Source organism: Uloborus diversus, chromosome 1, assembly GCF_026930045.1.
Source record: "Uloborus diversus isolate 005 chromosome 1, Udiv.v.3.1, whole genome shotgun sequence".
Lineage (NCBI taxonomy): Eukaryota > Metazoa > Arthropoda > Arachnida > Araneae > Uloboridae > Uloborus > Uloborus diversus.
Window position 1 is genome coordinate 261,558,633 of NC_072731.1, and position 60,000 is coordinate 261,618,632.

General features: G+C 31.8%; 1 protein-coding gene across 1 annotated transcript; it reads left to right on the top strand.

The window, feature by feature from the left end:
* Positions 1-3,759: 3,759 nt before the first annotated feature.
* Positions 3,760-48,585, top strand: LOC129220436 (rho guanine nucleotide exchange factor 38-like; the record flags this gene model as incomplete). The annotated part of the gene is made up of 17 exons (XM_054854860.1): positions 3,760-3,780; positions 4,834-4,975; positions 8,233-8,359; positions 11,190-11,310; positions 12,434-12,545; positions 14,232-14,323; positions 18,690-18,839; positions 19,875-19,980; positions 20,707-20,837; positions 22,684-22,788; positions 22,955-23,086; positions 26,299-26,460; positions 29,593-29,775; positions 32,142-32,348; positions 35,753-35,933; positions 43,297-43,922; positions 48,394-48,585. Coding segments are annotated over 17 exons (2,790 nt in total), but the record flags the coding sequence as incomplete, so codon positions are not given.
* Between the last annotated feature and the right edge of the window lie 11,415 nt (positions 48,586-60,000).

Here is a 60,000-nt window from a genome sequence, read left to right on the forward strand (position 1 = left end):
GAGAACTCCAACTTTGACTCCGCAATTCTGGTTTTTACTGTGAAATAATTATTGTTTTTATTTTTATTCTAAAGTTTTGTTTTGGCAGCGGCTAATGAAGTGAAATTCAGAGTCCTTGTTTCACCATAAAAAGCTGCGCAGACAAATTTTTTCTTCTTTCTTTTTTTTTTTTCTGCTGATGAAAATTATTTATTTAAGCTTACATTTTATTGCTTTTTATTTATTTAAGTATATTTATCCATCTTTAAATTATTTGTTGGCAACGGAGGATTTTTTTTTTTTTTTTGAATAAAGTATTTATTTTATTGAGCTTATTATTTTTCATTCTTTTTTCTTCTTGTTGAAAGCTGTTAAAGATTTTTTGAAATGAAAAAATATATTAGCTGCTTTGTTTAAGAAGTGGTACTACTTTTTTTTTGTTTGTTTATTTATTTTTTACTTATCCATTTCTTTTGATGAACAAGGTATATTTTGTTTTAGAAATCAGCTTAAAATGTTAAAAAGGTATGTTTGACATAATTAGCTGTCTCAGCTATATTAGAAAATATTAATTAGATACTAGAAAGTCAATGTTGATATGCAGGGAAGTTGGCTTGTTTAGTTCTGGACAGAACTTATGTAGCATTCATGAACATTGGTGTTTCTTTACTTATTTAACATGTACCCCCCCCCCCCCCCCCCTACCTTTTTTTTTAAGAACTACAATCTGACATCTGACCATACATTTTTCTATAATATTTTGATGTGACATGCTTTGTTAAAATATAAGATTTTTATTTTTGTTGCTTATCTCTTATTATTATATTTTTTAATATGCATCTTTTCTGTGAAAGTTCTTCATTTGGAAATTGCTGTATTCTATGCTTTTAAAACGCTTATAATTCTCCATAATTTTCTTCTAGCATTTGATTCCTGTGATATAAAACAGCAGCTAAATGCAAAAAATCAGAAATTGAAGGTTTGTATAAAGTTTCAACATTGTTTTTTTCTCTCTCCAGTATTTAAGCTGATCAGTAGTCTTGTTTATTGGCAATGTTCATTTAAGCTTAAGCAGACTTTAGAGAGGTTATTATTAAAAGTTGAGCACTTTAATTGGAATGGGGGCCTATGAAAACAACACAGTACTGGACTACAACAGCATCTTGTAAGTTTCCCAAATTTTTATGCTAACTTATCAAAAATGATCTCCTGAATCGGAAAATCTAATATTTTTTCCGCACAAGTAATTAATTAATTACTTATTAAGTGCTGAATTGCCCCAGAATAAACTGCGAAAAGAAACAACCCCTGATTGGCCTGATGTCATTTGTGAAAAGTACAACACGCCACTTTCCCTCCCAATACGTTTTTCAGTGGGAGTAAAAAATTGTCAGTCCCGTTTAATCTTTAGTCTTCGCTTGCCTAGGGTAAATTGGGAGAATTCTCGAAAATTTGATCAATAGCGCAAGCAAGCACAGGGGAAGAATAGAACAGTTCCTTCTAATTATACGGTAAAAAAAAAATTTTTTTTTTTTTTGGAAGTTAAGATTCGGTTTGGAAACTGATAACATTCAACCATGTAATGATTACAAAAAAAACATGTTTTAGGCAAATAAATAAATACAAAAAATACCTAAATAAATACCCGAACTAAACACAGAAACACCTAAAGTGCCCTATATAGAGCACACGGACATCGACGAAAGACGTTAAGAAACTGTGAAGCCAGGCACATCCTGTTAGAAATTATATGCTCCGTGCGGCTAAATTGTGTAACACTTGACAGATCCCATGATTAATAAATGGGATCTCCATAATTGTGTAATGTGGCTGGCTTTCCACGATTGCCTACTGTGCAATTGCATGGGAGCGCCTGAGTTCATATGGCTATAGACAGTCGTGAAGGCATGACTGGAAAACCTCCTGATCGAATAGCAGGATAACTTTATGGCATATCTCTTGACCACTATTTGGGAAAAAGGGCAAATTGGCTGCCCATCATGTATACTGTGTCAGTGGGTAGAAAAATAAATTAGTTTCTGTGTGTTGTGAACATGATCTCTTCAATTCTCTCCCTTCCAAAAGTTGATTTATGGAAAATGTGAAAAAGAAGAAGTGGGGAAGATCCTCTTCATCACATCTCATGTCGCTTCTCGGAGAGTCACGCGACTCCCCGTTTCAGCAAAAAACGAAACTAATCAATTTTTAGTTGTAAATAACTTTTAAAATATCACTCTGAGATACGACAAAGAAAAAATTTTCTGACATTTTTAGATCATTCTGAGTGTGTTAAAATAAAAAACAAAAAATGCTGCTGTTGTCCACTGGGACTCTTGGACCTTCCCTTGGTAACTTCTCAAAATTAAAGTCCCCAAGATGCTGTTCTGAGCATTCTTTAGCTGCATCTAATGTCATGGCCCACCCCTTGGATCTGTCCTTTGTTTTTGGTATTAATTTTATTATTTTCAGATTTCCTTACGGCTGGAACTTAGTTTTTTGTTGTTGTTCTAAATTTGATTTTAAATGTTTTAATATGAGAATTAGCAGACTTGTGACTGACCTGTTAAACACATTTCCTTTATGTTTGTATTGCTCCCACTCACTGAAGTGAAAACAGGCCTTCTGAGCTTTTTTCATTCTTTTTTAATAAAGTTTTTCATTCTTTGTGCCCCCCCCCCCCTGTTGATTGCAATTTGTGTTTTCATGCCCGCTTTTTTTATTTTGTATATGCTTTTCATCTTCTCAATATTACCATAGTTTTGTGTAGTTACTTTTGTGCAGTTAGTTTCGTTTTGTATTGCTTTAAGCACCTGAACTACAGTAAACCCTCGATTATCGGCGGTCGAATTGTCCACGACTCGAATTATCTGCAGGTCCTTTCTTTTTTTTTTTTTTTTGAAACTTGTGATTGTGCTGTTGTTTGCTTTTAGATTTTACATATATTTTTTATATTCAATGTTAGTAGATGCAATGTAGCAATGTTTTTAGTTATAATTTGAATGACTGTGTGAGTTTCATTAATATTTTTTAACTATTGCATACACTAAGTATCGTTTTTTACCTATAATTCGGATTATCCGCAAATTCGCTTATCCGCGGTTACCATGCCACCCTATTCCGCAGATAATCGGGAGTTTAAATTAATTTTCTTTTATATATTACTAGCAAAAATACCCGGCGTTGCCTGGGTCAGTAATAATTATGAGAAACAATCGTTACTTGCCCTTGTTTTCTGTTTAAGCGAAAGAATTTAAAATAAACCTTTTTGACGTGATAAAAAATCGAGCTTCTTCTTTACTCATTAAACTAAAATAGCAATAAGTATAAAGAACAAAATAGTATTCAATTAGAAACGAAAGCACGACATTTAAGCATATACAAATTTGAAGAATTTCCGAAATATGAAATTAAACTTTACATGTTTAAAAAGATTTATCTGTTAGTACTTTTATTTTAAATATAAAACCTTCTCTGTATGGCTATTGATGTACGAACTGTTTTTAAAAATGTAGCCGCCCGTGTTCCCCTTACACTTGCTTTAGTTATTTTGGGAAATTTCAATTTTTGTGGGCACTTGGTGCGGTTTAAAATCTTACCAAATTTGCGAGAATGATTTCGGGACAATTTCGATAATACTCCCCCTCCTTACTAATTTTTATTATAGAAATATTGTTGCAAGATACTGAGATACTTTTGGTCAAAAAAAAAAAAAAAAATGGCGCATCCGAAATGTTTCCAAAATAAGTACGTAGTAAAATTTGGCGATTGTTTGAAATCGTGCAAAAAGAAAAATTAATGGAAGTTTTTGTGCGGTTTATGGATTTGCCTAATTTAGTTGTCGAATTATTTTACACAGTATCTTTTTTTTTTTTTCAAGTATCTTTGATTGGCGATATTTTGTTTATATGGTGAAAGCTGAGAAACAATATTACGTAGTCTTTGGGCTCAAAAATAGCGACAGTGGGAAAAACTGCCAAATGCATCAGCTATTGAAATCTTTCTGAAAAAATTCTGGCGATATTTCTGATGGTTGGTTGGATATAGTGAGCGAGTGTCCAATCAGCATAAATAATAATAATAAACCATTAATTACATAAGTTCTGTTTAAAAGTAAAATGATCAGCCAAATCCATTTATTTTTAGCCAATCTTGTGGGAAAACGTTACTTTAAGATTTGACTTGAGAAAAGCCTCAAAAAGTCAGACAAAACGCAAAAATATTCAACAAAACAACATTTCTTGGGAGTTAAGATGACACACTAAATAATGAATTGGGTCGATGAAAGCCTTCGAACAGGGATCGAAAAAGCTCATAACTCGTTTTTTATACAACTTAGAAACTTCGAACAGATGCTATCTTCAGCAGAAAAATTGGCGCTTTCGATAGACATATAATGTATGCACGTTTTTTTCCACCCCCATATTGGGGCATTAATGTGAAAATTGGGACTAAAATTGGAATTAAAAGGGAACTATCAATCGGATTTTTTTCGAACTGGTCTATAAACCTTCCCTGTACCAAACTGAACAAGCGGTGAAAGTTTCAGCCAAATCTGCCGGGTAGTTTCTGAGATCTTAGGGAACAAATTTACCAAACTCCATTTTTATATATATAGATGTATACCAATAAAACTTTTTTCACTGTATATATGAAGTAAAGGTTAAATCTATGGCTAGAAATGTTGAATTTTAATCCTTAATATAATAAAATGATGATTTGTATAGTTTTCAAACCGCTTAGTAACTGGAATTCCTTGAATTCCAAAATTTGTCTGTGATTCTCTTTTTAAAGGGAGGGATGTTCCTGAGCTAGTAAAAAAAATTTATTTATTTATTTTTTCACTTTTTTTTCTAGCAACGTATTACTTGTAGAAATAAACTGCAAAGTGAATCTCATCAAACTTCAAATGCGTTTGCATCAAATGAAATAAAGACACAAATAGCTCAGCTAGATGCAGAGATAAACGAACTGAAAAACGATATTGAAGAATTACAAAGTAAGATATCTATGCCTTTTAATTCTCTAAAAAATGCTGAAAAAAGTTTTTAAAGATCCTTTTTTATACTCTGGTCCTGGATCTAAAAAATGTTGATGAAATTATTATTGTCTAAGATAGTTTTAGTGAAAATATTATTGTTAAATAATGTATATATTCCAAAGCTAATGTTAGCTTTAGTTTTCGTTAGTTTTGCTCACATTTGCTATTAAACTGATAAATTATTTCAGCAGTGACACAATACATAGTTTACGTGCATTCTTATACAATAGTTTTGAAAAGAAAAACAAGTCCTAGTGTAATGTATGTGAATTCTTTGTATGTACTGGCTCATTCTAAACATCGTGCGTTTTCAAATGATAACATTGTTATTGGGACATCTAAGAAAAATAATTTTTGTTTGAGTGTTCATGTTGGCATTTTCGATGGTTCAATCTGTACTTTTTGTTGATGGACTTATTTTTAAATTTTGTTTTTAAAGTGCCAACTGTTTTTTTTTTCTTTTGGGCTTTGACTGTAAAGTTGTTTAAACTAGAAAATGTTCTTCATGGTATGACGGGGGAAAATTGCTTCTATAAAGTACATTCAAATGAAACCAGGTCAGTTCGTCTAACTCTACATTAGACATTGGACAATGCCACGTAACTGCATGTATGGAAACACTATCTATTGGTAGAGAAACTGACGCATGCGCTACGTTTCATATTGCACAGTGACAGTGTGGTTTAATGCCGAAGAGAAGGTGGTCGCACAAGTTATCGTCAACTACAAAACATGTCCTGTTCTGACCACAAGTGCCCACTCAGGGGGAGGGGGCTCAATCCCTAGGTCCACTGCTTGTCGAGTTCCTGAAATGGGGAGCTACCATCAATGCCCTGTGTTATCAAGCCACTTTACAAAGCCTTAGACGAGCCCATTAAGTAGAAACGGCCAGGCATGTTGTCCAAAGGCGTCCACATACTTCCAATGCGGTGAAGACAACATTGCAGTAGTTTCGGTGGGAAAGGCTGGAGCTGGAACATCCACCTTTATTGTGTGACTTTCATGTTTTTGGACCTCTAAAACAAGCTATTCACAGACAACGCTCTGGATATCGTGGATACGGCAATGGACGACGAAGTATGCGACTGGGTTCAGTCCTGGATCCGATAGCAACCTACTAGCTTCTTCAAAGATGGAATTGACCGCCTAGTGTCGCAATGGGATAAATGTGCCAACAGTTTTGGTGACTATTTTAGAGTTAATAAAATCGCCGCCATTACTTTACACTAGTGACCTGGTTTCATTTGAATGCCCCTTATACATTTGAACAAAGCAATTGCCTGTTTGGTGATATTTTGATAGTTGACATTTTAACTCTTACTCTAGTGAATGAACCCTAAACTCCAGTAGATAGCGTTTATTTTTGACCCCTTTTTTTTGTTTCTTCATTCCTTCGAAATGATACAGTCTTACCAGTAAAACAGTTAATTCCCGGATCCAGTTCAGCCTCGTCAAAATAAAGCATTTCCTTGTATGTCAAACATTGCCAAAAAAATTATCAAGTTATAAATAATTTACTGAATGTTTGTTTGGTGCTTCAACAATGAAATAATGCCGTCATGCATACCATGGCAGAAGTTTCATTGTTGGTGACATCAGCGTTGCTCAATGAGTGAATTGGCTATTATATATATGAGGATTGTTTTACATGAATATAAGTTGTAGCTTGATGACAAATATGAGCAAATTACAAGCAAAACACGCCAGAAGCTTCCTTAAAGCTTCTCTGCCTGCTACAAAGATTTTGAGTGGAATAAATTAATGTTAAGCAAATGTAAGTAGGGGAATGTGGGGCAAAGTGAAATTGTTTAGATGACTGAGTTTTTTCGTAATGAACAAATCGGAAATTTGTTTTGAAAATTACTGTATACAAAGAAAGAGCACTGTATTTTATAATAAAACTTGCTTTCAAGTAGTATTTTTTTATTTTTGGCAGTAAATTTGAGTCTTCAAAAACAAGTGGAAAAGTTTCATCTTTTTTTTTCATGGGGCAAAGTGAAAAATAAAATATTTTTCTAATGAATTATTTTCTATTTGATTGTAAAACATATTTTTGGTCGAAAGAATCAGCAGACTTAGATAAAATGAAAAGCTTTCTGCGAACACAAATCCTAACTGGAAAATTTTCTGCAAATAATTATTTTGCCTAACTCACCCTTGAATAAAAAATTAAATTTATATTCAAATATGAAAAAGACAAAAATAATAGTGCTTTAAATCATTAAATCATTTAAATTTTTTTTTTACAATAACATATAGTTTGCTTATTTTTCACCAACTGAAGAAAACTGCCAAAACCATTATTTTTTTTACACATGTGCTTTAAAAGGCTTTTGGAGAAAGGCTTTAACAGAAATAAATTCTGGAATTTTCTTAAAAATTCCCTTTAAAAAAAATTTTTTTTTTTTTTTTTTTTAAATCAACAGTAGCAGTTTGAGCAGTTTGGTAGCAGTTTGAAAAAAAATTTCTGCAGAGCCAAAAATTTTCTGCGAACTTCGTTCGCACGTTCGTCTATATCATGTAAGACTGAGAATCAGTAAATAAAAAGTTAAATGAATAAATGAAGAGATAATGAAACAATAAACAAATAATTAAGTGAATAAATCAATTTATATATGAAGAAAAATAATTGAGCGAGTAAAAAATGAATGAATAATAAAATAAATGAATGAATCAATAAATAGGTGAATTACTAAATGAAGGAATGTAAACAATTAATAAATGAAAACGTGGATGATTTATGTTTAATGATTGAGTAAAGGAAACAAACTATTTCACTTTGCCCTATATACAGTTGACTAATTGTACAATTTATTTAAAATACAAATAAGCTTAATATTGACTACATTAGTACTTTATTGATTATTAGGAGGTCTCAAATAACATTTAAAATGTTTATAACAAGAACTTTATCATTTTATAGTAACAAAAATAATTTTTGACTTACAACAAAATATTGCAATATGAGTATCAATTTTTTAAAACTGCCTGTGTTGCCAAATGCTTTTATATTCGGCGGTATTTTTTTCCTGACTGGAATAGACTACATACGGTACTACATAGTTAAAATAATACCAGATAGGTGGGACTAAAAGCAGAGTAAATATTTCGCTATTTCACTTTGCCATAAGTTCCCCTATTTTAAAAATGTTTTGAAAGGGTTCATTAAAGGCTAAGTTCTATTAGTAGTTGAAAGCTAGTTTTGCTTTTCATAGATTCTACAAAGTTAAATTCATCTGAAAACATGCAAAGCACAAGTGCAGTTGATGAAGGTAATTTGAGGGAGGAAGAGGTTGCAAGGAAAAAAGAAATTGAAAGGCTAAGAAGAGAACAGGAGAAAATGTAAGTTGAACTGGAAGTAATCGTTTTTGAGCTCCTAAGCTTATTTATTTATTATTTTTTTGAGTATTCCTGTGATCACCATATTACAGGATGTATTTATAAAAGCAATTGTGTCACCCAGCTTTGCACCGCCCACCTCGAAAATAAAAGTTACGTCAGTGATGTGTGTTCAACATTCAGGCTTAAACAAACAAAAAAAATCAGTAACATTTTGCGGCAGATTGCGTAAAAATAACCAAAAAGTGAACATTTTAAATCCCCCAATTACAGGAAAAGCCTTTAACACAAAACCCAGAATTTTATTTGCTCATACTCGAGACAAAAAATGGCAACAGATCTTTCATCTCAATATGATTTTCCTCTCGCTACAAATTTTAATAAAAGCATTGCTGCGGAAAGTTGAGATAAAAGCAATGAATAATAGTTTGAATGGAAGAAAGCCTTTGAAAAATAGGGATTTTATGTCGAAATCCAAGCGCCATAATGAATAGTTTTTAATCGATATCTCCACTAATTATTATAAGAGGATTATGTTAAATAGCCAAACATAAAGACAGGAGGATTACGATACCTGGTTTGATGTACAGTTCACTGTCGTTTGGGAGAAGGCACTTCGACATAGGTACATACACTCATTTTTTAATTATATTATATATTATTGTCAAACACTTCCTTTGTTCTGTTTATTGCAAAAGAACTTTTTAGTCTTCTTAAACACAACAGTGACTGGTAAAAGATGGAGTGGTTGATATAGAATAAAAAGGCTTTTATAAGATAAGTCTTTCAAGCTTTTATTTTTCAAAGGTTTTTTATTTATTTATTTATTTATTTACTTTTTCAGCATTTGTGCTTTTAAAACTGATTTGCTGCATTAACTAGTCATAATCTTCTTCCTCAGAAATGTCCAATCACTTTTTCTTCTTTAAAATTTTGATTTCAATAGTAAGTTTTTCAATGCGTAATGCATGCACATATAAATAAAATGAGACACTTATTATTTGTAGAATATGTAATGGGAAAAAAATAAGGTCTGGAAAAGCGATTCCCAACCTGGAGGTAAAGTGGGATTTTCTGAGGGTCAAGGAAAAGTGCACGGATTGGGGAAGTGTCCCAATCCTTGCACTCCCCAACATGCTCTTGTAGCAAAATGAACTGAAAGGTTAAAAATAATCTTTGAATTTAAAGTATGTTCAGCAGCAAAAGGATGTCCCATAATTAAGTATAACTTTTTTTTTAATTAATTAGCTTTAAATACTAGAAACAAAAGAATTCACCCAACAATTAACTTTAATGTAAAAAAAGTGTGAGGGCTTGATATCAGAACTCTTTGATTTCTCATTTCTAGTTTAGACATTAGCATTTTGAAATGATGCAGAATCTTGCAAAAATGTGAATGGAGAACACCCCACACCTTTTTACATTAAAGTTAATTGGTGAATTATTTTATTCCTACTATTTATCCTAAACATACTTTAAAATCAAAGGTTTTTTTTTTTTAGTTCATTTTTCTACAAGAGCTTGTATGAGTAAAAACGACAACAATGTGCATAAAGTACAAATGAAGTAATAAAATAGAGTTAAAAACTCAGCAAACAGCTGTTTCGGGGCTTTCATATGCAAGCCCCTTCATCAGTGCATAAAAGAAGAACGAAAAGTCCTCACAATGTAGACTGAACGACAAATGAACAAAAATGGAAGGAAGCAAAGTAAATGGACATGGAAACCTGAAACATATGCGCCACAGAACAGCAACGGCACCTATAGTGCGGAAAAACGTCACAAACAGAAAAAAGTTTTTAAGATAAGATTTCCAAACACTGGGGAAAGAGGGGAGTACTCGACAAATCATTAACTATTGAAGCAGAATTTTTCCAAATGTAACAGGATTCCCAAAAATCTAAATCATAAATTGAGGAACACCCATGAATAACCTTGGCAGAAGAAAAATCGAAAATATGATTGAAAGACCAACCGTGTTGTGCAATCGAGGAACGTTTTAAATCTTGCTTCTTGACGTAATTTTCATGTTCCTTACTATGGAATTTAAGAGAACGTCGGCTCTGTCCTATGGTATGTCATTTGACACTGACAAGAAATACTATAAATGCCCCATCGGTCAAGTTCCGGAACTGGGTGTTTTAGTTGCGAAAATTTAAGTTTGTTGACAGGGGAAACGCAACTGAAAAATTAAACTTTTTTAAAATTCTTGCGATTTGAAGCCTGATTCTTGGAAAAAAGGGTAAAACAACCAAATTAGAATAATTCATCTTAGACAGTGCTTGATTTTTATTAGTTGAATTTATTTTAAGTTGAATTAGTCTATTTTATTACTTTATTTGTACTTTATGCACACTGTTGTCATTTTTACTCATTCCTTAGTACAAAGTTTTCGATTGCTTTTTCACAATAAGAGCTTGTATATTTAGTTTTTTTAAACTGTTATTTTTTAACTCAAATTTTAGAAGAAAATGCTTTGATGTGTAAGTATAAAATATGTATTTTTGCAATTACAAACTTATTTAGTACTTTAGTAGCTGTGAGTGCCTGAATTTACAAAAGCAAAAGAGTTGCATAATGTAATAAGCGAATTCTGTAAGTGGTTTAGAGACGTAATTAAGATAAATTTCAATTGACAGCATTCTGTTGTAAATATGATGTTGCAATACATATTTGTTGCAAAGAGACTGTTATGTATACTTATGATTCCAACAGCTCTTTTAAAGAGAAATTTTTAAAGTGTTCTATAATTGTTTTCTGCTATTTTGTTGCAATCATCATTTGCTCCAATTTTTTTTTCTTTTATGAATTTTACATGTTTTTTTCCCCCTAGGAAGAAAATGAAGGAGCAGAGGGAATGCATTATTACAGAGTTATTGCAAACTGAACGTGATTACATTTCTGATTTAAAACTTTTGCAAGACACATTTTTACGTAATCCTGAGGAAGCAAAAGTATGTATTATTTTCCCCAACAGTAATGTTGAAATAAACCAAGTTTGGCACAAATTAGTTATAATTTCATTGATTGGTATTTTGCAAAAATGCTTTTGACAAGTGACTCCCAAAATTTTGGTTGCTCTAATTCTACACCGTTAAGCAAGAACTTTGATAATTTTTCCCTTCAAAAAGTTAAAAAATTTAAAGGAAGATTCAGGCAAAAACTTTTATTGTTCAATCCGCTTTATTATTGAGCTCCCACTTTCAAATTTAATAATCATTCATCATTGAAACTCTAATCAGTTGATGTTCGACAGAACCAGCTGTTGATTGAAAAAAATAAATTGGTTTGACTTGTGTGTGTGCTGTTAGTCATACATTTAGAACCTACGGTTGAGACTTTTTATCTGCAGTGTTGCAGGGATGAAATTGTATAACAATCAAGATTTTTTGAAAGATTTTAACAGTTAAGTAAAGATTTAATCAGTTTCGTGTGCGTGTGTGTACAGTACCTAATTTCTAACCAAAAAAAGGAAAAGACCAGAATCTATATTTGCTTCACAACTTATTCATACATCAATAATCTGAATTTTATATAATATCTAAAAATGTATCGAATAAAGATGAGAAGCACTGGAGTTGAACTGTATGAAGAGAGAGTTACTTTTCCGCTGAACTTATAAACCTTGTTAAAACAGAGCCAGCAATAAAAATTTAATTTTAAAACTTACATTAGGGAATAAAAAATGGTTTGAAAATTTTATAGTGCAAAATAAATGAAAACATTTATTGTGAAAAAAAAAATATTCTAATTTTTTGCCCCCCCCCCCCAAGTTAGGGGGCCCCAAAACCTGTGCTGCTCGGGCTTACACTCAAATCAGGCCCTGGTTGCGCATTTTTTTGTGTGTGACCTATCATAAAAGCCTAAATGGTGCTGCAAGGGATTACGTGTTCCAATATTTTACATAAATTCTTTTCACTAATATTAGTGAAATTCGAAACATACCTTTCTTTTTCTTTGTTTGTAGTTTAATTTTGATTTCTCGGAATGAAATGCAGCAATTTGCAAACTTAGGCCCATATTTTAAATTTCTTTACTGTAGTTCATATGCAACTACAAAAATCTCTTTTATTTTAGGAGAAAGGAATTGACATTGTAATTCTTTTTGGAAATTTGGATGAAGTTGTTGAAGTTGCCAGTCGTTTGTTGAGAAGACTGCAGAAGGTATCCAAGGAGACTGGATTAATTGGTAGAGTTGCTTTTTATCCGATGCTATTTGTGTCAATGTGAGTTTTTATAACAGTGGGCCCTAGTGCTAAAATAATTTTTAACTGACATTGAAAATCTTATGGGGAGAATTAGTTATCTTTTTACACAGCCATTGTTTTCCTCTAGTTTATTTAAACTTAACTAAAACAGAGTTTGTTTGATGGCTGTACTGAAATATAAAGTGGTACAAATGGAGTGATTTAAATGAGCATTCAATGTTCATATAATTAAATTAGTTAGTATTTCTTAATTGCTGTGTATATATTTAATACCACCCATTTTTTAATTATTATTTGCACACACAGATAATAGATTTTATCATATGTGCATAAAAAATTATATATGAATAAAATAATGCTATTAAATTCAGTCACTAATCTAGTCAACATTTGTTCAGGGGTGAGTTTAATAAAAATTTTACTAAGCATTTCCCGACTATAATATTTTCTTTATGCAAGTTAATAAAAGGAATGCAAATAGTTTTGCCCCCCTCACAGCGCAAAACTAATTTCTCAGGATTTTCCAGGTAATGCAAGTTTTCAGTGATCTAAGGGGGCATCAGCCCCAATTGTCTCAAACCTTTATAGGCTACTATAATTTTTAATGAATATATTTATTCATGGTGGAATTTGTTGTAATGTCTATGTATTGTGTATGTGCTTGCATGGGGGAGGGGGGTGCTTATATGGGGGTGTAACTTGCATTACTCACGAGTTGAAATTTCGCATGTAGTTGAAATTTTGTGTGTAGATGCACAATGTCTAGTTGTGCACCTCCTTTTTTAATTTGCTTAATCAGACATCAAGTCATTGGTATGCACTTATTTGTTAGTTGCAGGCCCGGCTCTTGGGGTAGGCAATCAAGGTTGCCACCTAGGGCAGCAGATTTTAGGGATGGTAATTTTCGAAATTGAAATTTTTTTTACGAATATTTGTTTCAGCGACATTAGATTCACTGCTTCAATGGTTAAAAAAAAAAAATTAGAGTGTGTACCAGTGCTTTGATATGCAACATAGTTCGGAATTTAGCTAGAAATTCAATTTAATTTTGAAGGCTGCAAATTGGGTGATTTAAGTCTTTTGAAAATATGAATATCTGTTTCAGTGCCATAAGTCTCTCTACTTTAATGTTGAAAAAAATAATGAAGTGTGTTGCAGTGCTTGGACATGCAAAACCCAGTTTGGAATTTAACTAAAATCTTACTTTAATTTTGCACTTTACTTTTTTTTTATTAACATATTATTTTACATTATTATTTTTTTATTCAATGGAGGGGGGCATATTATTATTTTATATTATCATTTTTTATTCAATGGGGGGGGGGCGACACTTGTCAATATCGCCTCGGGCGACAGAACTACTTGAGCCGGTCCTGGTTAGTTGTAAATTGTTTTGAGTTTTTATATGCTCCAGTTTTTGTATAGCATTAATTACTTATATTTCTTCACTTTTTATACAGAATCATTCATAAAAATGTCACTATTTATGTATCTAAAACTTTCGGTACTATACATATAAATATTTTTTTACCCATTAGTTACGAAACTGGTTTTGTGCGTTGTTAAAATTAAAACTCAAAGGTTAAAAAGTCAGAGTTCTTTCTACAACTCCAAATTCTACAAATGAAGTAATAATGTTTTAATTACTTGATTATTTTTATTGATAGGGGAATGCTTTGTGGATGTTGGCGAAGAAATGAAAGAAGCTTATGGACACTATTGCAGAAACCACGATGAAGCCCACTCTGTCATTGACAAAGTAATTTGATTTTTGACGCTAAACTTCCCATAATGGGAATTTTAAAATGAAAGTGAGCTTATAAAATTTCTCAAGAATAGAGGTAGTAGATATAATCTTTACATTAATTTACATTTTAATGACTACAAAAATATCACATGGGGTCCCACCTCATTTCTTTGGGAAGAGTGCTTAAATGAAGATTCCACCCATCTCATCGTCGTCAAAAAAATGAGGAATTCGGGTGACGTTTTCAACTTTTTAATGCTTCCTTCAATCAAAAAGGGTCAGACCAAATAGATTCTTATAGTTTTTTCTCAATTAAGAAAAAGTTGCATAAAAAAATTTTGCTTCTGGCTGTCCAACATCCAGGAGACCTCATAGTACCTACAGCCTTGAAATTTGGTACAAAATTACTTTTGACACTGGGGGGTTTGCACCTTGGAGCATTTTTTTTTTTTTTTTAGTTTCTGATTTACTTTTTTTTTTTCTCATTAATTTGAAGCCAAAATTTGACTAAAGTTGTTTTATCTTATCTTTTATCCCTTATTTAGGAGATAAAAGCTTTCCCTCACCCCTTAACATTCTAGATCTATCTATGGCATTGAATGGCACCTTTCTAAGGTGCCATTCAAGTATGCATTTGTTTCAGGGTTTCAACTAACCCTTTTTGCAGTAAAGAAAAGCATGAACTTTTAGATGTAAAATCATTCGATAAAAGCTAATTTTTCTGCTTTGGAAAAGGGTTTCCTTGAAGCCCCAAAACACTTGCCTGCTAATTTAAACATTTTCATATTGATGTTTTTCAACCAAACCCTGTGGCACGACAGCCAGGTTTGCCAGACTTCCCGGATTTCAAGGGACAGTCCCGTATTTTGAAAAATTGTCCCGCCTCCCGGGGAACTTACGGGAAGGCTAAAGTCCCGTATTCTAGCTGATAACAATATTTTACAAAACGAGGCATTATTTTAAGGGAAAAAATTAAGTAAAGCTAAAAATGTGAGAAAAAGAGCAAAAAGAAAATCATGTGGCAGCAAACGCAAAAATTATTTTCATTTCAATTTGGTTTTTGTTTTGACATGGGCGGCAGACCAATGATTGCTTCCTCTTTGCTCATTGACTAATGTTGGAAATATACCCCTACGCATAAGTCGGCAATCACAATGAAAACGATTTTTATACTTTGATCAGCGACATTTTGTTAAATTTAATGCTTTGATACGATTGAATTTTTCGGATTTTTCATGAATAAACGTTCTACGTCGGAAAGCACCCTTTAAAAATGCACCATATCCAGTAATTACCCTCAACCTTAAAAAATACTCCCCCCCCCATCCCCCCGCTTTTACTCCTAGCCTGTTACTAGAAGCCTGTCCTGTATTTACTGTTCTTAAATCTGGCAACCCTGACGACAGCCCATGAGGGCAGGGCCTGATTAACGCACAGGCCAGCTAGGCCTGGGCCTGGGGCCCCATCTTCCTAATGGGCCCCGAATTGTTTAAAAACTTATGAATAGCATTAAAAAATCATGTGTTTTGTAAAAATAATAAAAAACCCTCTTTTAAATAAATGTTAAACATAAATGGAATACATAAAATTACGTTGCGTTGACTTTAAGTGATAGAATGGAGAGGGGGGCCTCCAAAGCATTGGGGGCCTTGGGCCTCCCTTTTAGTTAGTCGGGCCCTGCATGAGGGCCAAGGCCTACTGGTCCCAACTCAGTTTTCTGACCCACGGCTCTAGGGTGCCAGGCAGATATTCCGGTTAGGATTGTCAGCCTAACGTGTAACCCCCAGTGTTTGGTTCCCAAGTACGCTTGGTACTCATTTCATCAACCCACTGAAGGGATGAATGGCTGAGTCAACCATGCCCGACCCCAGAAATAGAACCTGGGCCTATAGCATTGGAGCATGAAGCACTATCACTGCCCCACTGGGCATCATATATCTTTACTAAGTTATTGACGACTATCTTGGAAGTTTATTTTGAACTTTAAAACCAACGTTTGTGTCTTTTTAAGCACTTTTATTATACGTGGCCTGATTGTCACGGAAAAATCTTAGGCCTGGTTTTGCTTATATCTCTGCAACTAGACTACTTAGAGACTTCGGAATTTCACTAAATGATTTGCTTAATCTTAAGGTACAACTTAACGCTGAAAAATTAAAATTCTAAAAAAAATTATTATTTCGGTTAAGATGGAAAACAGCAAATTTCATTTAATTTCCCCATTAAGTGTTTAAACATAAAACTCATTGTTAAAAATTTTGTTGCCTAGCAACTGTAATAGTAATCACAATGAAAATTTTGAATCAAGGCTTCTCTGGAGCAAGCATGAAATGCTCTCATCTATGAAAATAATCGATATTGGGCTAAGTAAAGAGACATATTGAGATCTTTACCACGATTAACCTTGCATGTTTTGAAACATAAATTAGTTCGGGAAACCTTTAGTATTTAAATGGTTTTAATTAAATTAGTACACAAATGAATCCTAGAGAGGAACAAGGATTCATTTTTAGTGCAACTGCGTGATAGTAACGCTATTCTATTTCTGAAATATGTTTAAACTAAAAAGAAAAAAATAACAGATTTTTTTTTAGAAAACTAGCTATGTCGCCCGGCGTTGCACGGTCCACCTCGAAAATAAAAGTTATGACAAGTGACGCGAGTTCAACACTCAGGCTTGAACCAAAAAAAAAGTCCGTGAAATTTTGCAGCAGATGGCGGAAAAACCACAAAAAGTAAACATTTTAAATCCCCTGATTACAGGAAAAGCCTCAAAACAAAAACAAGAAATTTACCTGTGCATATTTGAGGAAAAAAAATTGCAACAGATGTTTCTTTTCAATGATTTTCTTCAGCTGTAAATTTTAATAAAAGCGTTCATCCGGAAAGTCGAGATGAAGCACTGAATAATAATTTGAATGGAGGAAAGCCTTCGAAAAATAGGGATTTTATGTCGAAATCCAAGCTTCATAATTAATAGTTTTTAATTGATATCTCCGCTAATGATTATCGGAGAATTATGTTAAATAGCCAAACATAAAGACGGGAAGATTAGGAATCCATTGATACCTGGCTAAATGGTCAGCTCACTGGCGTTCCGGAGAAGAAACTTGGACATACATAGATACGCTCAGTTTTTAATTATATAAGAGATACTAAGCACTTTTCATAATGCACTCAAAAGGACAAAATATCTTTTCTGAGTCAGAAAGGACATTTTAAGTATTCCAGTAGTTCTCAATTATTCCACAGGGTTTGTACGGGTCATGGAAATCCTGGAAAGTCATGGAAAAAAAATAAGCAAATTTCAGACCTGGAAAAGTCATGGAAAATTGAAATTTTCAGTCTAAGTCATGGAAATTTATTTTCAGTCATGGAAAAATGTTCTGGAAAAAAGTAACAGTAGCTAAAAAGAGCATTAGAAATCTTGAGTGATTTAGTATTTCACCATGAAAGCTATTTAAACTGGAAAATTGAACGATCTCAAAAAACATTGCATCCAAGTTCGTTTCCATTACTCCTAAATTTGTATTTTAAAATTTATCAGACTTTATCTCAATTTGTTGAAGGTTTTGGACAATCTTTAGTCAGGCGATAGAATACCGAAATAGGGGAATTCTAATGCTCAAGAACAGTAGTGCCCAATATACGGCCCCAAAACTAATCCATGCGACCCACTGGTACGTTCAGTGTCATTATTCAAACATGTTCTGGAATTTTTGAACCTATTAATTTATATGCATTTGAAAATGTAAAAATAAGTAAACAAGTACATTTAAATCAAAAGATTTATTTACTATGCAATGTTTTTATTTTTTTTTAAATAAATATCGGGTTTAGAAACATGAATTTACCAAAGAATGGCAAGTTTGATATTAAATAGTCCTATTCTCTTCATGTAACAGGTCATGAAAAAGTCCTGGAAAAGTCATGGAATTTTTTCATCCATATAGAGTATGAACCCTGATTCTAAGAAAATGACCCCACAAACGAAGAAAAGTGTGACCCAAGTCATTTCAAACGAAATTTTCCCAGAAAAATATGCATGTTTCAACACTCAAATTTATGATTGAAAGCTAGATAATGATAAGAAATTCTCTGCATGACTTGAGCCACACTTTTCTTCGCTTGTGGTGTCATTTTCTTGGAATTTTTGAAAACTGCAGGAATACTTAAATTTTCCTTTCTGACTCAGAAAAGTTATTTTATCCTTTTGAGTGCACTATGAAAAGTGCTTAGTATTTTTTTTTTTAATCTGCTCTTTGAACTGTTAAAGAACAAATTTATGTCAATTTTAACTTATTTTAAAATTGGTGGTCTTGATCTGTTTTACCTCAAACTAAAAGTGTGTCATTTAAACTCATATTGTTTGTTATAGATCGATGTCCATTCTTCTGCTGGACAATATATTAATCAAAAGTTGGAAATTTTGAAAATGCAAACAAATTGCTTTGATCTCCCAGCAATGTTAATTAAACCAGTTCAGCGAATTTTGAAATATCCTCTGCTTTTAAATGAACTGTTGAAGGTAATTATTAGTGTTCTCATGAACTATTTGTCTTGAGTATTTTAAAGCATGAGAAGCATATTAAATACTCTTTTTCTTTTTAAAGGTGGTCTTAAAATAACTTTTAAATGTTGTCCATCTTGAAATACTAGGATGTTTTTCTATAACTAATTGATATTTCTTTTCTCTGAATTTTTTTCAAATTGTAATTCCTATGTGCGTATCATAATTTCTTTTTCAAAAACTTTTCCTTGCATGAAAAGATCAATTTTGTACGTAGGGGGGAGCACTATATTAAATGAGTAAAACGACAACAACGTGCATAAAGTACAAATAAAGTAATAAAATAGAGTTAAAAACTCAGCAAACAGCTGTTTCAGGGCTGTCAAATGCAAGCCCCTTCATCAGTGCATAAAAGAAGAACGAAAAGTAAACCACACAATGTAGACCGAACGACCAATGAACAAAAATGGAAGGAAGCCACCATTTTTCCATCTTCCTTCCATTTTTGTTCATTTGTTGTTCGGTCTACATTGTGTGGTCTACTTTTCATTCTTCTTTTATGCACTGATGAAGGGGCTTGCATTTGACAGCCCCGAAGCAGCTGTTTGCTGAGTTTTTAACTCTATTTCATTACTTTATTTGTACTTTATGCACGTTGTTGTCGTTTTACTCATTCCATAGTACAAAGTTTTTGACTGCTTTTTTACAATTCACTATATTAAACTTTTGTATTCACCCAAAAATTCTTTGAAATTTATTGGCAAAAACAGTCAATATTTTTTTTTTTTTTTTTGTTCAAACCAGCTAATGTAGAAGACTGCTGAAAGTACTGAAACTTAAATAGCTTAGAGATTGAATTCTTAAAAAAAGCTAAGTTATATCTTTAAATCTTATTACTTCTTCTGAAAAGGATGGACAACCTCCAGTACCGATTGAAAGGGACGATATATCAATGTTGTTTTATATATATATATATATATATATATATATATATATATATATATATATATATGTGTGTGTGTGTGTGTGACATCATTATATTCTGTATTCCAGTGCACTGAAGACGGACACCCTGATAAACCAGCCCTCCTTCAGGCTGTGAATCTAATGACTGATGTTGCAACTGCTGTTAATGAATTTAAGAGAAAAAAAGATTTAGGTAAATATTGTTTTTGTGCTTATTATTTTCAAATTCTTGAACTTTTAAGCATCCTTAGTATTTTTCCTTAGAAGTTACCTTTAGGGGCCATTCATTAATTACGTAAGGATGATTTTGGCAATTTTTGACCCCCTCCCCCTATGTAAGGATACGTAAGATTTTTCAACCCCCTCCCCCTATTCTTACGTAAGATTCCATTTCTTTTTCAAAATAATAAAATAACGAATTTTACATCACTATTATCGTTATTAAATTCACTATGATTAAATTAAACCTATTTGGTGGAATCTAGACTGGATGTTTTTTCGACATTTTTTGTACACGATGCGATATTAATTAAGAATAAAACATGCCAGTGGGATTCTTTTATTATATTTTACACTAATCATTCTTTGTAAAACAAACAAGAATCAGCTCATCTTAATACATTTTTTTCCTTCCAGACGCAAATGAAATATGATCACTTCCAAACCTCTTGACCGCGCGATTTCTAATATAAAATATCAACTTGGAAAATATTATGTAAGAATATTTTTGACCCCCCCCCCCACCCAAAGAGTTAGGGTATGTAGAGATTTTTCAACCCCCCCCCCCCCCTCTCCTTTGAGACCCTTACGTAATTAATGAACGCCCCCTTACTAAAATTTATTTATTATGTTGAACATAAGTAATGTTGAAACATTTGTATTTACAGAAATTTTGACGCGTAAATAAATTGTTTTTCAGTTTTCAAGTATCGCAAGCAGGCCGACACAAGTCTTTCTGGACGAATATCGAAACTGAACATGCATTCTGTGGCTAAGAAATCATCACGACTTGGCATGAGACTGTCGAGCTCTTTTGGGCTTAAGACACTTGTGAGTATCTGTTGCAAACGATCAAATACAGTTGAACCTTAGTTATCTGACCCTCATTTATCCTGATCTCTAAAAAAAGTCATCGAAATTCGGATCAAATTTGTTGCCTTTTTTTTAAATTTTGTGTTCAAATAGGTAATAATTTTAAATTATGAAAGCAGGAACGTAACTATAAGTATGTCAAACATTCACTTTTTATTTTGACATCTATCTTTACTAATAATAAAGCTGAAAGTCTCTCTGTCCGGATCTTTCTCTGTCTGTCTGGATGTCTGGATCTCTGTGACGTGCATAGTGCCTAGACCGTTCGTCCAATTTTCATGAAATTTGGCACAAAGTTAGTTTGTAGCATGGGGGTGTGTACTTCGAAGTGATTTTTCGAAAACTCGATTTTGTTCTTTTTCTATTCTAATTTTAAGAAAACTTTACCGAGCAAATTATTACTACGTGGAAAAGAGTTTAATTACGAAATGATCATAACGTTCAACTGTAACATTGTCGAGCAAATGAACGTAGTAAATTGGCGAGAAATTTGTCATCCGTTATCTGTAAGTATACAGGCGAGCCAAATAGACCTTTAAATTTTCTACTATGGGCAAAGCCGTGTGGGTGCCACTAGTATATAATAAAGTGTTTGCATGACCATGCTTCATTTAAATGCCACATGCATTTGAAAGAAAAGAGATTGTACAAATACTTTGTGAAAGGAATGATGAAAAAACTTTACTTACATATTTTTAATATCTTGTAAGCAATTCTGTATTAGTATGTGTCACAAAGCAAGGTTTTTTTTAACCGAATAAACAGTAAGTCTGCTTATTTAATAATTTGTTTTGTTTATTTTCCGTATTACCAAGATTATACACATTTTCTATTCTCTGATTGCCTTGACTCCCAGTTAATCGTGATAAAAAAGGTTATACTGAGTTTTGTTTACTAATTTCATTGTTGTTTTTTAAAAATATTTTTGTTATATTTTATACAAAAAAATTTTGTTAATAAATTGAATTATTACAAGATTTTGAGGTAGATATATCACAAGATTTACCAACTTTGTGAGATAAATATTTTGCATGTTTCTAGTTCAGTTCAGTCCATCTCTTTCTATTAAATGCGTATGTTGCGTATATTCTTTCTTTAATCACCATTACTTTCTCAATTCATGAAAATTGGTAATGTTTTCAAGCATTGACATACAAAATAATTCCAAGTGTTGGTAAAGGAACACCGTGTAAATCTCAAAAAAGCTAATTTTCATTATTATTTAAGTGAAATTATGTGCTGATTCTCAGGCAATAGTTTTCTTCTTTTATTTGAAGACTTTTTCGACGTTTTTATAGTGCATGTTTTCTATAGAAAAATCATAATTTTAAAGAGATTAGATTGTTGCTTTAGGTCCCAATATGGAAATGATGCATAAAAACACCTTTTTTTTTCCTCTTCAAAATAGTAATGCTGTTGCACCTGTATAAAAATGTAATTTTTATAATTTAGTAACACATGACTGAGACACGGGAAGTAAACAATTAATACTATCACAATTGATTCAAAATTTAAAGTTAAAAAAAAAAAGTATTACATAAAATATTTTGTAAAAATGCAGTCAAGAAAAGAATTAAATAACTTTCAAATTTGGTTGGAAATATTTCCATGTTTCTGATCCGTGGAAAACATGTTTCATATATCTTATATAAATTACCTGTATATTTTAAAATAGATTATATCTTTGAACTCAGCATATCTATTCTTCAATACCATACTTTATTTGTTAAATCATTTTATAGTTATATTTATTTTATGAATTGGTCCTTATGTATTTTAAAAATTATTAATTTATGTATTTCAGGTCAAAGATCAAGAGTTTGAAAAAGTTGCCAAGCGCTTTCATTCTTTAGACAAAACTTTAAAAATATTTCAAAAAGAAGTGTGTGAATATTCTAAAAAATATGAGGTAAGAGAAACTCTATTTTGCTTTGCAATTTGTGCACGTTTCTTTAAAATCAAAAAGTGTTGAAAGTATTTTTTTTTTTTTTTTTGCAGTCAATTAAACAATTTGAATTAAATATTGTCTATTGGGTTTATTTGTTACATTTTTATCTTCCGTAATCTCTTTTCAGGAATTAGTAGCCTGTGGTTTCAATATAGCTGAAGACATTGCAGATATTTACCAGGAGAGGAAATCTCAGCAGGAAGTCGATCAGTTTAGATCAGTTCATCGAGTAATCTTGACTCAGTTTTGGGAATCTTTTGTGAGTATTTTTGGATGATGCATAAATATGTCTGTTCAATAAGATTTCATTTTCCTAAAACTTCATTTAAGTATTTTCTAATACAGTAGACCCTCGTTTTGCTCAGGTTTATTTTACACTGTTTTGATTACACGCGGTTTAAGAGCCGACACCTTTATTTTATTTTGCGCGGATGAGTTTCGGTTTTACGTGGATGCGGCAATGCAAACAGATAAAACATTCCCCCTTTTCAAAATCCAAACTCCTAAAGATTGCAGATTACGCGTAATAAACTGCATTTTGGCGTGCTAATCATCGAGCTTGGGCCAATGGCAGGGTTGGCAAAAACCCGGGTTTTTTTTAAAAAGCCCATGGACCCAGGGTTTTTTGGGTTTTTTTAAATAAAACCCAAAAAAACCCAACTAAAGTTGGGTTTTTTATAAGAAATGTGGGGTTTTTTTTGTCTTTTTTTAGGGAAAATGTGGGGTACTTGTAGAATATTGGAGTGTAAGTACATGGACAAAGTGCAAAAATTGTCTTCGGGTAAAAAAAGCTGGAAAACTAGTTGAAATTCAGCGTTTTCTGGAGAAAAATATAAAAGACGAAAAAACCCAAGAATGGTGAAGTTTCGGATTTTTTAATTTTCATTATTACCAACAGTTAAGGTAAAGTTACTTCTCGAGTGATAAAATCTATTGTACATTTTTAATTACTACATTTTTTTTTGCATTTTACTTAAATGTATTTTATTTTGTTATGTAAAACTACTGTAGAACCTCAAGTAGTTTAAATCCCTTTTTACTGAATTCCAGCTTAATCAAGATATTTCTTTGAATTTTATGTTGCATGTTTTTCTATTTCTGTGTACAGGGTAAGAAATATTAAACTTTTTTGTAAAATAATGAAAATACTGTACCTGTTCTGTTTTCTGTCGACCGTTTGAAAAATCTGTTTATTTCTAAAAAAAACTTACCTTGTGTTTATTCGAGATTTGTGACGTGTTGGTTAGTAGAAAATAATTTACATGAAAGCCTTTTTAGCTAGAGTAATTTAATCTGTACAATCTACAAATATTGAGAAGATCAGACGCGACTGGACTTGGTCAAGATAATTTGAGTTATTTATTGACCAGTTAAAGAAAAAAGTTAAATACATTTATTTAAAATCTGAAGTATTTTTTTAATGCCGTTAAGAGTTAAGAAGTACTATTAAAGTTCAAAATTCATTTTTTATGTCCATTGTCTGCGGTGAAGAACAAATAAAAAAAGTTTAAATTGTGAAAGTATGTTTAAATTAAATAATTTTTTTAAAAACTTTTCAGAAAATTTAAAAAAACCCAAAAGTGGGTTAAATAATGATTTTTTTTAAATGGGTTTTTTCAAAAAAACCCATTGGGTCCAACCCAATTGGGTCCAATTCGGCCAACCCTGGCCAATGGAGACATTTAATGCCAGAGCTCTTTCCAGAAGTAAAGTTATTAAACTCGCACAGTTCAGAACTCATAGGAAGAAGCGCTTTTAGGAGTGACAAAGGAAGCCAAAACCAACGAGGAATATCGACGTCGGTGACGCACAACCAAAAAAGTTCACATTGAAAATTGTGAACCGTTCCTAGACAATGGAAATGATCTTTCTAATTTGTTTGTGAAGGAAGATTCTATCATGGAAATGATGCAAGTGATCATGGATACGTTAATGCTCTGCAAAGAACTACAGAGAAAAATTCTTAATGCCTACCAAAAGACTATCGTAGCCAGCTTCTCTTTGTAAAAAACAGAAAACAAAATTAATTTACGTTTTCTTTATGCATGTTGCGCATAAAAGTCGATATAAGAACACATTAAACTTAATATACAATTAGTCATCACTAGAATGAACTATTTTGTTATCTACGGAACCAAACCCCTATTTCAACACTAGTATTAGGTCTCCATTTACGTGGTTCCGATTTACGCAGCATTTCCGTGGAACGTAACCCCCACTTAAAACGATTGTACTTAGAGATTTCCATTGCAATTGACTAAATTTGGTTTTTATGACTTGACCTGGAGGGCTATTCCTCAGGTGACTGACAGAATGACATTCTCAAAGCAATACTAAAAGTATTTTGTAACATTCAACCCAAATTTAGCAGTACAGCCAATATAAGTAAGTTACATTTTGCATTGTGAGACTGTAAGTCAGTTAGTTGTGAAATTGCTTTCAGAAAAAAGTCTAGTTTCTATATTTTTGTGTCACGTTTAGGCATTCAGTATGATCATTTCAAGTTGCTCATATCTTTATGCAGGGGTCGAAGTGGTCCTATATATCCTATATTTCCTGTATTTTCAAAAAAAGTATGAAAATCATCCTATATTTCCTATATTTTTGGAAAATGTCATATTTCCTATATTCCTGTTTTGTATCCAATTTATTTCTTTAAAACAACAGTAAACAAACTATCTGACTTCGGATTTTTCGTCGAAAGTACGTGTGCAAACGAATTTCAAATTAAAAAACACAACTCACTAAATACTGCAACAGGCATCTTCTCTCATTGGCCACAGCAATATGACGTTACTAAAGTGGGTGGAGTTTCGAGAACGAATTTCGAAGTTGGTTTTAGAATTTTGCGTTTGGCAACAGCAGTTTGTTTTGTTTTCCAGCGTGGTTTTTTTGGTTTTGTTTTCATGTTTTTTTTTTTTTTTTGGTTTTTGTTTTCGCGGGTATATTTTTGTGTTCAGTGCATTTTCTGATCGGAATGTTATAATAGTCTTTTTGCAATCTTTTCTTTTTGTGGAATTTTATAGAACAAAATATCTGTATGTTTGTGCTACAAAGCATTGGTTATTTCCTGTTAGTTCTCAACACAAAGACGGTTTTTATTTATTTATACACTTCTATCCCTGCAAAAATTGTGAGTTGCTGTGTTAATTATCAATAAATTTCACTTTGTTCTTTTTTTTTTTTTTTGTCTACAAAGTACACGTTTTTTCAAAAATTATTCTTTCAACTACAGGAAAGTCATTTCAGGTGTAAGTTATAATTTTGTTTGAGGGTTTTTTTTAAACAAAATCATTGATAAGAATAAATAAATAATATGTATGTATTTCTTTTTTCATAGCGAAACTATTCATATAATGTGTCCTATATTTGTCCTATATTTTTTGTGGAAAATGTCCTATATGTGACAAGTCGATCACTTCTACCCCTGTTTATGCCCTTTTTAAACTTTAATTTTATTCATTTATTTAGAAACAAAATATTGAAAGAAATGTGAATTCACCTATCAAAATGCTGCTTCAAGCTTTTCGTGGCCCTATAAATTTGATCCACAAGAGGCATGATAAACTTTTGGACTCCCTATCAGCTACCAGCAAAATGGAGAAAAACAGAGATGTTACAAAGATAAAAATGGTAGTTATTCGATTTGTGTTAAAAAAATTTTTTTTCGATATATTGAATGCTTTTATTCATTTCCCTTTTACAAGGCATATTTTCGATCGAGTGACTGCATCTTTATGTACCTTCTATTTACAAAATTCATATTATTCTTTTGACCATTTAAAATTACAATGTACACATCTTTTTCTTTTTTTTTTTTCAACTAAAGTGTGTTTTTAGGATTGAAAAGAATAATTACTAATATAGAGCAAAATATAAATACAAATTAAATGAGCATGAGAATTCAGCTACTGTATTTCTGTTTCCTTTTCAATGAATTTTTGAATATTAGACAGAGTCCAGATTTTTATCCATAAAAATTAGTTATGAAGCATGTGGGAATCCTGTACATTTTTTTTTTTTTTTTTTGTTAAACAGGGTTTGTACGGGTCATGGAAATCCTGGAAAGTCATGGAAAAATTTCAAGACCTGGAAAAGTCATGAAAAATTAATATTTTCATTAAAAGTCATGGAAATTTATTTAAAGTTATGGGAAAATGTCTTGGACATTAGTAAAGAACAGTAGAAAATTAAAATTTTGAGTGATTTAACCGTATTGCATGTAAAAGCTATTAATACTCGAAAATTGAACGATGTTATATATGTTATATTCTGTAGTAGTGGGCTTAGCATGTTCTTGATTTTGCCACGCCCACTCAAAAAGTGTAATTTAATTGCATCCGAGTTTATTTCAACCACTTGTAATTGTCAGAGTTTATCTTAATTTGTTGAAAGCTTTAGAAAATGAAGACTTTAGTCAGACGATAGAACATGCAAATAGGGGAATTCTAATAATCAAACAGTGGTGCCCAATGTGCAGCTCACAAAATTGATCCATGTGGCCATCTGTAATATCTGGTTTAGAAAAATGAATTTACTGACAAACATGACATTACTTCAATGGATGAAAATACTGTCAAGTTACATGGATGATTAAAAGCACTGTTGATATTAAATGGCAATATTTTTTTTGAAGTAAATTTACGATCAAAAACTTGGTAATAACTCATTCCACTTTTGTCCCATTCATTACTATTTTGCACTATTTATTAAATAATCATTAGACATTTAAACATCAGTATATTGCATTCAGTATATTTTCACTTAAGTTTATATGATAAAGACAAATAAGAATAGTTTATTAGTTTCTGCAGTGTGCACTGATATTTTTTCAGTCAAGTAAGTGCTTCATGAGGTAGTGGCATTCAGTAAAAGTTTTGCTAATGCCCTCTTCCGAAAATTGGCAAGTTTGACAGTAAATAGTACCATTCTCTTCTTTTAACAAGGTCATGAAAATTTTTATTAAGTCATGAAAAAGTCTTGGAAAAGTCATGGAATTTTTTCATTAGAATTGAGTATGAACCCTGGTTAAAAATTAATTTGGATTGTACATGTGTTATGACATATGCGCAACTGAACTATATATCTCAAATTTTTTGAGCAGGTAGAATAATCTTAGAAATGCCATCAGCAGGATTGTAGGCATTTGGAATATTTTATTAGAAGCAGCTATTATGTGCAATGAGGTTAATAGGTTTAAGAGGGCTCTTGATATTCATTGGGATTGATAAGCAGACTCGAATCACCCTAGCTGAGCCCAGATCATATTGCTGGTCATCACTTTTGTATTTATATTTGATACAGTGCAGAACCTTTTATCCGGGAACCAAAAAACCGGGAAACCAGAAAACGGGCAATTTTTTGCCGATTTTTCCGCCATTTTTTTTAAAAATACGCATTTTCGGCAATTTTTGAAAACTAAGATCTTTTTTTTTTGAAATACATAAAATAATATGAACGGTAACTTAATGAATATAATTTTAATCACATATAACTTGAGAACATGTTTACGAAAACGAACTTCAAAGGGCATCCTTTACGAGGAGCGAAATTTCTGGAATATTTTCTTGAATTAAAAAGTACACTCGTAAGTCTGAAATTTTCGTGTTTAATTCCAACTGAAAACTAAAGAAATGAATATTGTCGTATTCTAATGCAATGTTTTATTTAATGGCCTTTAATTAAAGCCGTCTAGAGCGTAAGTGACGTCGCAAAAGTGCGGGAAACGCTGGAAACCAGATTCGAGAATTTTCCGCATAGTGTTCGTGGAACTTAGAAATCGTTAAACGCAAGACTGTAATAAGGCTGCAAGAACTCACAAATCAAATTTCTATTGATATTAACTTAATGCAAAAGCAGTAGGAATCAAAAACTACCGTAATTGCAAACAGAAAATCTTTACAAATAATTTTAAAAGAAAGAAAAAAAAATGCGTTCATAAAAGCAAATTCTTTTTATACACTACAGTAAAAAAAATCGCACATTTACGTTCCGACTTTTTTCTTGCCCTTCTCTTCATTTTATCATTAGCGCTTTTTAGCGATCCAGAAAACCGGGAAATTCAGATATCCGGGATGGCGATGGTCCCAAACTTCCCGGATAATTGGTTCTCTACTGTACTAGGGTACCTGCACGGCTTTGCCCATAGTAGAAAAATTAAAAGGTCTTTTGGTTCGCCTGTACATTTACAAATGATGTATGGTGAATTTCTCGCCAATTGGCTTGTGCCCATGTTACGGTTTCACATTATGATAACTTGGCAATTTTCCTCGGGAAAATTTTCTTAAAATTAGAATAGAAAAAGAACCACATCGAATTTTTGAAAAATCGCTTTGAGGTGCACACCCTCATGCTACAATTTAACTTTGTGCCAAATTTCGTGAAAATCGGCCAAACGGTCTAGGCGCTATGCGCGTCATAGACATCCAGACAGACAGAGATTTTCTGCTTTATTATTAGTAAAAAAGATAAGGAGGTTATATAGATGCATGTATTTCAATAAAGCTACAAAAAAGAATAATTGAAGCAAAAATCCGAGTTATTATTTGCTTTATATTTAATAGCTTCTATATTAATGTTGTTAAATATTTTACCAGTTTACTAATTTTTTTCAATTGCATCAACAACAAAAGAGTTACTATTTACCTTTAAAGCAAAGAATGATTAACTAGTAGTATTTTGTATTGGTTGCGCATTTTTCTAATAACTTTTTTTATTTATTGTATATTTGGTTCATTTAAATTGAAGAATCTCTTTTATTTTTAGCTTCAAGAAAGTTGTACCATGGCAAAAAATAACTATGAGGCTCTAAACTCGCAACTCTTAGATGATCTCCCGAGACTGTGTGATCTTTCTGTGGAAATACTCTACGACTGTATACGTTGTTTTTTAAGAGCAAAAAAGAACTTCATTGGAAGAGCTTCTATGCAGCTTTTTGGATTGATGGATGTAAGTACATTTGTAGTTAAAAAAAAAACAAGACATTTGTAAATGTTAAATAAAGAAATACCTTTGTGCAGAAAAGTAAGGGAAATGATAACTTTAAATCCCACAAATCTGCTGAGAACTGCAGCCATAGTTAATAAGATTTTATGTCCAAAAGTTCACTTTTCTGCATTGAAAAATTTGTTCCTTGAAACCCCAAAACAGGTGTCTGCAAATTTGTGTGATTTAAAACTTATCATTTCTTTTACATTTATAAATGAGTTCATTTTTGGATGAATTGCTTAAAAAAAAAAGAAAGAAAGAAAGAAACTTTCATACTTTATTCATGTATTTACTTTTTCAATAAGCCAAAAAATAAAAAAATAAATAAATAAATAAATAAAAAGAGGTTAAATATATTTTATATAACAGAAAGCAGTTGAGAATAAGTTAATTTAATTTTAAAATATATAAAACTTTGAAACTAGGCTTTTGAGTTGATCTTACATTAGAAAAACTTTGTAAATCTCATGAACTAGATTTCTTTTCTGTCTTTCTATTATTTTTGCATTGATAATTATAATACAGTGAAGCACCGTTTATACGTTTTTGAAGGGACTGTGCAAAAAAAGCATTCAAACGAAAAACGTATAATAGGTATAGGTTAATGTGTATTACTTTGCAGGGACCAATTTTAAAAACGTATAATTGATAAAAACGTATAAAAGAGAAATATATAAATGGTGCTTCACTGTAATTATTATTATGTTTAAGATGATTGGAAGCTTCTCATTATCAAGCTTAATTTACCAAATTTTATTTTCATGCGAGTCTTTGTTTAAAGTCATGTTTTTAAGATAACTACTGAAATTATGTTTCACAAAAAGACGGTGCATATATGTCCTGCAGGTATCTTTTGAAGGTTTTTTTTTTGGTAAATTCTTTCTCTCTGTAATTTTTGAAGTTACTCCGTGTTCAATGTAATATACCTTGTTTCAGTAAAAAATTTATCAAGAATACAAATTACTGTACAGTAGACTCTCGTTTTACGCGTGGGTTACGTTCCACAGAAATGCCGCATAAATTGAGACCTAATACTGATGTTAAAACAGGGGTTTGGTTCCGTAGATAACAAAGTACTTCATTCTAGTGATGCCTAATTGTATAATAAGTTTAATGTGTACTTGTAGCGACTTTTATGCACAACATGCATAAAGAAAACATAAATTTATTTCCTGTTCTGTTTAAAAAGAATAGCTGGCTATGATAGTCTTTTGGCAGTCATTCCGAATTTTTCTGTGTAATTATTTACAGAGTATTAATGCATCCATGATCACTTGCGTCATTTCCATGATAGAATCTTCCTTCACTAACAAAGCGGAAAGATCATTTCTATTGTCTAGGAATGGTTCAAATTTTTCAATGTTAACGTTTTTGGTTGTGCGTCAATGATGGAGGTATCCACGTTAGCATTTTCATCCTTTGTCACTCCTAAAAGCTCTTCTTCCAGTGAGTTCTGAACTTTGTGAGTTTAATAACTTTACTTCTGGAAAAAGCTCTGGAACCAGTCGCATAAAGTGTCTCCAGTGGCCCAAGCTCGAATATTAGCACCTAAATTGAGACCTAATAATAGTGTTAAAATAGGTGTTAGGTTCCTTAGATAAAATATACTTCATTCTGGTGATGACTAATTGTATAATAAGTTTAATGTGTACTTATATCGATTTTTATGCACAACATGCATAAAGAAAACATAAACTAATTTCCTGTTCTGTTTATAAAGAAGAGCTGGCTATGATAGTCTTTTGGCAGTCATTAAAAACTTTTCTCTGTCATTCTTTGCAGAGCATTAACGCATCCATGATCATTTCCATGACAGAATCTTCCTTCACTAACAAATCAGAAAGATCATTTCTATTGTCTAGGAATGGCTCAAAATTTTCAATGTGAACGTTTTTGGGTCTGTGTCATCGACGTCGGTATCCTCGTTGGTTTTGACCTCCTTTGTTACTCCTAAAAGTTCTGCTTCCAGTGATTTCTGAACTGAGTTTAATAACTTTACTTCTGGAAAGAGCTCTGGAACCCATCGCATAAAATGTCTCCAGGGGCACAAGCTCGATTATTAGCACTCCAAAATGCAGTTGATTACGCGTAATCTGCAATTTTTAGGAGTTTGGATTTTGAAAGAGAGGAAAATGTTATCTGTTTGCATTGCCGCATCCGCGTAAAACCGAAACTCATCCGCATAAAATAAAATAAACGTGTCAAATCTTAAACTGCAAGTAATCGAAACCACTTAAAATAAACCCGCCTATAATGAGGGTCTGCTGTATTTCTTTGGAACATTCTATAATGAATGTTCGCACAAATAAATATTTTTCTCTTTTCAGCTGCCTTTGCTTTTAGGAAACAGAAATACGAGCATTTTGGAGACCTTTCAAGTGAAGCATACTCTTGTAACTGATGATCTGTGCCAAATTTCCCTTGCTCAGAAACCCCTTCAAACGTGCATCAAAACAGACACTCTGAAGAGGAATTCTTCGCCAAGAGGCAGCAGGTTGAGCTTCGGGGGAGTGAATCCTATCCTAAAGTCACAGGTACTGTTCTGGTTCTCTATGCAAATGTGCTGCACTGTAGTCCTCAGAAGTAGCTGAAGATTTATTACTGTAAATACAAAATAATAATAATAGATTATATGATGAAACTTTTTAGTGAACTGTAAAGTGAACTGTAAATAATTTTTTTTATCACCCATTACTTATAGTTTAGTCTGTAACTAAACTATAAGTAATGGGTGATAAAATTTTTTATTCTTTTGAAAATACAAGGGCTGTGAAATTCAGAATGACCATAAATTAATTTTAAAACATTATCTGCACTAATCCTCCAAGTGGTGATGGTCTTTTTGAAAATATAGTCCCCATTATTTCCAATAGACTTGTTTCCAGGGTGGCCAGCTTTGACCCAATGGGTTTTTTTTTTGAAAAAAAACCATTTAAAAAACCCCATTATTTAGTCCACTTTTGGGTTTTTTAAAATTTTCTGAGAAGTTTTTGAAAAAATTATTTAATTTAAACATACTTTCACAATTTAAACTTCTTTTTTATTTGTTATTCACCACAGACAATGGACATAAAAAATGAATTTTGAACTTTAATAGTATTTCTTAACTCTTAACTACATTTAAAAAATACTTCAAAGATTTAAAAAATATATATTTAACTTTTATCTTTAACTGGTCAATAAATAACTCAAATTATCTTGACTAAGTCCTGTCTCATTTTCTCAATATTTGTAGATTGTACAGAGGAAACTACTCTAGCTAAAAGGCTTTCATGCGAATTATTTTCTGCAAACCAACGTGTCACAAATCTCAAATAAGCAAGATATATTTTTTAGAAATTAACAGGTTTTACAAACGGTCGGAAAGAAAACAGAATAGGATGTACAGTATTTTCATTTGTACACAAAAATAAAAAAACAGGCAGCATAAAATTCAAAGAAATGTGTTGATTAAGCTGGAATTCAGCGAAAAGAGACTTAAACTACTTGAGGTTCTACAGTAGTTTTGCATAACAAAATGAAATACAATAAAGTGAAATGCAAAAAAAAAAAAAAAAATGTTGTAATTAAAAACGAACAAAAGATTTTCTCACTCGAGAAGTAATTTTACCTTAACTGTTGGTAATCATGGAAACTAAAAAATCTGAAACTTCACCATTCTTGGGTTTCGTCGTCTTTTATACCTTTCTTCAGAAAACTCTGAATTTTCCAGCTTTTTTTTACCCGAAGACAATTTTTGTGCTTTGACCATATACTTACGCTACAATATGCTACAATTACCCTACATTTTCCCCAAAAAAAGACAAAAAAACCCACATTTCTTTTAAAAAACCCAGCTTTAGTTGGTTTTTTGGGGGGGATTTTTATTTAAAAAACCCTGGGTCCATGGACTTTTTTTTAAAAAAAACCCTTTTTTTTAAACTTTTTTTTTTGCCAACCCTGCTTGTTCCAATCTTTTTTTTTTCCAATCTTCAAACTCGTGCTGTAATACATTTTTAGATAGATCCTTTAAAATTATCTCCAAAACTTTCACCACTATCTCTGAAGATGGGAAATGCCGTCCCAGAGTTGTTCATTAAATTTGGAAGAAGAACAAAATCTTAGGGGTCTAAATGAGGGCTATGTGGAGGATGAGGTACTTACACATGTAACGTTGTTTTTTTTTGGAAGATAGTCAATAACAACATTGGAAAAATGTGTACTGTGGTTTGAAGATCTTCTCTCACTGCCACTGCAGTGGTGTTGATGTTTACTTCCGTTAGAGAAGTTACTTGAGTGCCGGATCCACCCCCCCTCTGGAATTGATTCTCTCCATCTTTATAGACATTTTGAACCATATTCCAATTGTACTGTAAGGAAGAACAGACTCCCTATAAGCTTCTTGTAGCTTCAGTTGCTAATTTCTTTTAGGTAAAAGCAAAACTTTAGTACAGCATATTGTTTACATGAAATACACCGTCAGCTCAGTCATTTCCAGCCGAGGACTGCAGTTTCGTGCTTATTAGCACTCATCAGCCCGGCATAGGAAAGTGACTGAGCTGGAGATGGAAAACCTCTTAAGGAAGCCAAGAGTGCGAAACAAACTGGTAGCTAATGTGCATAACATTAGCAACTAGTTAGCAACTTCCATTTTTCCGTAGGTGGAAATGAAACTACATGTACTTGGATGGGTGCTAAAATCATATTAATGACATCATGACCTTTAAACTTGCTCTGGCTATTCCTTATTTATTCCATGACATTATTAGTTTTTTGTAAATTGATTTATTGTTTACCAACAAAAAATTATGATCAGTCTTTATTGAACAACCTAGGTACACCTCGTTAGCAGGGCAGGATGCATACTTGTCTATGAACTATGATAAACTTATAAACATATGATGAAAAATGTGTTATAAGAATTAAATTATAAAAATAAATATTTATCTCTCTCAAATATTGCTGGACGATATTTTTGTTTTAAGTTGCTATTTTTAAAAAGTCACTAGGTAAAATATGAACTATCAAATTCATTAAAAAACAGATGGTATAAATGTTACCATTAAAATATGAAATCCGTTATTTCATAGAAAACCTAGTTATTTCATGGAATAACTGATCGTGTCCGTTAAAGTGTAAATCTCTCTTGTATTTCATGGTTTAACTAGTCATTTCATAGAATAACAATCTGCAGCCCGTTAAAGTGTAAAATAACCTGTATCATATATCTTGCACGACAGATACATTTTCCTACCACCCCTTTGTTACCCCCAAAATGTTCGTGTAAAACCCAGTGTGTCAGCAAAAAATGTTTTTCTTTTAGAAATAATGTTCTTTGTAATTCCAAGTGTCATTTTAGTAATCCTTGTTGTAACAAATGATTTTATGGTACGTGTCCATAAATACCATTTATACGCTGCATAAATTAGATAACCTGCTTCTTTTTCATTTTAATTGTCTATCATTAGTTTATTTATAGAATACCTCTCATTATTTCATTTCAGATAAATTGTTTATTTTACACTTTTAACTGTCTCTCATTAGTTAATTTATAGAATACCTAGTTATTTCATTGAATAACTAGTTAAAGTGTCAAATTAATAACATATTACACACTTTAACGGACACAGTCAGTTATTTCATGGAATAACTAGGCATTCTATGTAAAATAACTGCATTTTATACTTTAATGGTAACGTATACACTATGTTTCAAAAGAAACTGAAAGGTATACTCCGTATATCTTGTATACCCTCCAATGCAGCTCTGCAAACTCAGGGAGTTGTTTAGGTAAATAGAAAAATTTTTGGAACTATGTGTCATTGAGGGACATTTGTAGATACTACTAACATTATGATGTGTGGAAATTAAAAAGATGTTGCTATGAAGGTTGTACCGTAGTATTTCTTTTTGTCACATTTGCTTTTTCCTGCAACATTAACGAAACTTTTCCTTTCAGACCTCTAGTCAAAAAGCGGCCGTCAAATCTGCATTCCCTCATACAGCCCTTTACACTGCATGCGAAAATTTTGAAGCTGCTGACATTATGGACATCTCTTTGAAGAAGGGAAATCTCGTCGGGGTGATCAAACAGCAGGATCCAATGGGGAATAGATTACGATGGTTTGTCGATGACGGAGGTGAGTTAGTTCTCTTATATTCTGTTGGAAGTTTTTCTTCTGAAGTTGGAAAGGTTCGCCGATATATATCGGTGGATATGTATATCATGATCTATATCACGATATATACCCGATATTTATTTTGAAAATATCATGATATTTTGATTTTTTTGATTTTTTTTTTCAACTACCATATCTTCAATATAAAAATTATATTAAACGTAGTAATATAATGCTCATTTATTATTAAAAATAACCAAAAAGCTATGTACTATATTTTTGTGATGTATTAATACATCATTTAAAAAAAACAAAGTGATATAATATTCCACTTTCACTTGTATTTCATATTCATAAAATTATGAGTAATGTAAATTAAATATTTAACTTTGGTCAGAAAAAAAGAAAATGTCTCATGACTATACAACCGAGTAATGCATATTATTTATTTATGAATCATATAACTGTAAAACTAGCTATTAGAGGAAAAATGAGTAAAACAGCTATTGCTGGATTAACTTCATTAAAATTGATAGAAATGTAAAATGAAATATTAGATATAAATGATGAAAGAAACTTTTATTTTAAATTCATGTATTGTAATAATATGAGAAAATAAAGAGTGTGTGAGATTTGAGGATGTATCTACTATTTTGAAGACTAGTTTGTGCTGATTGAAAATATCGGATAGATATCAAAATATCCAATGTATATCAAAATATCATATATTTTCGATATTTTTGAAAGTATTATGATATTTTCAAACCCATGAAGGCAAGTTTTTTTTTTTTTTTTTTTTCAGTTAGACTGTACTGGCTTCTTGTGACATTCTTTTAGTTGCAAATGCCCGAGAGCAAAGGCAAGACCCTTGTCAGTTCGTTTGCTGGACCCCTCTCGAGGGCCTTGCACCAAGTTTCTGACAAGCCTGACATGAACACCTGTCAGCCCTGACTGTAGACTCTGTGGTGCACATATTAAAACTCCAAAAATATTTTTCAGTAATTTCCCAGTACTTTAATATTCTTAAAAAGCAGAGGAGGAAATATAATGGATTAATTCTGGGAATTGCAGGAACAATATGTGGGCTTTAAACACCAGTCTTAATTTTGGTCCAAGCAGAGTTCGCCAATGTATATCCGATATTTCTTTTGAAATCATCATGATAATTTCATATTTTCAATATTTATTTTTGGAACTATGGGGTATTTTCAGTATAAAAATTACATTAATCATAGTAATATTGTTCAATTATCATTAAAAATAATCAAAAAGTTATAAATACAACAAATACAAATACAAATACAAATGTGACGACCAGCAACAGGCTCTGGGCCCAGCTAGGCTGGTCCTAGTCAATTAATTAGTCCCCAATGAAAATCAATGGCCCTCTTAAAGCTATCCACTCCCTTGCTCATTACCGCCTCTTCCGGTAAGCTATTCCAAGTGCCCACGACCCTGCTAAAGTAGTAGTTTTTCCTGATTTCCAAGTTAGCCTGAGATTTAAATAGCTTAAAACAATGACCCCTTGTCCTGCTTTCCCCGCAAAAATTTAATCCATTTACATCTTTCATTTTGATAAATTTAAATAACTGAATCATGTCCCCTCTGACTCTCCTTTGCTCCAGGCTATACATGTTAAGCCTATCAAGTCTGGTATCATAATCTAAATCTGAGAGTCCCCTTACTAATTTAGTTACCCTTCTTTGAACCCTTTCCAATACGAAAATATCTTTCTTCAGATAAGGCGACCAAAACTGAACAGCATACTCCAAATGAGGTCTTACTAAACTCCTATATAAAGGCAGAAGAACTTTCTTAGATTTGTTTGAAATAGATCTATTGATGAACCCAAGCATTTTGTTGGCTTTGTTACTAGCAATACTGCACTGTTGACTAAACTTGAAGTCCTGATTTATACAGACACCCAGATCCATTACATTTTCTGCCTGATTTATGACTGAACCCTGTAAACGATATCTCATACGCTTATTTCCATGACCTAAGTGTAGCACTTGACATTTCCCTACATTAACTGCCATACCCCATTTATCTGCCCACTCAGTAATGTGATCTAAATCCTCTTGCAGCTGTTTTACTTGTTCTTCATTTTCAACAATCCCCATAACTTTTACATCGTCAGCGAAACAATTCATGCTTCCAGAAATATTTTCATTGATGTCATTCATAAATATAATAAACAAAAGAGGCCCTAAAACTGATCCCTGAGGAACCCCACTTAAAACATCACTCCAATTAGAATGATTTCCTCTCACAACTACTCTTTGCTTCCTACCAGTAAGCCAAAAATACAAATAAAATAATATTTTCTCTAGTTAACCATCTGATAATTGCTGAAAGCATCGATTCTTTCCTCCGGGATCGAACCCGAAACCTTTCGGTTACAGAACTGGCGCCTTACCGACTGAGCCATATATTTTTATGATGTATTAATACATCCAGCAAAGTAGCATAATATTCCTTTTTTATTTTATATTCACAACATAAAATTACTAGTAAAATAACTATCTTAATTCATATTAAAAGTGCCTAATTAAATATTAAATGTTGGTCCGAAAAAAAAGAAAATGTCTTATATGACTGCACCGACTAATGCATATTTTTTATTTCTGAATCTTATAACTGTGTAAAAGTAGTTAACAGAAGAAAAATGAGTAAAACAGCTAAGGCTAAATGAACTCCATTAAAATTGATAAAAATGTAAAATGAAATATTAGATACAAAATAACCTTAGTTTTCAGTCTAGGTATTGTAATAACAATATAAGAAAATAAAGAGTGATTTGAGGATGCATTTACTATTTTGAAGACTTTAGTTCGTGCTGATTGAAAATATCGGATAGATATCAAAATATCCGATATTTTTAATATTTTCAAAAATATGATATATTCGAACCCTGGGTCCAAGGCTCTATGCCATTTAGCAATATGTATGTTTTTTTTTTTTTTTTGTATCATTAAGTGAAAGAAAGTATTCACGCAATAAGAGTAGGAAAGTCTCCTTCAAACTTTTTTTTTTTTCAATTTGAATGATGCAGTAAAATGTGATGCTATACAAAGAAGCTTCTCCTACTTGGTGCTAAATTGCTTACATGTCGTTTCTAAGCATTTCCATTCACTAGTTTTTGAATCCAGACTTCCATTATACATTAATTATTTTAAAAATTTCTCATAATAATTGTCTAACCTTGAAACAGTAAATGCATAATCCTGTGTGTTTTGAACTTGACCAACTCAATGATCTGCAGTTAGTTTAAAAATCAAATCCAAGCAAATTTATAAATTGAGGTATTTTTCAGATTGTTTGTAAGTTTTGCATGCATGCCTTAAAACTACAGTGAAGCACAGTTTATAAGTTTTTGAAAAGACTGTATGAAAAAACATATGATATGTATACTGTATTACTCTGCATTATCCGCCATGCCGGAAAAAAGTGAGATTGAACAGCATGCCGGGGAATTCGAATTTTCTGGCATGCCGGATAATTTGAGGTTTATTTTGCAACAAACAAAAGTAAATTTCCCCATTCAGTTCCAAATAGAAAGCAAACCACTCAGAGGAAAAATAAATAAATCCTGAAAGTAAACTTCTTTTTAAAAAAATGTGTATCGCATAAATACTGTTTGACCACGGATTGTATGTAATTTGGCAATCTGCCAAGTAAAGACGATTCCATCTGAATGAATGTAGCAGGGGAGAAAGGAAAATAACGATGGGATTCTTATGCACGCTTTTTATGCTGTCACTAGTGCCTTATTCATTTATTGCATTCTCAAAAATAAAATAAGGAAAAACAACAATAGTTACCATGGGAACAACAAAAAGAAAAGAAAATATTTTCATTTCGTTCAGGAACGTAAAAGCAAAATGGTAAGCTCAAAACTTGGTTGTGAATAAATAAATCAATAAATTTTTGTGGTGAGAATATAGATCGACTATACTTTAAATTTAAAATATGCTGCTGTGAGCAAATTTTCATTTTTGCAAAACTAAGGCTAAATAATAGAGAGGCAAAAGTGCACATCTGAAACAAACCAACTAACAGCCCTATAAACTAATAGATATGTCCATTTCCGCCTATAAACCAGATATTAGCCTTTCCATGTAATAGATGTTCAGACAGTATGCGCTTGTTATTTATGGTTTTTAATGTACAGTGAAACCTCCCATAACGGACACTCCCGAATAACGGACACCTCTAATTAACGGACATTTTTGCAAGTCCCAGTCCCTCAATATAGGCCATTCCATGTAATTCACTCTGAATAACGGACACTCCGAATAACGGACAGTTATTTCACAAAAAAATTTCCTTGCGATCGTAGCGCTTCCGGTTTTTTTTTTCTTTTCACAGAATATCTTAGTAATTGCTTGCCTTACAAAGCTTTTCATCCTCCACAACTGATATTCCCCCCCCCACCCCCGTCATTTCCATATCACTGTTTCTTGGAATTAAAAGGGTGGGAAAGGGCAGAGGCAGCGATTGGGGCTTAAAAGTTGGAGGCAGAAAAAAAAAGAACTAAAAGGCATGGTACTTTTTGCGGGCAGCAAAAAATGAAAAAGAAAATAAAAGTCATAATTTTGTAACGGCTAGTTTTAAGAGTATTGAAGCAGATAAGTGAAAACTGATGTCAGTCTAACAATTAACGTACGTTTTTCTTAAGATTTTAATGAATTTTATACACAATAACTATTCAAAAGTTACGATAAAAAAGAAGAAACTGAGCGTTTTTTCTAACTGGGGCTCTCAGGAAATGCAATTGAGCAGATCGGCGCCGGTAGTAGTCGGCTTTATGGCGCCGTGGTTTCGTTGGGTTGTTTAATTTTTAGACATGAAAAAGATTTGCCCATATTCAAGGTCATATTGCCAACTGTCAATCATGCAATAGTGATAACCATAAAAAGTGTGTGTGGGGGGGAGGGGGTTGCTCCGCTGAATCGCCGCCGTTGGTAATGCAAAAAAAGAGATGTCAAACTGTTTTAACTGATTGCTTTAATTGATTAAATGCTTTTTAAGACAAGTGTGTGCTGTCAGTATACCTTTATTAAGAAAAAACAGATTAATTACACTTGACGTAAAATGTAGTAAACCTTTCGCAATTGTTTCGATTGTGCTCTACAAAAGGAACAACAGCCCACTTTGAAAAAGGTAAATTAAGTAGTTCCTCCTAATAGCGGACACCTCCCAATAACGGACAAAACTTCTGGTCCCTTGACTGTCCGCTATTCGGAGGTTTCACTGTATTTACTTATATGCCAATAAAATAAACAATCCGGAAGCAATCGCCGTTAATGTGATTTGTTCATAATTTTTTTAAGTAAATTATTTTAAGTTCCTTTTAGTGAGGTAAGTTTACTTTTTATTTATTTAATAGCTACAGTAAATTCTTTAGCACTGGTTTAAAGGTGGTAACTTACTGCTTTAATGCCGCTAACTTAGTTTTAATTTAATTTTTATAAAATTATTTGTTATTAAACAATATTTCTCTTGTTAAAATTAGAAATGACATTGTTAGTAAATATTTCTACAAAATTAAACTGTTTATTAATACTAATAAGATATTTATAAAACTTATATTTATTTTTAGCTGAACATATATTTTTTACAGTATTATTTTTATTTTTCCTGACCTTGATTTTTTATGGCATGCCGGAAAGGACCAGGCAGGTATTATTGAAAATCGGGTGATCCCAGAATTTTGGGGCATGCTGGTTAATGCAGGATACAGGGTTTGCCGATATATATCATGATATATATCCAATATTTATTTTGAAAATATCATGATATTTTGATATTTTTGATATTTATTTTTTCATCTATGGTATTTTCAATATAAAAAGTATATTAATCATAGTAATATTGTTTATTTCTTATTTAAAATAACCAAAAAGTTATGCACTGTATTTTTATGATGTATAAATACATCATTAATATAACGAAGTAATATAATGTTCCATTTTTACTTGTATTTTATATTCATAAAATTAATAGTAAAATAACTATCTTAATTAATATTAAAAGTGCCTGATTAACTATTAAACATTGCTCAGAAAAAAAAGAAAATGTCTTAGGACTGTGCACCGAGTAATACATATTATTTATTTCTGAATCATATAAACGTAAAAGTAGCTAACAGAAGAAAAATGAGTAAAACAGCTCATGATAAATGAACTCCATTAAAATTGATAAAAATGTAAAATGAAATATTAGATATAAATAATGAGAGAAATATTAATTTTAAGTTTACATATTGTAATTATAATGTAAGAAAATAAAGATTGATTTGAGGATGTATCTGCTATTTTGAAGGCTAGTTTGTGCTGATTGAAAATATCGGATAGATATCAAAAAATCCGATATATATCAAAATATCATGATATTTTCGAACCCTGGTGGGGTAATACGGTAGGTTAATGTGTATTAAACTCTACGGGGACCAATTTGAAAAACGTATAAACCGTGCTTCACTGTCCTTTGATTCCAAGTCTTATTTTATAACACGCTTTTATTAGCTTCACCTGTATGTATGTATGTATGTATGTATGTATGTATGTATGTATGTATGTATGTATGTATGTATCTTGTAACGGAATCTTGCAGCTCAAATTTCGCCCACTTCCTGCGATCGGATTCTTTTGAAATTTGGCACGCGACCTCAGACCCGATGACAATGCAATATTCTATAATCGAATTAATTAATTAACTCTTTTAATTGTTAGTTTCCTCCAATTTTAATCAATATTTTGGCATAAATCCAACAATGTAAAAAATGAAAAATTTTAAAAAATACATCAAAAAATGCTAGCAAAAATTATTTTAAAATATCTACAAAAACCTTTAATTTTTCTGCATCAGACAAAATTTGTTCCAATGTTCCAAGGTAATTAGAACATGAAATATAATTGTTTTTAACTAATTTCATGCCAAAATTTAGGTGAGCCTTCAATTGGAAATTCATTGCTGATCAGACCATTGTTGAACAAAACTTTTATTCAAATGCATCTCAAATTTTCAAAGTAAAATAAAATAATAGTTTAAAAAACTAAAAAAGCACGCTTTCGTAGCAAAATGAACTAAAAAGTGAAAAATAATCTTTGGATGATAGTAGTTGACCAATCACTTAATTTCAATGTAATACAAAAAAGCGTGGGGGGCTGTCTATTTACATTTTTGCTTGGACAACAAATGGAAGAAATTCATGACAACTGATAAGAAGCCCCCCACGCTTTTTTGTATTACATTGAAATTAAGTGATTGGTCAACTACTATCATCCAAAGATTATTTTTCACTTTTTAGTTCATTTTGCTACGAAAGCGTGTTTTTTTAGTTTTTTAAACTATTATTTTTTTTCTGTATTTATTTCAGATTCAAAAGGATTTGTTCCCGCCAAGTGCTTGATAAAACATATTCCGGATCCCTCTAGCCCGACCGACGATTCAAAATTCTGCTCAAATATAAACTCAACCTCGGCAGCCGCTAGCGGCTCGAAAGACGTCCAAAAACTATATTCACTGCCGCAGAAAAAAAATCCGGAAGCGAAGACCCAACCCAAACAGACAAACGTAGTCCAACCCATTCGACCAGCGCCCACGATAGCTTCTTCCCTGAGAGTGGTTGCCCCCTCCCGCTATCCTCCCACTACCCAAAATGCCGCCTCAAACCCTCAGCAGAACGCTAGTGCAGTGTCAGCAAAGAACTTCAGTTTGTCCAAGAACGACAATAACGAACCCATGCATAGGTACGAGGAAATAAACGAAAGCGCAGATCCTCGGGAGCAGAGTGCGAGGACTTGTGATACTGATAAGAATTCGTCGAGAGACCCGAACATTCTCGATGAGTTCGACCCGTATTCTACCGGTAAGTTGCCAGAGGTTTATGACAATGTGCCGGACAATTTGAACTGCTTGTACGGTTCTCATCGGTATGAAGATGTGCCGGACATAACGTATGATGAAGTTCCACAGGAAGATGCGGGTGTGGGTTCTGGTGAGGTAAGTAGAAATTAAGACTTTTCTATCTTCCTGAAGCCCCCCTCCCCCCCCCCACACCCGGTTGCGTACATAGAACCCCCAGGTGTGAAGGAAGGCGCAAGAGGTGTGAGCATGCGTCCTCTGAAAAAATAACACTTGTTTAAATTCTTTTAAAAAAATCTTATGGGGGGGGGGGGAGACGCACTGAAGTCTATGTACGCTACTGCCCTCTTTTCACTTCCTTTTACAAAAAAGGAAGTATTGTATTCGCAAAAAAAATTTCACCCAAAAATCTACCTTAATTTCCATTTTACTCACTGCCGAATGAATGTTGAGTTTTTTTTTCGACCCGACCACACGTGGATAAGTGCCTAAGAACGTATAGACATGTGCAGTGGCGTAGCTAGGCCCGACTTTCGGGGGGGGTTACTTCTTTTATATATATATATATATATATATATATATATATATATATATATGTTGGAATTTTTTCCTTTTCTTCTTTTTTTTTCTTTCTCTTCTCTCTTCTTTTTCTCCTTTTTTTTTGGGACTAACTTTTCGGGGGGGGGGGGTTTGTCCCCAAAACCCCCCCCTTAGCTACGCCCCTGGACATGTGAAATATCCATAATGATGATTCCCGAGTTAATTACAACGAGCTTTCTCGTGACGTCTGTATGTACGTATGTATGTATGTGCGTACGTGCGTATGAATGTCGCATAACTCAAGAACGGTATGTCCTAGAAAGTTAAAATTTGGTACGTAAAGTCCAAGTGGGGTCTAGTTGTGCACCTCCCCTTTTGGTTGCAATCGGGTGTTTCTGAAGGGGTCTTGCCCTTTTTTGGGGGAAATCATTGTTAATTTCGATGTAAACTCAAGTGGTGTTATAATTTGGCGGACATTAGGCGATATATCGTCAGTCTTTTGGTCACCAAGTTTTTTCGCCAACTTGGCGACAAATTTGGCTTTTTTTTTTTTTTGATTTGGTTTCAGTTTGGCCACAGTTGGTGATATTTAGAAAGTAAACTATTGAATCACATTAAAATTGCAATAATGGGGAAATCATTGTTAATTTCGATGTAAACTCAAGTTGTGTTATAATTTGACGGACACTTGGTGATTTATCGCCAGTCTTTTGGTCGCCAAGTTTTTTCGCCAACTTGGCGACAAATTTGGCAATTTTTTTTTAAAATCTGGTTTTAATTTGGCCACTGTTGGTGATACCTAGAGAGTCAATTGTTGAATCACATTAAAAATACCATTAATGGGGAAATGACATTAAATTGGAGTAGAAGGAAGTCATGTGATGCACACATCAGCTCGTTTTTTCTAGTTTTGACACAACAAAGAAGATTATCATTGTATTTTTTTGAATACAGTGAAACTTCTGTAAGTTGACCACCTGCAGTGCAGTAGTTTAGTGGCCAACTTAGACAGGTGGTCAACTTATGGAGGTTGATAAATGTGATTCATATGACTAATTTTTTGCCTTACAATAGTGGTCAACTTATAAAGGGTGGTCAATTTAACAGGTTTCTAAATGACATGAAAGGCTGCGGGGAATAATGATCATAGTCCACCATGCTCAAATTTTTCTAAGTGCGTTTTTAAGCTTGAAACCTCGAATCTTTTCCGAGTTAGCCTCGTTCTTCCCTGTTAAAACTCACTCACTATGATGTTTCTTGCCTGAATAATATTTCTCTTGAATACTGTTTGTAATAACAGGGGTGATTGTGTTCCGGTATTTTACCGAATTTCCGGTATTTTCGGACGTATTCCCGGTATTTTTATGTCCGAAAATACCGGAATTATGTTTTTTTTTTTGTTATGCTTTTATCTCCCTACCTCCGCAATTTTTTAAAAATTATATAATACTCATCAAATATACCTGCAAGAGCCTTGAGATGGACACCTATCCCTTAAGATGGACAAATGTCAAGATAATTTTGTATAACACCAGCTCAAAATTAACTTTGTAACCCATTTAAATTTTAATCAAATGTACACACAATATTTTGACTCTGGCTATTGAACTATTTGAAACTATGGCAAAGGTGCACTTAAGTAATAGGGGCCAAAGAATACCCCCCCCCCATTCTCGCTTTGAAACTTTCAGGTATTTTTTGATGAACTCACAATCACCCCCTGGTAATAATCTACATGTTCCCATAGGTTAACCAGAGTTTTTTAGAAAAATGAACTTTGATCGTTCTTCCCCGTAGTCCTTCAAATACAAGAGTTCGTAACCTCATTAGGATCACAATTTATTTTTGTATCTCTACCTGTGTTTAGTCTTTCAGATAAAGTTAGCATTTTCTCATGGATATCTATGCACATATATATTAGAGCTGCGAAGTTTGAGTCAAGCCGATTTTGGGGAAAAGGAGTTAGAAGTCGAAGGTTTTAAAATTCTAAAAGTCGAAGTTGGTCATTTTCCTTTTGAGGCTGCATTTCTGCCATGGCTGCAGTGTCCGAGTTAAAGTCATGAAGTCGGAGTCAGGCTAAAGTAGGAAATAAGAGTTGAAAGCTATAAAATTCCTGGAGTCAAACATTTTCCCTCCTACTCCATAGCCTTGATGAATATACTCGCACGCAAAAAACAGTTATCTCAACTTTTTCTTGATTCCCGCCCCCCCCCCCCAAGGATCATTTTCTAGGATAATGATACAGTTATCGACATTTTATAATGGGATCGTTTCCAAAATTTTAAAAGCATTTTTTTCTGAAAGAGCACGCTTAAAAACATAGGATCTGACCATTTCTAAAATAATTTGTTTAAGTTTAATATTTTTAAAAAATTACTTAAATCGACGCGCTTTCAATGTTTACGCTTCTACCGATGACATCACAAATGATGAAACGCCATTCGGCGTTGCCATTCACAGTGCAAAATATTCAATTCCCATCTTTACTCACGTGTATTGGCAACGATAGGGTTGATAGCAAGCGTAGAGCGCAATTGTAATTCGCTTCTTGATTATCATAACGTGGAAACGCTGTAGAAAGAGGCAGTGGCGTAGCTAGACCCGACTTTCGGGGGGGGGTTACTTCTTATATATATATATATATATATACATATATATATATAATATATATATATATATATATATATATATATATATATATATATATATATATATATATATATACATATATGTGTATATATATATATATGTATATATATATACATATATATATTATATATATATATATATATATATATATATATACATATATATATTATATATATATATATATATATATATATATATATATATATATATATACATATATATATACATATATATATATATATATATATAATATATATGTATATATATATGTATATATATATATATATATATATATATATATATATATATATATATATATATATATATATATATATATATATATATATATATATATATATATATATATATATAATTGCTTGGGATTTTTTCCTTTTCTTCTTTTTTTTTTTTCTTTCTCTTCTCTCTTCTTTTTCTCTTTTTTTTGAGACTAACTTTTCGTCCCCAAAGCCCCCCCTTAGCTACACCCCTGGAAAGAGGCACCAAAGAGCATCATTTGTGACGTCATCAAGACCACGCCTTGTTTGAAAAATCGGAGGTTTAAAAAAAATTAATTAAAAAATAACTGTTGGGAAAAAGAAAGTATTTTCTGGGTCCATGTTATTATTATTCATTTTTTTTTAAATTTATTTTTTTATTTTTTTTTATTTATTTATTTTTATTTTATTTATTTTTTTTTTTTTTTGCTTATTCTATCAATTTCAGTGACAAAAAGTACTACTTTTGACTGAAGGAAACAACCCCATTACTTAAATAAGTCAAAATAAGGATAATACAGTGAATCCTGTGTATAACGATACTGTCTACAATGATAACCTGTCTATAACAATATATTTTTTTTTTGTCCCCAGCAAAATGTCAGCATGAATAATCAAACTGTCTAAAATGATAACCTGTCGATTACGATATTTTTTTTAGGTCCCAACAGTATCGTTGTAGACAGGTTTTACTGTATCGGTCTCTCGGATCAAGTAATTCCTGGGGCACCCTGAACCCCCTCCCCTGTATGCCTATGCTATTTTAGGGAATAATTTGAATAACAAAAATGTGGTGATAAAAAATTTCATAAAGGAAATTTCTACAAGATATTTATCTTTGGTTAATTGCTTTTTCCAAGGATTACCATGGAAGAAGTGTTTAATTTTTTGATTATTTGTTGTGAAAAAAAGTTTTCCTGTTAATTTTTTTTTTTTTTTTGCAGTTTTTCTTTTTTCCCCTGCATCACTTTTTTTAAAAATATTTTCTATTTTCTGAAATTTTACAAATAATTTATTTACTTCTAGTTTTAAAATTAGTTTTCTTGAGTGGCTTTTGTTCTTCGCACCACCCTACATTACATCAAATTTACGTTTAGCTCATTGCTTTTGTATATTTTTATGTATGATATTTTTTTAAATTTCAGTACTACTATGCTATGTACGATTTTTCTCCCACTGGGCCTAATCAACAACCTCTCTATAAAGGACAAGTAGTTTTAGTGCTTCACAAATGTGACCTGAACAGTAACTCGGAATGGTGGTTTATTGAGGATCGTCATGGTAACAAAGGATATGTTCCTGGTGCATACTTGAACAAATATTTGAAAGATGTTTGAATTATTGTTGTTTTTTTGTTATTATTATTATCGTTTTTATTTTGTTGTTTGTACACCTTTTTGGATTTTTATTAATATTGAATGATAATCAACATTTTTAAAAATATGTTCAGGCTACTAACCTATAATTAGTTTTTGAAGCATCTTATTTCACTTTTACTCAGACATATAAACCAGTCAAGCATATATGTATGAAGTAATAAAAAGATACATATACTATTGCATTGCCAAAAATTGTATTTATGTTTTGAAATAATAATAGCAATAATATTTGAACTGCACATTCTAAAAATCTGCGAGTGACCTCTACATTCAGATCTTAAAAATGTGTTTTGAAAATAGTAAGGCAAATACATTTTGAAAATAGTAAGGTGTTTTGATAATAGTAAGGCCCTGTCCCTTATTTTTAATTTATTGAATGTTCCAATGTCTTCTATAATACCAGGGTTCGAAAATATCATGATATTTTCGAAAATATCCGATATTTTGATATATATATATATATATATGTATATCCGATATTTTGATATATATATATATATATATATATATATATATATATATATATATATATATATATATATATATATATATATGTATATCCGATATTTTCAATTAGCACTAACTAAAATCTTCAAAACAGTAAATGTATCTTCAAATAATTCTTTATTTCTGTACATTATTATTAAGGTTTCTGTCATTATTTATATCTAATATTTCATTTTACATTTTTATTAATTTTAATGGAAATAAAGCATTAGCTGTTTTATTCATTATTATTCTGTTAGCTACTTTTAGATAGTTATATGATTCAGTAATAAATAATATGCATTAATCGGTGCACAGTCAAAAGACATTTTCTTTCTTTCTTTTCTTTCTTTTTTTTTTTTTTTTTTTTTTTTTGAGCAATGTTTAAAATTTGATTAGGCACTTCTATTATGAATTAAAATTGTTAAATTACTAATAATTTTATGTATATAAAACACAAGTAAAAAAGGAATTTATTACTTTGTTGTATTAGAGATGTATTATACATTAGTAAATAACTTTTTGGTTATTTTTAATAATAAATGAACAATATTACTATGATTAATATACTTTTTTTTAAATACCATAATTGGAAAAATAAATATCAAAAATATCAAAATATCATGATATTTTCAAAATAAATATCGGATATATATCATGATATATATCAATATATATATCAATATATATATATCGACCGATATATATCGGCGAACCCTGTATAATACATAGCCATAATAGTTTTATTATTAATATTAATAATTTATTTTAAATTTACTGTAAATAATGTCTATTACTCACTGCACTAAAATGTATTTTATTTAGGACACTAAATTATTTTTTGTTTGTCGTAATGTTATTGATTATACTCTGTTTTTGCTTTAGGAATTCAAATAAACTTCTGTGACAGCTGTAAACAATGTTTGTAAACCAGTTGTTTAGATGACTTTAGATATTATGTACAAAATTAAATAAAATAATCAAAAGTGCCTAAAATTAGTAAAAAATAATGTCAAGTTTATTACCATGCCGGTCTTGGTATTTCTTACTACTCGCTTTAACCTTGTTATATTTTAAAGTCAAACATTTATGAAAGTTAAAAACATCAAAACAACATCTAAAATGCAAAAATAGCGTTATATTGCAGATACACACTTTAATGTTGCAAGAAACCTTTTTTCAATTCACTGCTATCTGTGCATTTTTTGTGTATTTTAATGTTTGTTCACACACACACAAGTGTAAACATGATGAAAGTATTGAAACTATTTAAAATGTGTGTAATTTATATTGAATTGCATTGGTTCTGACATCTTGGACATCAATATATCTAAAGGAACAATGGACATTTTCTTTTGTCAAGTACAGATTAAATGAATTTTATTGAAGAGCTCTTAAATTTTATGAATAAATTTCTGTTGTGGTACTTAAATACATTCATATGTATATTTTATGCTAGCTATTATATTTTTATATTTAATAAATTAATATTTTATATATTTTAAAAACGGTATTTTAAAAGTACAGTAGAAGACCGTTATAACGCACACCTTGGGACCAGAGCTTTTGCGTTATACAGGTTTTGGCCTTATATAGAGCATTTCACGAATTTTGAAACTAATATTCAGAATGTAGCTATATATCAGACCTTCAGAATGAGTTTTAGCTGCAATGAGCATTAAAGTACTAATATTACACTCAGTCATTCACAAATAAATATGTTTCACAAGTGAATTATCCTGACTTCTGCTAGCTTCATGGTTTGCATAACAGCTGCACTTTCAGGAGCCATCTGGTATTTTCTGTTTACTGTGAGTAAATAATTTTCATTTAAAAACTTTGAATTAAGATGGGAAGATAAAAAACTGTTTCAAAATTTAATTTGCCTGTTAATTTTAATGATTGCAAAGCATTTTAATTTTTAGACTTCAAAAACTAGTGTTTACTTCTGAAAAGTTGTGTAGTTTACAGAGAATTGCATTATATAGGTTGGCGTTATAAAGGTATTCTACTGTAAACACATTTCTTTCACCTAGTGTAGGGTTTAATTTCTAACTAAAGAAGTGGGGGGGGGGCTTGCTCTAATCCCTCGTTATTTTACATATTATATCCAAAAACAACAAAAATTGTGTACGTACATGCGTTAATGCATTCATTTCTCAAAGCCAGGGGCAGTTGCCCCCTTCTGGCCCCTTAAAGGATGGATCTGAAGCCCTCTGTAGTCCTTGGTGCATATTTTCATGCATAAAGGGGAGTCAGTACCCCCTATACCGTCAATGTTAATTTGCACAGGTTCATGTACCTTTTTCTGAAAATCTTATTTAAGATACATTTATGAAATTTTTTCTGTACTTTAAGTAGACTGTTTTCTCTATTCTGAAGTAACATTTTACAGAAAGGAAGCTTAGTTTTTTTTTTAAAAAATTTCTAATGCGTAAGTCACTGTACTTTTTTCAAAAAATGCCATTTTGTAACACGAAATCAGCTCTATAAAAAAATATTTTTGTAATATGAGAAAGATTTTACTTCAGTATATGCAATTAGATGTATGGAATAGGTGGTAAAATTTTCAAAGCCTAACACAACTTAGTTTCTGAGAGAAAGGAACATTTAGTTTCAAAAATACCATTTCGAGATATTGCAATTTAAAGGGGAAAATCATACCTCATGAAAATAGGTTTTTCATTTTTTAAAGTTTATTTTAACTTACTTTTAATATGAGCACGATCAAGAAGTTTGTATCATTAAAAAAGGTATTTAAATGAAGTTTCAAAACATGTGAAAATCAAGAAATCAAATTTTTGAAAGTATTTGGGGTACTGACTCCCTTAATAGCCTGAATTCCATCTAATGTTTTTACACATTAGATGAATTTCAGGCATTCACTTTAATTTGAAAAGATGTCCATAACTGTGTTCTCTTTAGCTCTTATGCAAATTAAGCCCTGGGTGTTAAATAAACCACGTTGATTGTTGGTAAATTTAGATCTGTGATTTTGAAATTTGATTCTTTAACTTTACTTAATTTTCAAACTTTTTTGTATCTCACTTTGCATATTTATCCCCCTCATTTCTGTTTAAGTTATTTTTACAACTTAACTGATAGTCTGAATTACACTTAAATGTTCACCACAATTTGAAATTCTGATTATCTTTCCTGTGAGCTGAAATCTTCTAAGGCTTGATACGTAAGATTTTTTACCCCATTGAATGAAAGGTTATATTCTTCAAATTCTTACTAATTTCCGAAATTATTTGTGTTATGTTCATAACAAATAAAAGTGGATCTGAAGTTATCGAATATATAAGTAATATTTAACGATTTAACCCTTTTTTTTTTTGCTTGTTTTGGTTTTTTTTGCTTAATCAGCAGAATCTTGTAAGTTATATTACTAGTAGGATGATAAATATTTATGCCGTAACATAACTAATTTGTGTACTTATCTTTTTTTATTCATTCTTTTTTGGTATTAAATTAATTTCTAAACTGAAAAATCAAAGTATTTGTTGTTTCGAAGTTTACAACCGGATTTGCTTGAAGGTTAGATGGGGGAAAAGGGGGATTGTTTATCTGCATCTCAAATTGGATGGATTAGAGGTTGTCAGGCAGCTTGTTGAGTGCTAAACGAAATATCACATAAACTACTGATTCTTTTTGTACTGTTTGCAATTTGTGAGTTTTTTATGAACTTGTGTATCGTTTTCCATTTGCAAATGTTCCCTTTCATTCTGCCTTTTTATGTTTTTTTTTCAGCAAATTTATTTTTGTAAATCGGTAATATTTGCTCAAAAAACATCCTAAAAAATGTTTTCTTGTAGTGTTAAACATTGTTGCTAGATACTAATTACAACTTTCTCGACTTGTTTGAATCTCCTTGTTTTGTGTGAATGTCATGATAATTAAGATGGAATGATTTTGATCTTATGCACTGTCTTTTTGCTCATTCTTTTTAACCCTCTCAAGAACTATGAACTTCTAGTTAGTTACGAAAAAATAAGATCAAATATGTGTACCATTCATTGGTGTGCTTAAAAAACCAATTCCAAATTTATCTGTTCTCATTTTCTTTTTATGGGCTTCATACCAAATGTAATATATTACTTTAGAATTTTTAAAGAACTTTATTTTTTATCTACTAATTTAAAAGCATGCACATACTGTCAGCCCCACTTAATCGGTTAATGGATAAATGAATAAATACCCTGCTTAAAAACGAATAAAACCTCCTGAAACTGAATATTTCCCCATAGATGCAATGTTGAAAATCCTCGCTTCATCAAATAATTTCCCCGGATAATCGAATAATAATAATCAGTTTTCGCAAATATTTTTGCTGAGAAAAGTTTTGAATAAATTATAAAGAAATTAAGTAAGAAGAGTTATTGACCTAAAAAATGAAATAGTATAGCGATGGGCGAGACGACATTTCCAGTATTGTATCTCACTTCTTTTGTCGTTGCCATTTCAAAAAACATAATAAATAACGTTGACGATAATAAAATCATATAACGCAAAGAAATATAAACATTACCAACAGTGACAAATTAATAAATATTATAAGTAAAACACTACAAGCAAAGAGGGAAAAAGACAAGTTAGAAAAGTGTTCTCAAAGAACCTTCAGCGAACGATCCACTATTCAAAAAAATAATGTACCGTAAAAAAGAGCCAAAATAAAAATTTTGTAAATCAAGTTGTAAGTTACTTTTTTAATAATTTTCCTACTTACACACTAATTAAAGTATTTTGTCGTTTTCATAGCTTATTTTGAAAACTAGTTACCAATAACATTAATTATTTTCTTTATATAGCTATTGGTTCATTATCATTATGTTTCAAGACAAATGTTGTCAGTTTAGAAAGGTAAAGAAAATTTCCTCGCTTAAGGGGTCACACATAGGCGGATTTAGGACTGAGTTCCTGGGGGGGGGGCAGGATTTCTTTTCTTTTTTTTTAGCAATATTTTTACTGCCTCCACTCCCATGTTTTTGTCTGTTTCCTGTGATGCATAAGTCCATGCTTTACTTTTTTGTGTCCTTTTCATTAATGTGTGTTTTCATGCTGTCCTTTTTGAATTGACTTTCAAAAGAAATTTTATAAAGTCTATTAAGTTTTTATAGACTTTTATAAAATTTCAGCAAATTTTTCCAAAACTTTTAATGACTTAATTATTTAGATTTCAATAATAACAAGGACTGACTCACTTAGGCTTAGATGATTATGACACCTTATTTTTTAAACAGTATTTATAAAGTAAGTAAAATTGTACTCTCCCTCTAAGTAAAAAGGTTCATTTAATCAGAACACTCAGATAACTGAAATTTATTCAGTGTGCAGTAGTATTTATTTTTTCTCTCTCTCTTTAAAAAAAGAGAGAGAGAGGGGAGGGGAACTGTTTTTTAGAATTTCTCAAAAAGCCAATTAATCTACTAAGAACATATATATATTATGCACAAAAAATACTTGAAATGTGGACACAAATCATAACAAGTAGATCGTTCTGTTAGCGCGAATGGGGGGGGGGAGTTTTTTCCCCTTTGCTTTAGGTTCTAATTTGTTAAAATAATCGTCAATTATTATAAGTGTTGCAGCTTAATGTATAGCTCGTTTAGCCTATATTTTCATTCATATACTTGCCCAAATGGTTTTCAGTCCAAAATAGTGAACTTAGACACATTTTCAGCACCTCTGTGACAGCTGTACTATTTGTATTTAATGTTCGTTCCCCCCCCCCCCGCCCCTCTTTTCTTTTCTCCCATCAGAAAAGGACATTCGCTTTTCTCTTCATTTTCATTGAACTATTCAAAAAAGAAAAAGTCTTTATTTTTTTCTTTTAAGATTTTGGAAGGTGGGTTGTTACTATATAAAGTCCTCCCAAAACTGGGGGGCATTGCTCTCTATGCCCTCCCTATAAATCCACCCATGCCCTTCTAAACTATTCAAAAAAGAAAAAATATTTTTTTTTTAAATTTTTGGAAGATGTGTTGTTACTACATAAAGTCCTCCCAAAACTGGGGGGGGGGGGGCATTGCCCCCCTCTGCCCCTCCATAAATCCGCCTATGGGGTCACAGTACCTTTCAAGCTATTTCTTTTAATTTATATAAATTTTATATTTCTTTGAAACCATAACATTCATACTTATTTCGTAATCAATAACTTATTTTCAAAATTTAAAAATATTGCCTACTTTTTTGAAAATTCAAAAAATTCAAAAAAATTTCAACTTTTTAAAATCCCTAAGGCTTTTTTATTTTTGCACTAATTTAAAAAACGTTTTTTGCAAAACGATCACTATAATCATCACTAAAAATCTGTGCATTCATTTGCTTATGAGTTCATTCGAAAATTTTCTGTGATTTATTATGTAAAAAATCAAAGTTTTTTTTTTTTGGTTTTTAAAGGTTTAACATGCTCTAAACATTAGAGTAATTTATAAAATGCTTATCCAATGCACAGTTTTGTCAAATATGTTATCCCAATGGCAAAAAGTATAACTTTAAAGCTGTATCTTTAATAGAAAAAAAATCCTTAGGGATTCTAATGACATGAAAACACAAAAAAACCATCATCGAGAAAAAGCAATTTGAAGCTTTTCTTTTGCATAAGAACACATAGCGAGCATGGCCTAAAACCACTCATAACTTTCTAAATATTTGAACTAAAGCATTGAAACTTTTACCCTGTGTTCAGAATAGTTTTTTGTTTTGAAATAAGCAATAAAAAATTTTTTGATCTTTTCATCATTTTTGAGGTAACCCCTTAATCAAATACCCTGCTTAATTAAATAATATATCTTGGAACTGACGGTTTAAGCGGGGCACACAGTAATATGTAAAGGTGAAAAAGATAAGAAAATATTTACTTACCTCAAAAAAAGTTTCATCAAGCTGTTTAAGCAATAAGCTAACTTTTCTTCTGAGGCAAAAAGCGCTATTGAGTTGACAATGCTAGTCAAAGGAGTCAGAGGGACATGATTCAATTGTTTAAATTTATCAAAATGAAACATGTCAATGGGCTAAATTTTTGCACGGAAAGCAGGACGATGGGTCATTTCTTTAAGCTATTCAAATCTCGGGCTAATTTAGAAATTAGGAAAATTATTACTTTGGTAGGGTTGTGGGCACTTGGAACAGCTTACCGGAAGAGGTGGTAACGAGCAAGGGGGTGGATAGCTTTAAGAGGGCCATTTTGATCTTCATTGGGGACTAATACATGGTTCATACGCTCCTTCAAAACTCCTCCAATACTTCTTCATTTCAGAAATATTTGTGAAGGGTCCTTCAAACTCTTTCATTTTGGTTTTAACTTCTTCAAAACTCCTTCTTTTTTAGCTTTCTCTATGACAGTAATTTAAAATACTTCGATTGACAGCTTAATTTCGTCACAAGGGCGAAGGTAAAAAGACAAACTTAATGTAGTAATTTTGTATATTTTTTTTATTTATAAATTGATTATAGAAGTCATAAAAGTTGAATTTGAAAATAATATTAGGTGACTAATTAAGACATTTCATAAAAAAAATAAGCTGAGCACAATTAAAGCATGTTTTACTTCGCTTAAGTTTTAAGATTTTTGCTTTTCTTTCCACCTCAGCAACAAAAAATCAATTTCTCTAATTTTTTTTTTAATGTTTAAAAATACATTAATAGATTAGCTCAGTTTTAACTTTTTAAAAAGGGTCATCTACAAGTGATATCATGCCTTGAGGGGGAGACGAGTTCAGGAAATTATGACAAGAAGCGGAGAGACGGGAACAAAAAGTGAAATTTCTCAGTTATATAGCTATATTTATGCAAAATATGACATGTGACATGGGGAGTAGTAAGGTGAAGTGTTGATACTTTGTGTCAAAGGGGAAGAGGGTCAAATATGTTGAAAAAAAAAAGCAAGACATCATTAAGGACAGCCCAAAAGTACTCCTTCAAATTCTCATTTTACTCCTTCAAAACTCCTTAATTTTCTTTCTGAAATTGAGCACGAACCCTGTAATAAACTGACTAGGACCAGCCTAGCTGGACCCAAAGCCTGTTGCAGGTTGTCACATTTGTGTTTGTATTGTAGTACAACAGTAGCATCCTTAGATGTATTTTACATTAATACAAACCCCCATCTGATTTGCTGTTTTGCATTAATTAATGATACCACTAGGGAAGAAAAGTGATTTTGTGGATATTTGGAGATCAAAATTATCTCGATTGAAGCAGTTGTGCCTCCTCCTACTCGCAAAGAGCCAGGGTTCACCTCCCTAAATTTTGTGAAGACCCCCCCCCCCAAAAAAAAAAATATATATATACTTCAAAACACCCCCTCCCTAAAAATTTTAATGGTGCAGTCTTTTACATAGGGGGCCATGCCCGCCCCCCTAGGTGGGCACCTCTGAGGAAAGTAGGAACCTCATACAAGATTTAGGTTGATGAGAGGGTTAAAATGAACTGATGAATAATTTTCTATTTAACTGATCTTCACTTATTCCATTATTTTCAGTCGACTTTGCTTCCTTGATAATATAAAAGTGTGTTTGTATGAATATAACTTCTGCAGTTCGATTGTAGTATTATTCTGTAATTTTCATATACATTTTAGAATTGGCAATTGACATTTTAATGTTCACTTTTACTCAAAAATATTTTAACTATTTAAATTTTCTGCACTACCTGTCCACTTGTGATACACAGTATTGATTTGTATGTAACTGTAACTTCTCTTTTTCCTTAATTTGTGATATAAATGTACTATATATGTGTGCCATATGTATTTTGCTAAAAGGTGCATCTATGCAAAAGCTGGTATTTTGTGGTTAAAGAAGTACAAGAACTATTTTGGGTGTATGTAATGCAAATAATTCTGTTAATGCAAAAGCAGCAGGATTGTGTACTTCTGTTATTGTCTTTGGAAAAAAGAAGCTTAAATCGAACAATTAATGTATTTGAAATGCCAAATTAAAAAAAAAGAAACATAATATTTACATTTTTCCCTCCAAATATACACTGGACTCAAAAAGTTAAGGTACAATCGTTTTTTGCCTAATTTACAAATGAATCAATGTAGAAACAAAAAGTCTGGAGGATATGTGCATTAAATAATTTCTTATTGAATGCATTATAGACATTTGTATAAGTGTATTGCAAAAACGATTTATAACAAAAATCGCAATTTTTGCGGAAAAGTCCATTTTTGGAGAAAACAACACATTACAGTGTTATGTAGTAAAAAAAATGTCATAGAAACAATTAAAAAAATCTGTTCTAATGTGGAATATGTCCCCCCCCCCCACCCCCACTCCTAACTTGAATGCATTGGCAGCATCAATTTTCCATGCTGTTTATTAAGTTGTCGGACTGGAATAGGAATCGAAGACCAGGTACAAAGTAAGCCTTGTTCCAGCTCATGTAACGTCCTTGGAGGAAGATTTAAAGCAGCAAACTGTCTGCCAATGTAGTCCCAAAGATATTCGATCGGATTGAATTTTTGTAAATCAAGCTGGCCATTCCATTTGTTCCAAACCCTGATCCTCAAAATACTCCTCAACAATCCGAGCTCGGTGAGGTCGTGCATTATCATCCATCAGAATGAAGTCATTACCAATAGCACCAGCATCTGGGCGGACATATGGATCCAGGATCTCATCCAGATATCTCAGACCAGTCAGAGTTCCTCTATGGACCACTACAGGTCAGTGTGACCACCGAGCAAGAGATGCGCTCAAACCATGATTCCACCACCTCTATACCTGTGTCTTTCAACAGTATTGGATTGATGGTGTCTATTGCGCTGTTCCCTCCAGATCAGTAGATGCCCTGAATCACTCTCCAATGTAAATCTGGACTCGTCTGTGAACAGTACAGAAATTTCGAAAAACGTGTTATACCTTAACTTTTTGAGGCCATTGTATTTTAAAGATCACCAAGAATTGCTGCATTCAATGTAAGTTTTGAATCTTTTTAAAGTAAAAGTGAATTATTCATGATTTTTTTAATTCTGTTAAAAATGTTTTTCATTAAAAGTAGGGGAGGGTGGCCCAAAGCGGGTAGGTTTTCGAAGAATGCTCGAAAATCGTAGTTTTTAGATTTTTATCGGAACATTTTCGGTGTTATTTCCTAGCAGGGTTCTTGAACTTCAAAATAAAAAGTAATTCTTGTATTACTTCATACCTAATATTTATTTATTATCAAACATTACAAACACTTGAAAAACCCGCTTTGCCCTACAAGGGGGCCCAAAGCGGGTAAGCTTAACTAAATGTTATTTGGTATGTTTGACAATCAAATATGAAGTTATAAATGATTAAATTAGTTGACTAGCTACCTGCCATTATAAAAATTTGTATAAAAAAGTTATACTTATCCAATTTAAAGGAAGTACCTTTGTTTATAAAACATAAAGAAAAAACTGATTAAATTAATAGACTAATTAATTGCCATTCTAAAAAATAACTTTTTAAAGTTATACTTATTCGATTGAAATAGAAAATCTAAGTTAGCACGTTTGTCAAGAAATTATAAATAAATACATGATTAAATCCTATACCTGCTTTGCCTGACCCGCATTGCCCAAAAGCATGTTTTATATTTCAATAATTATAACCTTAAATTAATAATACAGAAAAAAAAAAACAAAAAAAAAACGGAATGACCATTGTAGCTTGTAGGTGGATGGTCTCAGAATAACGTAATATTATTGACAATTCCAAAAATAAGCTGATCTACTAATCACAGGTTACAAACTTTTTTTTAGAAATGTATCTTTTTTTTTTTTTTAAACTTTAAGCCTGGTTGTGCCATGCCTCTTCACTGCTGCTTTACTGTGACTGATTGAAACTCGGGAACATTCGGGGTAAACACGACATACACATGCATCGCAGATTGCACACCATGCAGCGTCATTCG